Source organism: Chiroxiphia lanceolata, chromosome 3 (genome assembly GCF_009829145.1).
Source record: "Chiroxiphia lanceolata isolate bChiLan1 chromosome 3, bChiLan1.pri, whole genome shotgun sequence".
Taxonomy (NCBI): Eukaryota; Metazoa; Chordata; class Aves; order Passeriformes; family Pipridae; genus Chiroxiphia; species Chiroxiphia lanceolata.
The window spans coordinates 79,749,527-79,821,615 of NC_045639.1; the positions used below are offsets into that span (position 1 = coordinate 79,749,527).

The 72,089-nt window shown below is 40.9% G+C and overlaps 2 protein-coding genes across 3 annotated transcripts; one reads left to right on the forward strand and one right to left on the reverse strand.

The window, feature by feature from the left end:
* The first annotated feature begins 647 nt into the window (after positions 1 to 647).
* LOC116784609 (gamma-aminobutyric acid receptor subunit rho-1) lies at positions 648 to 31,743 on the forward strand. The gene is made up of 10 exons (XM_032683407.1): positions 648 to 912; positions 13,888 to 13,941; positions 15,642 to 15,748; positions 17,108 to 17,175; positions 20,569 to 20,792; positions 24,258 to 24,340; positions 25,523 to 25,663; positions 26,103 to 26,255; positions 27,953 to 28,149; positions 28,991 to 31,743. The coding sequence occupies exons 1-10, from the start codon at positions 791 to 793 to the stop codon at positions 29,276 to 29,278; spliced, it is 1,437 nt and encodes a 478-aa protein (XP_032539298.1). The 5' UTR covers positions 648 to 790; the 3' UTR covers positions 29,279 to 31,743.
* Positions 31,744 to 35,644: 3,901 nt separating this feature from the next.
* Positions 35,645 to 53,553, reverse strand: PM20D2 (peptidase M20 domain containing 2). Of its 2 annotated transcripts, XR_004356014.1 has the most exons (8): positions 53,080 to 53,553; positions 52,854 to 53,002; positions 49,129 to 49,271; positions 46,040 to 46,194; positions 42,958 to 43,093; positions 41,112 to 41,247; positions 38,629 to 38,736; positions 37,775 to 37,794 (listed from the first exon to the last, which is right to left on the reverse strand). XR_004356014.1 is itself a non-coding variant. In XM_032682720.1 (7 exons), exons 1-7 carry the CDS (start codon positions 53,524 to 53,526, stop codon positions 37,592 to 37,594), a joined length of 1,341 nt encoding a protein of 446 aa, XP_032538611.1. In that variant the 5' UTR covers positions 53,527 to 53,553; the 3' UTR covers positions 35,645 to 37,591. The 2 variants fall into 2 exon arrangements, 1 of the variants encoding a protein (XP_032538611.1); XM_032682720.1 differs by lacking the exon at positions 41,112 to 41,247 and having other exon boundaries at positions 35,645 to 37,794.
* Positions 53,554 to 72,089: the final 18,536 nt, after the last annotated feature.

Sequence of the window (72,089 nt, forward strand, 5' to 3'; positions counted from 1 at the left end):
AGTTCTAAAGTGATAGGTGAAGTGACTGGCTTGACCATATTTCTGCCCATGCTCTTTTATTATCTTTACCACCAGTGAGGATCCTGTCTGGCACAACAGGCCCCTGAACCCTCCTGCAACTCCGGTGTCCTGTGCTATCTCCCCCATGCTGTCCTCTCCTACTTCTCTGCACACTGGGATACTTTTCAGACACAGTGCTCAGCAAAGCACAAGTCCTGCAAGCACCAACTACTCTGGTCACAGCACCACTGTATATTAAAGTAATTTAGAAGAAAACAAAAGATCAAAATTCTGGTTTTAGAGCTAAATAAAAATTAATGTTTGCCAGAAACTGATACATGTTTATTAACACTTTTCAATTTATTGCAATACTTGTAAAAAAACATTACTGCTACATAGGTAAGTTTGGTGATTAAAGAATGACTAATGTCACCAGCCTCACCAACTGCACTACTTGGTTAAAAAGGCATGTCACAGGTATTTAAATAGGGTTCAATTTAAACCAATTAATAAAATAGCCTGTTTGGATGAAAAATAATTGTTCTCTGAGAATACATGAATTCAACACTGCTAGAAAATCCCTGCCATCTGACGTAGAGGGATTTATAGGTTTAGTGGAAATTGCTTTCCCCACTGTCCAGATTAAATACTGCAGGATGATTTTTTGTATGAGTAAACATCCTTCCAATAACGATCAGACCGATAATGTCTTAAAAAGAGGAAAAGGATCTACATTTAGGTTTTCTTCTTCTTGTATGGACTATTTCTGGATACAGGATCTTAAGGTAACATGTTGACTGTCCATAAAATGCATTTTAGCATCTTCCTCCTGTTGTGGGGATGGATTTTATCCACTGAGTGCAGAACTCACAGACAAGGAAAAGAAATACATGAGGTATACAAAAAAGGCAGGTGAGTCTCATTTTTTTTTACATTCAAATAGCTACAGTTTGGACAAATGCAATGTTTTGGGTGATGATAAAATGACTAACAGATAATTAGAGCTTGCATTTGCAGATTGTGATCTCTCAGGCAAAAATATTTTCTGTTGTTGCTTTTGCCAATGACTAAGTTTTAATGCATTTTCTACAGTGAAAATCACTGCTTCTCTTAAAAAAAAAGGGTTTGTGAGGTATCTCAGACTTTGAAGGGGTGTAAAAAAGGAAACATTTACATTTTTGGTGGTTAAAATGCGGTAGGGTATTTACATGAAAGTGAAGATGAAATTTAGGTCCATGAGAATTTTTGCTTTCACTGAAGATTAGATTGACTTGAGATCTCAGATGAAAACATTGAGAATTTATTTTATTTTTTCCATGTCATTTGTTTTATAGAGCTTTTGAGAGGAAAAAATTAAAGTCTCTCAGCAAACTTCAAGGCTATGCTCAGTTATTAGAGGAAACAGAAAGGGCATTCAGTTATTGAATTAAGATATTAAAATTATTTTAAATGTTGTCTATTCTTCTCTCTCTCTCTCTCTCTCTCTCTCTCTCTCTCTCTCTTACAAAAAGACTATGTGATATTTTGCTCCCACTATCTTGTAGACAGCCATTTTAGGAGGTTTTGAGTTAAGGAAGGTTTTATGATACAGCTGAGTTCTGATCACTTATATTCTATTTTGGGGAATATTTGGAACTTTGTATGAGGATTTTTATACTCAGGTACACAGCAAGGTACACCCGGAGGAAAAATACTTTTTTTTTTTTTTGTAAGAATATAGGTGACATTTTTATCATGTTTCACACATGAATCTTTCTGTTCAAATGCTGCATACTTCTGCTTGAGACAGACTGATCCTATATTGTTTATGCTTAGCTATAATGTCTGTTCTGTAATGACTATCAGCATCAACACTGTAAAATGTATAAGGATGTGGAAATGCAGGAATGTCACAGTCCTGAGGAATTCAAACCATTCCTATTAGCCTTCAGAAAAAATGACTGAAAGATGGAAGGGATGGAAAGTTACTTTTTATTTTCCTGCAGCCCCTTGTAGCAAGTGAGGGCTACATTACAGAGTGACTGCAGTGTCCCGGTTGGCACTTGGGGGTCCCTGAACCATTTTATACATAGGAAGTGGCTTTAGCAGTGACACCACCTTCATGGAATTATAACTGGCAAAATGAATGCAGTGGCTCTGTTCATAACCAGCACCCAGGGGACGCATTACCAGAGACAGTATGGATACAAACCAGCCACAAAGCCCTGTTTTCACTGAGGCTTCATGGCAGTGGCAGCAGAGGTCATATGTTGGCTGTAGCAAAATAAAGGGATGAGAAGTAAGGTACCACCATTTGAGCTGGAAAGCATCCAGCTGAGAGAAATGTGCACACACAGCCATGCTCTTGTTTAGCATCTTTAACAAAAACTCCCACTGCACTAAATGCTTAACAGTGTCAGTGCAATGGAGTGATAATATAACAAATCACAGCAGCAAAGTGTTAAAAATGTGTGAAAACAGAAAAGAAATACCTATTTGGTTAATGTAGGAACTGCCTCTTCACTTGTACTTTGTATATAAGGTGTAATTGTGCCAGGACAAGCCCACTAGAAAGCCCTGAGATGTTGTGGCTCTGGGAAGCTGGCTCCAGTGCCTTCCCAGCATGCCTACACTGGCCTGGGAGGTGATTTCTGGCCTATTTCTCCCTCAATAAAGCACTAGTGATGTTGAGGAGGGCTGATAGGGAGAGAGGAACAAAGCTGGCCTGTGGTTGTAGCTGTCCATCAGTGGTGTGGTGCCCAGTGCTCACTTTGCCCTGGGACGGAGTAGGCTGCAAGAGACCCATGGTTTCAACAGCCCCTAATTTATAGAGTTAGATCCTGCTTTCAAAATGCATCAAGGAGGGATGCTATATAATACCAGAAAAAGCTTGCAGAGAACATTGCTCCTGAATGTTTTGGCTTTGATTCTGTTTCCCCTCCCTTCAGCCTTGAATAGCCATTATGCAGAAGGAGAAGTTTGAATAATTGACTTCTTACTCCTCTCTGAACACTATTACCTCTTGCTCCATAAGGCCTGTGGTAAGGACCAGGATGGAATTCCATTCCTTCAATGCAGCCTTTACCTTCTGAGAGAGCCACAGGTGTCAGTGGAGATTGTTGGGGAAATCTATTTGAAGTGGAAAAGGCTGGCTTCACGCTACCACAGGATGCTCAGGATGGCTTGATTTGTACTCATGCTCTCCCAGAAGGGCCTCCAGAAGGGCCACAAGACTATCCATATGCCCCACTGCCAGAGCCCAGCATCAGCCACCAGTGTTGGCAGGTGGCATAGGCACCTGTTGTAGAGACCTACCACATTGGGTGTGCTGCCAGCATCCTGCTGCTCTTGAAAGACATGTCCAGCTTTACTCCTGATTCTCATGGTGTAACTGATAGACGACTTACAAAGGTTTTTAGCTTGTTTCTTCGGATTCTCTATTAGTTTCTTCCAAGGAGAGTCACTTGCTTTGAACTCTGCTTTCAAATTAAAACTCACCACGGGATGTGCAGTTTTTAGCCCCAGGGCTTGTCTTTTACCTGCTCACATCCAGCTGAGCCCACACTCACTTTGCCTTTTCATTCCTCCTGATATGGTGGATGGGATGAATGAGGCCCCACAGGGTAACACCTCTGTCACAATTTCTGGCAGGTACCCCAAGGCAGCCATTCTATCATGAGGTACAAGAGCCCTAAAGAAGTGTGAGCAGACAGGCATGGTTTTCCACATAACAGTTCATGCGTGCACCACAGTCTTAAGGGGACTGCTTTTGCATGACAGGAACATGACAGGAATTTTGAAAAAGGTCACAAATAATTCATTAAATAAAGCTGCTGAGGCTTTGGGACATAGTGCAGAGTGTGAAAAGAAAATGGCAAACCAGTCTTGTCCAAAGTCACAGTGAAAGCAGCATAGTAGATAGCTTTATAGCATGGGACTTACTGCAGAGCCCTCCAATATTGTAATTCACTATAAAAATGTCTGTGCCAGTCAAGGACTCAACTACTTATTTTTGCTAATCTCCAGGACAAATCATGTCAAAGGAATTTCACTTCAAAGAGCAGCAATACAAAAATAAAAGTTTTCTCACCTTGCAGACCTGTTCGCAGTTTGCAGTCAGCCATGTGCAAATCCTGCTGTGTTTGCAAGGCTGTTTATTCCTGTTAAACCCAAAGTGCCAAAACTCCTACAGGAAGGAGTTGAGATCCGGAGCACTGGCAAAAGGGCTGTCTGCTGTTTTCCCAACTGCTCAGGCTCTTGGAAAGCCACCAGGCTGCAGGGGGGGCACTAGAATGATGCAAAGGCTCACTAAAAGTCACAACATCGTTGTGCCAACAAAAGGGCCAAAGCCTGTGTTGCTAATTAGACTTGCAGAATCTGCTAGAGAGGATGAGTTATAGGAAAAGAACTGGCCTGGAGCTGAGCCACATTGTTCTGCCAGAAACTAACTGCTAGGGGAAAAAAAATCTCTTTTAACACTAAAATCTCCCTGGATAGCATTAAAACCACCTTTCAGACAAACAGTTCTCAGCAGAAGAAATTTCACTGTACAAGAGCAAAGGAACATGTTTGTTAGCGAAGAGACTGACTTAATATTTTTAGTCATAGCCCTACCATTCCTCAGCTGTGTTATAACAATTTTACCTCACTCTGGTCTCCAAATAGTAACCAATTTTTTGCTCCTTTAGCATGCCCCAACCATGTTTCTCTCAGTAAGAACTATCTTTCACTGGAGTTGAATGACATCCTCTACAATAAGCCTTGGGCTTGTTATCACAGCGTCTCTCTCATGACTAAAGATCTTTCTCTTTATGACATTTTCAGATGTTATTACAATCAGTGACACTCTTCTTAAGTAATAGGCACCACCTGGCAGCGTAGTGAACATTTTCTACACTAAAGTTACCTTCTCTTGCTTTTCTTGAATTTGGATAGGACTTCCCTGTTGCCAGCTCCTCTGTACCTGGGCCACACTGGATGCAAGCTGTCTGTGGTCTGTAAATCACACGTGGCTATCCTGGTACCTTCACTGAGGGTGTCCCTTATATGTAGGGCAGTTCCTACCTCCTTGGCTTCCTAATGCTTTCTCTGGCCTTATAAATTCACCCCGACAGGATTTCTTCCTTTACCTCCCAGCAATCCTTATGCTACTCTCTTGTCTTAGAGTTTCTTTTTGTACATTCAGGATTGATGCTGATAGCATTCATTTGCATGAAAAAATTTTACTAATGCAAGATCAGATCTTGGGAGTGCAGAGTAAGCCTGTCAAATGCCTGTTGAAAGCATTGCCTGTGGAGGCACGTTATCATTATTGAGCCAGACCCAGTGAGCACCAACCACCTGTGGCCCCCAAGGCACTGCTTTCTAAGATCAGCAGTTTGCATTGTGGCTGGACACCGTTTGCTCCAGCAGTGCTGGGTCTCAGGAGAGCAACAAGAGGCTCACTGTGGGCTTCAGGCCAATGCAACTAGTATCTCCATCTTTCCTGTTGGTAACTTGCCTTTCCCTTTCCTCCTTTTACCTTCATCTCCTTCACTCCTTTTCTTTTGCTCATTCAAGGTTTCTCCTCTTCTCCTATTAGCTGTTTCTCTCCTTTTTTTTTTTAGCCCTGTGCTTCACCTGCCTCATTTATCTGCCCCTAGTCACATCTCTTGCCCTTGTTACACATCTCTGCCAAGTTTAGTCCTGTTGCTTTTAACTTCACATTACTCTGTGGCTTCCTTCAAATCCTTTTATTCTGTCCAACAGTGCTCCTCTTCTTTATCTTGTTATACATTAACTTATTTTTTATTATTGTGTTGCTATTTCTCTCATTTGTCTTTCCACCTCGTTGTTCTTTCAAGTAACTTCATTCCTGCGTGACAACTTTTCTTGGCCCAGACAAAACTGTCCTCTCTCTGCTTATCATTGCAAATGATGATGCTTTGAAAATTATATTTTCTACTTTCACATCATTATCACCAGGTTCCTTTTATCCCTTCTAGAACTTACTTTGGGTCTATGCTTCACATAGCTTCCTACTTTTCTTCAGGGGATTCATGGCAGACCACAGTCTCTACTGGTACTTCTGAAGCTGTGTTCATAAACCCATGTACTGTGCAACTTTACAGGGACACCAATGATAAAATCTTCAGTCAACATTGCCACCATGTAATTTGCTCAGAATCAGCAGCTTCACATTGTCTTCTGGCCCACCACTATTGCAATGTGTTTTATGAGCTGGTGTGAGAAGACATAACAAACAGGCTTCAAAATCCTGTGTGCAGCACAGTCAAGAAAAAAAAAAAGAAAAAAAAAGAAAAACCAGCCCAACCCAAAGATGCTGCAAGGTAGTTTCCTCCCTCCTGAGCGAATATAAATTGATTTTAGCATTCCAGGCAGTCATCTTCCAAACTCACTTCTGTTTTTAGCACTTACAGCTTTTGGTGAGAGTGAGTGAAAACAAGCTGTGTTTGTGATGATTGTGTAATTTGTTTCAAATATCTTCTCTGTGGTATGTGTTGTGGAAAGTCTTGAGCAACAGATTCCTGTTCAGCTTTTCCTGATTATGTAAAACTAGGATATAATCCTTGCACTGTATCACTTGGCCATTGTTTCCTTTCCCACTTAAGAAAGCCCTGCTCAGGCTGCCTGGAAGACCTCCCACCTCCAAGATCTCTTCTCTTGCTCTACTGTTTTTTCCAGCCTTGGACACTGGATATGTGAGACGTAGACATGCCTTGGTGTTACTAACAGCATCAAAATGCTTTCTGTTTTGCTTCTCCATTCCCAAGCTCCTGTTTCTCTTGCTGAGCGCTGTGTAGCATTAAGCTGATGTTTGCTGAGAAATACCACAATGATACTGAGACCTTCTTTCTCAGCAGCAACAGCTGATTTAGAGGTCATCAGCATCTTAACATTGTTTCTGAAAGCACAATGGAAAACAATGTACACTTTCCTGAATTTACTAACACTGAATTTTTCTAAAGTCATTTGGCATCGTAAGATTCTGCTGCAATTCCCCATCCATAGTTCTGATTCTAACTACCTTAAAGAGTTACATATCCTCAGTAAATACTGGTTACAGTAATTATTCTTTTATCCAAAATAATTTATAAAGCTACTGAACAATAGTGATCCTATCATAGGTTTCATGGGACTATACTGAAGAACTTTATTCGTGGTGAAAATTCTCCATTATTCCTCCATTTCTTGTTTTGTAACCATTCACATTTGGGAAGCTTTACAAGAAGGACCTGTCAACACTCTTTTGCAATTTGAGGTATAGTGTATCATCTTGTTCACCCTTGTCTACATGGTCATTAGCTTTTTAGAGAAGGCTATTATAATTACTACAGCTACATGAAGAGAGGTTGTAGTGAGGTGGTGTCAATCTCTTCTCTCAGGTAACAAGTGAAAGGATAAGAGGAAATGGCCTCAAGTTGTGCCAGGAGAGGTTTAGATTAGATACTAGGGGAAAAAAAATTCCACAGAAAGGGTTATAAATCATGGGAACAGTCTGCCCAGGGAAGTGATGGAGTCAGCATCCCTGGAAGTGTTCAAAAAAAGTGGATATGGCATTTGAGGACATGGTTTATTGGTGAACATGTTGGTGGTGCTAGGTTGGCAGTCAGACTTGACTTTAAAGGTCTTTTCCAGTCTTAATGATTCCATGATTCTATAGTGCATAACATCCTTTAAAGAAAAGGCAAACTGTCTTTTGCTCTTATTCAATATAAACTGTATTTATCTGGTGTCCAATACTGGTGTTTTTTACTATCTTGGTAGCTAATTTGCCCAGTGTATCTTCTCAGAGTTCCAAGGAAGTGGAAAGCTATCACCTTCCTCTCCTGTGACACCAAGGACAATTTAAATGCTGGTTCAATAGTTTCTTACTTGGCTTTCTTCTGGGTAAAAGCCTGGTGACTTATTACTGTTCAGTCCATTTACTTTAATTCTATCTCTGGTCCTGTGTCAATATATTTCTTAACCTTGCCTCAACAGCAGAATTGGATTGTTACAAATATGTATTTTTTTAGCTAGTTGTTCCCCATTCATAATTTGTACAATTATTTCTCAGTATTCCACGCAGTTCTTTGTATTCTTTTTTACTGAAATTCATCTTCTCAACATCAGACCTTTTCCCCAACATGCTGAGGCTGCTTTGAATTTTGGATTCCTATATCCCCAAATGCCTGTTTCTCTTTCAAGCATGCCATTGTGCACAAATTTTATAGTTCTGTTATTTGCATTATTATTGAAAGTATTGACTAGCAGATCTGTGAGCTGTTATTTAATGTCTCTCAACAGCAAACTAATGGCAGTTACTTTAACCATGGTCTTTCAACCATGTTCGTAGTCACAGTTTCATCTCGACCATATTTCCTCTGTTTAGTAATGAAATATTAAAAACCTCACTCAAATCTACTTTTCATCCTGCTTACACTAAGGCAGCCAGTTACACTGTCAGACAGGACGTTAGACTGGATTGACGTCAATTATTGTAAAGATTCACATTGAGTGATCTTTATAATCTCATTATTCCCTAGGGGAGGGGCAGACAAATGGATCACTGGAGTTTGTCACAATTTATTTCCAAATGTCAAAACCCCAACTTCCTTCCCTGATCTGCACTGTGCTGATATCTGTTTACAAGTCAACTTTTCTTCAAAGACTGGGGAAGACATGAAACCTTTCAGCATGTTCTACATTGCCCCATTTTTTCTCCCCTTCCCTTCGTCCATTTCCCTTTCTCATCTCACTGAGCCCTGGCACCACGCCTGCCTCCTCCTCGGCTGGCAGGATCGACCTCAGTCATTCTCCTTCCGCTTCCTCCAACCCTTCCTTTCAACATATATAATACAACCCCCCCACAAACACCCACCCACCGGATGCAATTCCTTCCATAGAGGGACACTTCCATTTTTGCAACATCAGATACTGTGCCAAGACACCTCAGGTGGCATGACATTTCTGTGAATAATCAATATGTGGAGGTTTGTTTAATGTTTTTCTTTGTCCAGTGTTTATGTCCGGACAAACAAAAGAAGTGCAAAATTTAAAGGGTGTATATATGTCTTCTGCCTCTGTATATTTTGCATTCTAGGACTGACTTATATTCAAGTAATAATGGATTAAAATGCAGTTCTCACTGAATTTTCTGTATCACTCAAAAATATGGTAGAAGAGCTCCAAATCCCATTGCTTCTCAGACTTTGTGATGTAAACATCAAAAATAGTGTTATTTTCCAATTCCTTTTTATAATTTTAACAGCCTGTAATAGCAATAGGTCATCTTTCTTCACCGTCTTTAAACCTACTAATCATAAGGACAATATGACCCAACATAGTTACAAACAAACAAGGGCTTGAAAAATGCCAAAATAAAATACATTTTGTGATACAGCTCACAACTTTGTAAGTCTCTCAATTTGAGTACAAATTAGTGGGTTTCTATCTTACATCATCCCTGGGAAATAATGTGTAACACAGTGGATCATGTCTGATCCAGTGCATGTCACTGGGTAAAAGCAGCTTCCCATGGCAAGTTTGCTCTTTCCTCCCTCAGATGCTGGGTGGTTTTTCTTTCCATTTAGTTACCTCACTTCTCCTCCTCCTGCAAAGCACTTCTCTGGGCTCTGGACTGCTTCTCAGTCTTCACCTGGACCTGCTGCACCACCTGTCTATCAGCATCTCCTGATTGCAGAGAAGGTCTTCCCAATTATTTCGTGAAGTCAAGGCATCCCCTGCCTGGTTTCTACCTTTAACATGATGCTGATGTGGTATGAACCCAAGCCAATAATCGATCATAAAACAGAGGGAGAAACAAAACCTAGTCAAATATAGGTATTTAATAAGACATTTAAACTTCTCACAGCTCTTTATTAGTACCAATACACCTTCGCCAATCCCAGCTCCTCCCCGCCAAGACTTTGTCCCCTGCATGGACTTGTGCTGCCTCCACTGCCCTCTCCTGCCTTGCCCAGATATAATTTGATGGAAAAACCAAGGAGAACACGGCTCCTGGCATTCCCCTACTCAGCATGGTATGTGGGCTGTGAAGCCCAGCAGGTGCAGGACAGGAGGCACCACACAAGCTGTCCACCCCTGTCCACCCAGAGATGGGGAGCCCAGAGCTGAGCCCCATGGCACAGCTGAAAGGGAGGAGGGAGTTTTCATCACTTTCATTACTTTCCAGTTAAAAGTCCTGCTGAAAACTAGCTCAGCAAGCTCCACACCCCCTGTTGCTTTGTGTCAGTGGTAGGAGAGACCGTGGATCAGCTGCACCTCAGCACAGAGTGAGCTACAGAGCTCATACCTGACAAAATTAAGCATGTGGTGGTCTCAGAGGGTGATGATGGGGATTCCACAGTCTCCGCACCAGAGAAGGGGTGGTGGCATCTCCCAGGCTGTGAGATAAGCAGAAAGGAAATGGGCTCCCTGGGAGTTTCAGCCCCAGCTCCTGGCTGCCAGGCTTTCTGTGGTGGCAGGCACCTCCACTCAGGGGAATTGTAGCTACAGCCCCCTGCCAAAATATTGCTAATGACACAAGTAAATAAAGAGACAAAGATTACGCAATAGCCACATCTCAGCAATATTTCCTGAGACAGAATCTGATCTGCTATCCTTCATGCAGACCTAAGAACACCAAAAGAGAGGGAGAGAGCAGACTGTCCCAGATTTTAATGAAATCTGATAATAATAACATTAGTGTTATTCCAGTCTGCCAAACCCACCAGCACTGCTCCTCAAGGATGTCAGCCCTTGGACCTAGGAAAGACTGAGTAAATCTGGCTGCATTACTTCAGCAACTTTACTCTCAAGGAAAATTTACTGGGTTTGCTTTCTCCTGAACTGAAACTGCATCTTGATTTAACCCCTCAACGAAGAAATATTCTCAAATTCTAGTTAGATTATTCTACTAAGAGTGTAAAATAGGTCACTGTCTACTACAGGTATATTGCCTCCCATAGAGAAAAGAGTATGATTTATAGGTGGGAAATGTGTGCTGCATAAGTAATTACAAATTAAAATGCTACAATGGGCAATGACTTGTCTCACATTTGTTTTGGTTGCTTCCAAAAGCTCTTATTTCAAAGTTGGAGAATACCATGGGGTTTCTGGCGCACACTGCAAGTGTGGATGTGATGCTCCTCTGGCACAAATACTGTGAAGCTGGGCATTTGGAAATGCCTGCTGGGACCTTCAGATGTCATGGTTGGACTGTTTCTTCTGAAAATCAGACACTGTTATCCCTAATCTTGCTATCCTTTTTGCTGTGTTGGAGTCACTATAAGAGCCACAGGAAATCTCGTGCTTTAAAATGCAAATAATAATAACTGCTTTTTGCCTTGTATCTATAGCAATAGTGATCAAAATCTGGATCTGCTGATTTTTTTCCCTAGCTATTCTAAGCTTCAGTTGCCTCATTCCCTCCCAGCCCCAGCAAGACTTAGCCTTGAAGCAGAGGCATCTCAAGATCCCTTGAAGCAGTGGGTAGATTTGGGGGAGTACAATGACTTTGAAGAGCTTGTATGACCCCAGCAGCCAACGGCAGCCTGAAAGCTACTCTAGCAATGCTCAGGGAGCACTGCGAATAAATGTCACCCTGTTCCAGTTGCTGCTTTTTCACAAAGTGTCTCTGTGATCTTCATGAGACATGAAACGCCTTTTGGCACTGTAATAGTAAGGAGATAAATATTGACATTTGGAAAAAAAAAAAAAGTTGTTCATTATGCAGTATATTTTACCTCAGGACTTACTGTTTAGTTTTAAAGACAGCCTGTCACCCCAGCAAAGGCAGGAGCAACACTGTCACAGTGCATGGCCACAGTGGCAAAGGGCTGTGCTGAGCAATCTGTGAGCGATGTCTGGGCTGAATCTCCCAAGTGCCAATGTCTACCACAAACACCCAGAGACAGCAGACATGTGAGAGGACGCCAGAGCAGCTTTCCATTGATTCATGGCCCAAATGGGCAGAGTAATGAGGGCCCATGATGGAGCTGTCATTGATCACTTAGTCAGCAGAGCACTCCCTAGGAACCAAACCAGAAAAGCTATTCATTGAGTAGAAAGAAATGGGACTTCAAATCACAGTAACCGGGTAATATGTAAAAATGTTTTGCTGCCACAGGGGGAGGCAGGAAAGTGGGAGAGGCTCATAACCCCAGAGCTGTGACAAGTGGAATGGGACTGCTAAAAAAGTGAAGTACCTGAACCAAAGCTCAAATGAACACAGTACTCTGCAGTGGCTGGAGTACAGTGGACATTTTATGCTTGTTTTTGACAAGGAAATAAAGTTCAGTTTCGAGGTGGTGAGAAACACCTGAAGGAAATAAAAGGAACCACCCAGGGTTGCTGAGTGCTGAGGACGGGAAGGATTTGGCCATGATCCTTGATGGCCATGCCTTGAAGTCTCCCTCAACAGGCAAGATAGGGCCGGGGCCATCATAAAGCATCAGATAAGCTCTACAAAGGAAATGAAAATTAGAAATTGCAAGAACATGGCCTGCTTTATTCTTGTTTGAATAGCAGAATTACTCCTGAACAGCCAAGAGTTTACTAGGGCACTTTAAAGTCATGTAAATCGGTCAGCTTGTTGCCAGAATCTGCTTATGCCCAAAACATGAGAAATTACTTCCTGATAGCCAGCAGATGAGATACAGGCAGTAGTGAGACACAGCAGCAGCAGCCCAAGGCAGAAGACTCCAGAAAGTGCATTTTGCATTTGCAAGTGGTTTTCTGTGTGTTGCCCAGGTCCAAGCAGTGCCAAAGAAGCTACTCTTTGTAATGAAAATGGTGCTGCATGGTCCAAGGCTCTCCCAGACAGTGGTCTGCCTGTGGGCTTATTCCCAGCCTTGCTCTGGGAGTCACAGAGCAGATTCCAGAAAAAACAATCCCACAACCAATGCTTTACTTCAGGGTAAGTCAGTGATACAGCCCTGCATGCCCACCCCTAGCCTGGCTGTCTGCTTGTCTGTGGGAGCAGAAGGATGAACCACCCTCTGATACTGTTGGCTTTCAGAGTATTTCCAGCCCAGGGAGGAACCGTCCCGCAAGGCCTGAGGTTCCTCCACTGCTCACCAAAGGGATGATGGTGCTCATGTCGTGACACCCATTACTGCAAAAGGAGTTTTGCTGCTGTAAATCTCTACAAAGGCATTTGAGATGTATGTTAATGGGCAAAAAGCCACATTAGTAGAGTTGATTACAGTTAGTGTTTATTGCAGAGAGAAGCTAATTTTTTCATTTTTAATTAAAAATGAGTTAGAAGCATTAAATGTTTGAAATGTTACTTTTCCTCAAGCTAGCCAAAAACACTAACATTGCTAAAATCATATTCTTACCTTTAATGATTAAATAAAATATTGGCCAAAGACCTGAGAGAACCTCTCTTGACAGCCAGCTGGAAGACAGTGTGAAATCAGAAACAAATATTTTCACAGTTTTTTACTTTTTTTTCCCCTGTGGAATACTTTGGAAAGATTTTCTTCTCATGAACACACCCGGTTGCCTCTGGTGTGTAGTTGTAATGGCTGTACCCTCCCTGGCAGAGCCCCCTGGGCAGCACGGCCTCTCCCTGAAGCCCCTGACGATGCCAGCCAAGGCTGGGGAGGTGGGAGGTGTTCCTGCCTGGGTCTTTTTCCAAGCAGTCAAAAGCAGGGGCATCCCACCTTACAAAAATCATCAGTCCACTCCTTTTGCCCTGTCCCAGCTGCGAGCCCCCCACATGCCCATATTCCCCACCTTCTGCCATGCCCAGTCTGGCACTGGCCTTTGGTGAAAAGGTTAAAAAAAAAGGTAAGCACCATTTCATGTCTGTCACAGAAGGTAATGCTGCAGGGATCTGGTGCTTCCCTCCTGAGATCGTCACCTGCCTGTCCATGTCCACCTGTCTCAGCTTTCCCTTTTCCTGTTGTTTGTGTGCAGCCGCCCGCAGCGGCAGAGACGGGAAGCCCATGGCGAGGCGCACAAGCAAGGCAGGTAAGCAAAACCTTGGGTGGCTGCTGCTGGCCCAGCCCTGCCAGCCACATCCCCATATCTGGGCTGAGGCTGTGGCAGGGGAAGGGGGCACCACTTGAACATGCCAGTTATCTTCAGGTAGGAGTCATGCCATTAGTAGGATCCAGCAGGCCCCAGAGAAAGTCCTGTTGCCTGACACCCTTATGTAGGTGAGGTGTGATGCTACGGCCATTTGCCACATCCCTTTGGGCTTCAAGTGGCACTGATACGCAGTTTGTGTTGCCCATGCTGTGTGAGTGGGTACTTTCCCTCCAAGAATCTGTTCTGCCAAGCTGAGCCCACTCCACAGGCTCTCCACTTGTCCTTCCCACTGGCACTGCCAGGGAGAAAGCACCTTTCTGAACACAGTCAAACCTGCTCACAAATGTTGGCTTCATCAGTGGCCTGCTAGCTTTGTTTCCCCGTCTCAGACAGGCATAAACCTTTCCCCATGTACACTCACAAGTCTTTCAGAGGCTGAATTAAGTCTAAGGATTTAATTTAAGGGTCCACATTTTAAAATGCCTGAGGGATGATTCATGACTAGAACTCACTGGTGGAGGTAGACAACTCACCTCTCCTAGAAATTATGGAACTGAGACTGAGAATCTTTCTAAGATATTTCATAGATAAGGCTCTGGGTTTGAAAGAGGAGTTACTGATAACACTGCTGGCCTCTTAGGAGATTGTTGTATTGGCTTCTTGTGGTACAACTGCCCGTAAGTTACAGCATGGCTAAACAGTCTCATTTAGGAGAAGCTTTATCTCAGGAATACATTCCCCATCAAGTTTCTCTGATAACTTGCTTTCCTTTAATCTGTTCCTTACTTGTCTCGTGTATATTCAGACAAGTGTCTCTCTGAGTGTGCCATCTTTTCTAAAATCAAGAACCAGCAAAACCTTTCCTCCTCCTTCCACCTGAGCAGCTGGTGTGCAGCTGGCTCTGAGGCCAGCAAAGGCTTTGCCTACACAAGGGAGCAACCAAGGAGCTGCTGCCACCATCATCCCAGCCAAAGCACTGGAGCGCTGAACAGCAGTTTGCACTTTGGATGTGAAGGGGGAACAGAGCATCCTCTGTCCAGCATTTGGTGCAACTCCAAAAGCTTCTGAAATGACCCTCCTAGGCTCTTAAACGCTCAGAAACCTCCCAGGTCTTTAATGCTCCTTTTTATCCTTGATAGAAATCTGGGGCAGGAGCTAATCATTTTATCCCAAGTTACGGGATGGCTTGCCTCCTGGCCTGGTTCCCAGACTGTCTCCATTTTGTTCCTGGGCAACAGCCAGTAGCTTATTTGATATATTTTTTCCCTAATTCCTAGCCTCACACTCCATCACATGTCAGCAATGCCTCCCCACCATTTCTATTTCCCCACTTATCCATACATACTGTTCCTCCAGCCCACACTTTTCAATGACTGTCTCCAAAGTGCTGTAAGCAGAGATAATTTTACAGACAAAAAGTCACCAAATGAATGTTTTCTCAGTGCCAGAATTCACACAGGTGCCTAAGCTATATGCTGAGTGCAGGAATCACTGTTTAATGACACATTGCCAACCACTGCAAGGTCGTGGTCTAAGGAGTAAATATTCTAAATGTTCTAAGGGGTAATGGAGTGAAACGAGCGCATACCTCTCACAGGATCTGCTCAGGGCTCATAGCTGTGCTTCTCTCCTCCTGGTAGCCCAATTTTAAAACGAAGCCCTGACATCACCAAATCTCCCCTGACGAAGTCAGAGCAGCTGCTGCGAATAGATGACCATGACTTCAGCATGAGACCAGGTTTTGGAGGTATGAAACATGCACATTTGTCACTGTTTCTGTTTACACTGTCACTTCTTTGTACTGTAACATGTACTGAGGTTAAGAAGCAGATTGGCGAGCAGAGACTTTTCTGCCTCTAATTTCTGTTATTTTGGGTTGTGAATTCATGATATGCTCAGGGGGATAGGGTGCAGAGAAACAGCCTTCTGGATGAGCAAAAAGCATAGTCAAAGGCATGGAAATATGATTACAGGCAATATAATATTCCTGGTATTCAGTGGTATTCAGGACTGACACTTTCCTCTGACAAAAATCTGCAAATACATCTCATGTTTATCTCTGGATGATGCGGAAATGCATGATGTGTGTGCATAATCAAATGATGTACCACACCTATTGATTGGCCATTTCATTTATAACCCAAAAGAAAACATTTTGACTGCCCCGTGTTAGTGCTTGCTTACAGTTTTGTGGCTATGTGCGAGACCAACCTAAGCTTTCAGGGAAATGGATGAAGGAGAACACGTTTTCTTTCAGCCCATCAGATTAGAGAATGTTGTAATTTATCTACCCTTTCTGGCTGACAGATGGTCATTCAAATCCAGGATACCATTATATACTCTGATGAAAGAAGATTTTATTGCTAAATGCTCAATATACCAAATGCCAGCATGTTCAATTAATTTAAAAATGTTTCAGTTTCATAGCAGTTTGCTAATGTGCGCATTATTTTTCTTGACAGCTCTCCTCTACTGTAATTGCCAGAGGTATAGGAGGGACTAGTCAAAGCCTTGAAGAGGGAAAAAAGATCAAAATCCCTATTACAGGGGGTCACAGTTGGATCCTTACCCTTGGGAACCCCAGGCTCAGTGGCACATGCCTGTGTCCTCCAATGTATCCCCTCCTGCCACCCTGTCTTTTCCACAGCTGGGCACTGAGTCAAATACACGGAGTAGCTCTCATGGATGTATTAGCCTACAAGGGGGGCAGAAGTGAGGGAAAAAATTGGAGTAACTGTCACACATTTCCTTAGTCGTGCTGCCACTGCTTTCCCTCAAATAAATGCTCCACCAGGCATCTGTCTCGCCAGTTCTGGACCCAAGCACTAGAGCTAAAAGCAATTAAAATTGCTCTTAAATTTTGAAGGGGCACATGTAGGATGACACAATAAAAAGAAAAAATCATTAATAGGTCAGTCTCATTACTGACTTTAATTGTTATTAGGGGCTTTTTTTATTAATTCAAATGGGTTTTAATTTAAATTCATTTACTGTTGTTTGTATTTCCTACCAAGCATCTATTTCTATCTCTGAGATACTAAAGCCAGGGGATTATTTTGTCTCACTAGGCGTGTACTTTGTCAACTTTGAATTTTTTTCCCCTCAGGCCCTGCAATTCCTGTTGGGGTGGATGTTCAAGTTGAAAGTCTGGACAGCATTTCTGAGGTGGACATGGTAAGAGTCACAGATGGGACCTCTGGAGACCAAACCGGTGCTGAGAGCAGGGCCAGCTACAGCAGGTTACCTGGGTTTGTCTCCGTGGGATTTGAATACCTCCAAGGACAAACACTCCACAGCCTCCAGGAGGCAGATTCAGGCTTGATCTGAATCTGCTGACAATGACTTCTACTGACCTTGTGCTATCATTTCCTGTCCCTTGAAGCAGAAGGAAGAAATCTGACTCTTTCTTTTCTCTAGGACAAAATGATACAACACTGCTAAGACTGTCTCAAAGGATTTGGGTTTTTATATTTTCTTAAAAAATAATAACACAGTTAAAAGCTCTGAAGAGACAAATTATTGTGTTAGCTTTAAGGCACTTTTATATACTGTAGATGTAGTCTCACTTTGGCCATGTTCTGAGGTGGTCAGAGACCAGAGAGCTCCCAAGGACGAGTGGAAATGGCTTTAAACAGAAAAAGGGTAGGTTTTGAGCAGATATAAGGAAGAAATTTACTCAGAGGGTAGTGAGGCACTGGAACAGGTTGCCCAGAGAAGTTGTGGATGCCCCATCCCTGGAAGTGTTCAAGGCCAGGCTGGATGGGGCTTCGAGCAACCTGATCTAGTGGAACATGTCCCTGTCTATGGCTGGGGAGTTGGAACTAGGTGATCTTTAGGTCATTTTTCCAATCCAAACCACTCTATGATCCCCAGAGTCTCTCAGTAGCTCAGCTTTTGCTTTGACAGCGAAAAAAAAATCACTCCCCAAAACAGAATACTTTTCAAAATGTTTTGATCTTTCAATAGACGTACCAAATAGCTCTGAAGGTTTCTCAGAAAGCCCCAGATTCTCTGTGTTTCTAATTAACAGACAGAGGGTTAAAGAGCCTGCACCTGATCTTTCATGTCTAAGCCAGGAACATGTCCGAGTAGCAGCACAGTTGCTATTCAGCAGCCACACTGGTTGCAGACCAGGCTCCTCTCACTGCAGCTGTTTCAGCTTTTGAGTGGGCTGGAATATCGTCCCATCACTTGCTGGGTACAGCAGGATTACAACACATCAGGGGTGAGCATTCTCCTTAGTGCTGGGGACCCCTCCAGTTGACTCCCCCATCTCTGGTGCTCTTGGCACCCCGACAGATAGCCACGGGGATTTTGAGTTTTCACCTCCTCTGGGATGGGTCCAGCCCACCTGGTTGAGGAGAAAGCTTGTGAGGGTGGCCAGAGAGTGCCTGAAAAGCTTAGGGACTTGAAATGAAAGGGAAAGAACCTAGTGTTGAGAAATTTGAGGTAAAAAAAAACCTAACAAAACAAAAGAAAAAAAAAACCAAACCAAACCCAAACCACGAACCTTTTCTTTTTTTTTTTTTTTCTAAAACAAACATTATGGTTTTATATTAGTTCTCATGACTTTTGAATACTGCCCCTGCTCCTCCTCTAACATCATACTGCAACATTCAGGAAAACTGTATGGCCTTGGGTTTAAAAAACCCCATTCAGGATCAATTTTGACTGTTTGCAAAATAATGATGGAGAAGACTTTATATTGTCAGAATCAATTCTTTTCCACTCGTGCAGCTTTATAGAAAAAAAAAGACATGGTACTTTGCAAGATCATTGCTTGCTTTTTAAATGAAGAGACATCAGGGACAGTTATCTATTCTGCACTAAGTTGAAGCTTGAGAAGTTAGTTACATCAATTTTTCTTTTTTTTCTGTTACTTTCTGACTACAAGAAAGTGATAAAATAGAGGATGTTATAAAACTTCATTAGGATGTCACGAATCAGATTTTTTTTCCTAACTAATTTCAAATTATATAAATATCTATTATTATAGTTAGCCTATTTATTATTATAGGCTAATGATCTTGAAATTACAGAGCTTTTACATGTTGTGTGGGGCAGCTGTATTATCTGAATGAAAGACGACAAGAAGGAAAAAACAGAGTGTCACTCAGCTTTGGAAATTCATTTGCAAACATAACAGGAAGAGTTAATAATGTTGCTGAGAACTGGATCAAAAGAAGAAGGGAGATATACGGTTGTTGCTTGAGGGATTTTCAGATGATGTGTTATAAAATATTGTGGTTCCTAGTTTAATAGCCTAAAACTAGTATTAATAAATCATTCCTAATGAAGGCTGACAATACCAGATTTTTCCACAGCAACCATAATTACAAATTTATGCAAAAAAGTGAGGCATTAGCTTCTCACTAAAGAACAAATATCTATCAATTTATTGTTTTTTAAAGGACACATTAACACACAGGAGACAAGGTAAAAGGTTTCCCAGATCAAACGTCTTTAAATTTAAGTCTTTCCCAGACCAAACATCTTTAAATTGAACAGGGAAAAGTTGTTGCCAAATGCTAGAGAATTAATCCAATGAAAAAGAAGAAATTACATGATCACTGGCTTTAGGAGCTTCAGTTGGATGTAATGTAAAGCATTTCCAAGATTTATATTGGCCTCTAGTGTAATAATAATAGCATAGGCTGCAAGAAAAAGATCACTTCTATTGAAAAAAAGACAGCAGAACTCCCCATAGTTGAAAATGTTTGGAAAGTACTGTGGAAAAAAAAAAATCAAATGTCAAAAAACTCCACCCCAAATCCATCTGACCTCCTTTACTCCAGACACTAGGCCAGACTGCTCAGACTTAGACACTTCCCCCACTTTATGGGCAACATATTACACTACATTCAAAGAGACCAAGACCATATTTATAAACAACTGTGTGATCTTATCTTCATCTATGTGACAGCTTCCTTTGAAACAAGGGAAAAGGTAAACCCAAGTGTACCTATCTCTGGGGTCTGACTCCAAATACAATAGAGCTCAAAGACAAGGAGTATGCCTCAGATCTAAGAGTACAATACGTGGGGAGAAAGAACAAGAAGAACCCAAAACATTTTGGTCAAATATCAAGTCAAAAAGACTTTAGAGCCAAGGCTGGAGGAAGAGGTCCCACGGCAACACATTCTTCCAGCTGCCTGTGGTAAGGCAGTTGCTGGAGCAGCAGAGATGGCAGTGCAGGCAGCAAATGCTTCTTCCCTGTTCCAGGAACACAGCATCTCATGGTTGGGGGATTAGGCGGTCAGCAGCACTCCACACCCACTGCTGCCTTGACATGTCTTCATTTTTGCCCCTGGAGTGGCTCACAGACACTAAAATGCAGTGTTTGCAATTCAGAGGTGGATTTGCCACCTGGATGGCCTCTGATTTCTGAACCCCATAAGTCTGTCTGACCTGAGGAATAAACAAGCTGCAGTCGGTCATGTCCCTTGCAGTTGGGGAGTGGATGTGCCTTCAAGAACGGTGCTTTCCAGTTCACTGTTTGTCCCAGAGAGAAGCAATCACTACTATGCTGATAAGGTATAAGTTATGACACAAGCCTCTTTGTTGCAGGACTTCACCATGACGCTTTATCTGAGGCACTACTGGAAAGATGAGAGACTGTCCTTCCCCAGCACCAACAACCAAAGCATGACCTTTGATGGCAGACTGGTGAAGAAGATCTGGGTTCCTGACATGTTCTTTGTTCACTCCAAGCGTTCCTTCATCCACGACACCACCACAGACAATGTCATGCTGCGGGTCCAGCCAGATGGGAAGGTACTTTATAGCCTCAGGTAAAGCTGCATTTGGTCAATGCAAGCCATTAGTGGAGTGAGAAAGTGGTTTAATTGATTCCTGTATTGTGTTTTTGCATGACTTCATACAAAAAAAAGCATAAAAAAAAAAAGAATGTGCTGACTACTCACAGACATCTGAGTCCCTGTCCAAGTTCATTTAAGTGCCTACTGCAGGAGGCCTTCTGTGCTAATTTCTGTGCCAATGTTGCTGATTCGACCATTCTCCCTTTGCCTTGTATGCATGGTTAGCCCCTGTTCCTGTTGGGAAGCTGCAGTCAAATGTGGCAGTTTCTTGGGGCAGCTGAACAGGGACCAGGGGGTTCTAATGAAGAGGCAGGGCACAATCTAAGTAAAAGGGCAATGTCTGGTAACCAAGAGAAGTCCAGGGCAGCTATAGTTATCCACTTCATTATATAACAAGCCTCTGTGACTAGCAAAACATGCAATTTCTATCCTTACATGCAATTAAGAAGAATATAAATTATACCGAGCACAATTTTAGCTTTATGATATGCAACAAAACAGAAGGAACATCCTCCAGCACGTGAAGTGACAAGCTTCAGAGCAAGTGTATATAGTTCCTGGTAACTTGCATATATGGCTAGAGCAACCCAAACACTTGACTTGGGATCTTCCTGCTTTTTTCTCACTTTTTATGTGAAATGCCTGAAAGCCCCTTGAAGGAGATATTTTTTGGAAACGTTGTTTTGTCCTCTAGTTTGAGGGGTGATCCCAGGCCAGGCTTGCTCCCTTATTTTCCAACTGGTTAATCAGCTGATTTAAGTCTGAACATTATTCAACCAGGTTTTTTTTTCTTTTTAATAAGTAACACTTTCATACTTGGAGATGCTACGTGAGGAGCATCTGTTTCGTGATTTAACACCAGCTGGCAACTAAGCTCCATGTAGCTGCTGGCTCACTCCCTCCCGGTGAGATAGAGAAGGGAATTGAAATGGTAAAAGTGAAAAACTTTCTGGGTTGAGAGAAAGGCAGCTTAATAGGCAAGGCAAAAAAAAACACACAAAGGGAAAGCAAAACAAGGAGTTCATTCACTACTTCCAAAGGACAGGCAGGTGCTCAGCCATCCCTAGGGAAGCAGGGTTCCGTCACACGTAACGGTGACTGGGGAAGACAAAGGCCATCACCACACACTTCCACCCCTTCCTTCTTCTTTCCCCCACTTTATATACTGAGCATGACGCCATACGGTGTGGAATGTCCTTTTTGTCACTTGTGGTCAGCTGTCCTGGCTGTGTCCCCTCCCAGCTCCTTGTGCACCCCCAGCCTCCTCACTGGTGGTGTGGGTTGAGAAGCAGAAAAAGCCCTGCTCAGCTATAACAAAAACATCCCTGTATTATCAACAGTGTTTTCAACAAAAATCCAGAACATATCCCCACACTAGATACTGCGAAAAAAATTATCCCAGACAAATCCAGCATGATATGTCTATCTCCCAAAAAAACTAAATTCTGCGCTTCTGTTTTTCTTGGCTGCAGTTCCATCCAGTTAGAAAACAAGTATTGCCAAATGACCCATAAAAACCTATTAGAGAGGAAATTGCTGTACAATATTCTGATGCAAGAATGTTGACATCACCTCCACAACAACGAAATAACAAAATACCTGATAGATAAAGAAAGCATCGGATGATAGATAATATATTCTGAAGGACAAAAAGAAGGAAAATCTGACTGATAGAAGGTCAGTTTCAGCAAGCTTCACAGATTTAACTAGTGATAAAGTTGCAGAATATACTGCTTGGGAAAGCTGTGGAGGTCTTTAGGGAATTATAGTAGTGGCAGAGGTAGAGCTGAGCCTGCCATGAAGTGAGGAGATCAACTTCTCAGCCTGCCATGGTGTTTTATGATTCTAGGAAAGTAAGTCAAGCTAAGAAATTCTTGATTCCCTAGGGGGCATCAGTTTGACAAGAATTCTTTTGTTCTCTGATATTTTTATCTTACTGTTCACTGGATTCACAGCCTGAACAGTGCCTACCTTCTCATTATCAAAGCTTTTTCTTCACTCAGCGTATTAGAGAAGGTTCAGGTTGTTCCTTAGGCCTTTGCAAAGTTTGCTCAGGTCATCAGTACAATAAAAAAGGACAATAATATGACATAACATTCAGCTATAGCATGCATGTCTATATACTCTTTCATTTAGCTGCCTGATATCAAGCATCTGTGTTGCAGGCATTTATGATTATCTAAAGAAGATGGGAACAGAAGAACACCAAACTACTCAGATCCTGCCATGTACAGTCTTGTACTCAAACAATTCCCTATACAAAATGGTCATGGATGTCTTCAATAACAAATTGGCAGTGTCAGTATTTTATTCAGCAGCAACTGCAGGTTGCAGTGCCTTATGAATGATAGGGAAATACAAAGGCTGGTCTCTCCTTAAGAGCCAACAGGTCATTCATTACTGCCTGTCTCCTTAAGAGCCAACAGGTCATTCATTACTGCCTGTCTGCCTTTGTTGAATGTCTTTGCCTATAGATTATATTTTTTCCTTGGTGCCTGCCTTTTTAAGGTTCTTTGCCAGACTTTGTTTTCTCTTTTCTTGGATACCAGTGTGGACCTCACAGGCACTTAAACAACGAATCTGAGCCAAGCAATTTCACTCAAAGTCTAAATCCAGACAGGAAAGCAACATCAGATGGAACCCACGTGTGCAGGACTACTAACATAAGGGGATGCATTGTGTTCTTATCATTACGTGACAGACATCTGTCTACCATTAGCCCTTCTGTAACTCATTAATTCTTTCCCCATTATGAATTATCCTTTTCTTTTCATTTACTTCCCAAGAGCTCAAGACAGTCGAGTCAAGATTTATGGATGTTTCCAGTTCAAACACAAAATTATGCTATTAAAAATGAGATAATCAGACTATAGCAAGACCAGAGCTTTTGATTGATGGGGCAGAGCATTCGGTGGTCACTGTTGCGTACCAGCCTTAACTCGAGGCGCTGCCTATGCCCTCTGGTGGCTGATACCCATGTGTGAACACTGGGTTCTCACCGAGCAGCTGGAAATTCACGATGTGAGGAGAAAATTACCTGGATCCCTCATGGCACTAGGATGGCTTTGATAAATGGAAATTATTTTATCATAAAAAGCATCTGTTGAAAGGACAGATGTCTGCAGAGATATGTTTGTTGATTGTCAGGGGGAAAAGTGTCGTCTCCAATATTATTCCATTTTCTTCTCCAATATTTTTGTCATCTAGTAGCAATTTGCAGTGGTCTAACTTTCTAGTCATGTTTTCTAACACTAGTTTGCTGAGAGGAAGAAATGGCTTTAACTAAAGTGAAATGGCTTTAGCTGAATGGAAGGGATTTATTTTCAGTTGACTGGTACTGGCCGTAGTTGCTTAATAAAAGACCAAACTCACAGCTTTACTGTTTTTCAGTCATATAAAAGGACAAGTTTCTAATGAAGTGATTTTTGTTATTCCCAGAGTTACAGTAACAGCAATGTGCAACATGGATTTTAGTCGCTTTCCCCTGGACACACAGACATGTTCCCTGGAGATTGAAAGCTGTAAGTAAAGTGGAGATGCTGGGGAGCCAAGGGCACCCAATGGGCACCCAAACTGCATTTAGTTATACCAATAATCAATTATATCAACAATTAAACTGCTGCTACATTCGTGAGAGCTCTAACCAAAGTCAGCAGACTTCAACACTAAGAAAATTCCTTGGCTGTATTTTTCACTGGAACTAGATGGTGTTTGCAGCAACACAGTGTTTTTAAAAACTGGCTGTAAGCACTGTCTTGCCAGTATCCCTGAGTGCCAGCCAAGCTGCCACCCCACCCCATGAGGACCTGGGCCACTTGCCTGCAGGCCAGCAGTCTCCAATAGCACCCGTTTATCCAGGTGCCCTCAAACACAGAGATAAATGGCCCTACGCCCTTCGTCTGCACCGTCTGCTCATCCATGGTACAGAAACTACAGCGGGGTAGAGACATTAATCACCTTCCTCTTACTTTTCTTACTCCTATTTGAGACAAACCAAGCCTATACTCTTTGTCCCAAGTATAATGTACATATGAATTGCCTGGATTTCATACAACAACATTTTAAACTTTTGACTTTTTACAAGTTATTTTCTTCTTCTTCTTCTTCTTAAGCTTGCAATAAGAAATTATAATCTTAATTTGGTTTTAATACATTTACATGTGATTTTTTCTCCCTGTCTGTTAAGAGCTGCTACTAAACCCATCTGAAAGGATTAACATTAACATATTTCCGCATTAAAAAAACAAGACCTGTAATGTTCATGTCTGCATCATAGGCAGAAAGTTTGCCCAAGAATTTTCCCTCCTGCATGCCTCAGACCATTGATAGACTGTTCGCTCCATTACCCCAAGCAGGCTCTTTCCTCTCAGTCTCCTTTGTTTTGTTTCTGATTTTAGGAGGTTTATAAGGGATAGTTTTTCAAGTTCTGATGCGGTGCTGTACCTGACACACACATAATGACTGTGAGAAACAGAACAGTTTACAAAACATACCAGGCATCAGGCCTGAGGGCTGTGTCAATGAGCTAGTCCACTCCTTGCCACAACCATACTCACCACCCAGGTGGGTGACATTTTGGGTATTTGATCCTTTTAGCCAGGAGCTCTCAGATAGCTGGGAGGGCTGTGTGGGCACACCCTGGGATGTGGGGGTGATAGCAATTGTCTCAGTGCACAATACTGAGGTTTGCTCTGCTCTCCTAGATGCCTACACTGAAGATGACCTTATGCTCTACTGGAAGAACGGGAACGATTCCCTAAAAACAGATGAGAGGATATCACTGTCTCAGTTCCTGATTCAGGAGTTTCACACCACCACAAAGCTTGCCTTTTACAGCAGCACAGGTGGGTACTGAAGTGCCAGCCAGAGCAGGCTGGGGGAAGAAGGGGTGTAAACTCTTGACGTTAGTCTTGGAGGATTGTCCACTAGGAGTTCTCTCTGTGGCACATCAGACCTGTCATTCTTCTATGCCAAGGTGGCTGTCCCTGCCACAGACTTCCATCTTGACAGTTGTGGTCTGGAAAGACAATCCTTCTTCAAGATTACACCAAGCCTTAACATTAATTAAACTCTCCAGTTGCATAGGCTATATTCTCTTGAATATATTGTCCTGAGAGATGCCTTGACTGTGATAGTTGGTTCAGCTAGGAGTCTTTTCTGTAAATTGCCATGATCTGCAGTCATTAACTGTGTTTTTCTAAAAGAAAACAAGACACTTTTCTCCTGATGCAACATCACCTTGTCTGAAAGTAGTTTGATATTTTCATTCTCTCTGTCATACAGGGTGGTACAATCGCCTCTATATAAACTTCACTTTACGCCGACACATCTTCTTCTTCTTGCTCCAAACCTACTTCCCTGCCACCCTCATGGTCATGTTGTCCTGGGTGTCCTTCTGGATCGATCGACGAGCAGTTCCTGCCAGAGTACCGCTAGGTAAAAACAATCTTGGAGTTAGCAGGCCTAAGAGACAATTGCTGCAACCACAGCCTTGACCACCAAAATGAAATCCCCTGTGCTATGCACTGCCTTCATGTTGCCTCGTGGCATAGAAATTGGCTGTCACACATTTCTCCCAGGGATAGGGCATGTGTCCTCCCACAGCAGGGAACTGCCCTTGGTGCAGACTCTCCATCTGCCCTGAAGCGCCAAGGGAATTTCCCTGTTCACACAAGCCCGAGAGGCACATGGTACAAATCAGAGAGCAAAGATCCCACTCTGCTTTTATTGCCGTAAACAGAGACAGGGCACACATAGAGCCAAGGTTTTCAGTATCCTTCAGAGACTTCAGTGAGCGAGAAGGTAAAAATCAGTATCAGCAGCCCTGACAAAATTTCAGTTTACTGAGTTTTGCTAGAAGAGGGAGGGTGGAGGTAACCAGCTGAGCTGTGCCATTTAATGTGTTAAATGAGTTTGTACTGCAATGTGAGGGATTTAGCTTCCCCTTTTGCAGCATCTTTCAGACAGATGAAGCTGTATGTCAGAGGAATCATCATGGAAGCAGAACTGTGATATAGGCAGAAATCTTCTGAGTGGATGCTTCACCCTTAGCAAAGTGCTGTTTGTGTTTTTGCAGATTCTCAGCTCAAGCTTGCTTCCTCTTGTTCTAGGAAACACACCTCAGGATTTTATTTATTATTAAAATCATATTCTTCAATGGAGAGGATAAATAGAGGTATAACAGATATGGAAATGGGGTAATTGTCCACGTCTGAATTTAGAAACAGCACCCATTGCCTTAAGAAAATAAAAGGAGTTTAAGGGTTTCAGCCATGGCCTTTCAGAAGATACAGGCACTACTTAGCAGCTTTGTAGCACCTAGATACTCCTGTAGAATCAGTCATTTGTGCTTGTATACATAATTTCAACTTCCAAAGTGATCACTAATGTGACATAATTAGCCCCTGAAGTAAGAGGGCCACAGAGAGCCTCTCCAGAGCCAGGATAACACTGAACTACAAGGGCTCCTGCCCTTGCTGATGGGCCCATTGTGCTCATCTATGGGGTAACTTGGGGCAGAATTGCCATGTGGAGCCCCATTATTCTTTACTTTTGCTCCAGTGAGGACACAGACCAAGCGTGAGAGTCAGCTGGTGACTTCTGTGACTTCCTGTGAAGCAGGACTTCCCAGGAGAAGTTCAGCATGTAGAAAACACAGGGGAAACTGGTGGAAGCAGCAGCTTTGCTTGTGTCCATGCTCTGGAAGAGTTGAACTAGGAGCTGAGATACTCAGACTTGTAAGTTGTAGAACAACTTGAGTTGGAAGGGACCCATAAGGATCATTGAGTTCAAATCTATGTACTTGTACCCCTCCAGGGACTGTCCTGAGTGAAGCCAGCATGGGGTCAAAATGCTGCTGCTGCCTGGACATGGGGTGGGAGGCTGGTGGTGCGGTGAGCAACCAGGCTAGAATAACCCTGAGACCAGAGTTAGAGCTGTGCTCACCAAAAAGACAAGAAAACCCCTGTCAGAGATTAGGGCTGCCTGGACTGTCCTCAGGCAGTGAAATCTATTGCCCAAATGAGAAAAACAATTCTGCAAAGTAAATTTAGATGTCAGGAGATTGTAATAACAGCTGTATTTGTGATGAAGAGTCTGGTTTGAAAATGGTCTCTCTGCTGGTGTTTTCCCAGGGATAACCACTGTGCTGACCATGTCCACGATCATCACTGGGGTGAATGCTTCCATGCCTCGTGTTTCCTACATCAAAGCCGTGGACATTTACCTGTGGGTCAGTTTTGTGTTTGTCTTCCTCTCGGTGTTGGAATATGCAGCTGTGAATTACCTGACGACGGTGCAAGAGAGGAAGGAGAGGAAACTGCGGGACAAGGTGAGGTTTTTTGTCTCCAAACAGCTTCATGCCCCTGGGAAAAGGTGTGGCAAAAGTCTGGAAATATTCAAAACTTTTCAACTACAGTGTGCTGCTCTCAGCTGCCGGGGGGAGAATGCAGTAAAAACACCAGCAGCAAGTCATTCCAGGTTATAAATATTTGCCACAAACAACCTACACCCAAGTTCTCTGTTCTTTCTTTGGAGTCTAAGGACACAAACTCCCTCTACATATAGTCCTCCACTGCCTGTATAGATGGGATAGGTTTGGGGATTTTACCTTTAGATACTTTTTTTGTACTGAAGATCCAAACCTGTGAATAGAATTAGTTGGATACTGTGTTTTGGGTTTCAGAAAACACGGCAGATATCCCCCACCTTTCTCCACGCCTAGTCTAAATTTACACAATGGCCACAATTTCCCCCTTTTGCCCACATTACATTAAATTTTAACCACCTAAAATTTAAGCCTAAAATCTTCTCTTCAAATGGGACAAGCCTCATACATTCCTTTTTGTGGTTTCCCTCTGTCCTCTTCTCTGATTTTCTCAGCTTCAAGGTACAGGTCCAACCTTTATTTACACCCTGAAAACCTCTGCATAAGCCAAATGAGCTTTTCCACAGACAACCCTGCTCGCTCCCTGATTGTGCCTGTGTCTTGCAGACATGAAAATAGAGGCAGAGAAAGCTGCTGTTCAGCTCCACCCTCTCGTTCTCCCTTTTGAGTTCCAGCTGCCTGAACTTTCCCAGCCTTTCCCCTCCTCTGCTTTTGTAAGGAGGAAAGGGGTGTGTGTATATCTGGACACAACTCAAACCCTCCCTGCACCTGTTTGTGCCCACAGCCTGCCTGTGCATGCAGCCTACCTCAGCCTCGGGCCATGATGATGGACGGCAGCTACAACGACGGAGACGTGAATGAGCTGGGGCACTACATGTCTGAGAACGGAGACAAACAGGACCGAATGATGGTGCAGCTGGCGCTGGGGTCTGAGAGGGGCTCGGGCAGGAGGAAAAACCAGCGATACGTCAGCATGCGGATCGACACCCATGCCATCGACAAGTACTCCAGGATAATATTCCCTGGTGCATACATTCTATTTAATTTGATATACTGGTCCATTTTTTCATAGGTATTCATAACTTCTGTAGTCACAGAGCATTGTGACATTAAATGAAAGTACAGTCTCATAGGCTAACAGAAAGAAAATAGAGAATTGTTTTAATTGGAAGGAAGATTGACTTTTTTCAAGATTTAATTTTTTTTATTAGAGGCAACTCATCTGTGGCATAAATAATTGTGCAAGTTTCACATGTCAGCAAAATATAGGATACACAGTCTAAAATTTTATACTTTTTTGAAGTTGTGCTATGTTCCTTCTTGTGCCTCGCAGGCCACTGTAAACTGTTTTAACAAGTGACTATAATTGCCAGTTGCTTATATATGGTGCATCCTCCATTTTGTGCTCCTGAAATCCTAATTCTCTGAGTACCTGAGCATATGCATACATCTCTCAACTCAGCAGACTTACCACGTTCAATACCAATAAATACAAGAAATGCAAATACTTGCATTTTTGCAGGGTGAGGTCAGAAATGGTAATTACAAACACAAAATATCCACAGCTTAATGCATGCCGCATTAGCAGTACTGTACTGACAGGTCCAAGTAGGAATACTTTCAGATTTGTGCTTTGTCTTGATTGTATTTAAAACAAGGAAATATTTCCAGACTGTTTTGACTAACTTTTTAAAATATGACTTGCAATGCACATTTAATAAGGAATGAACAAAAGCCAGACCTCTGCAATGCTAACCAAATCCTTTGGGAAACACAGGAGCTGTCCTTGGATGTGCTTATTTGGGTCACTGGAAGTTTTGCTCTTGAGTTTCCTGGGAGAGGAAACAGATTTCTCTACAAAATGATCCAGTGAAGACAATCATGTGTCTACAAAAACCCTTCCAAACTACTCCAGGAAAAGCCTCTCTCCTCTGAGGTAGTGTGAGCATTACCAGTCTGTACAGCCTGAGAACCTGTTGCAGCCTATAAAGCTACCGGTAATTGTACTCGCTTGTGGGAAAAGCCAAGTTCATCTGTTCTTAGTAAAAGCATAATAGAAAGGTGCTCAACAGCTGACAAAGCAGTAGTAAGGAGTTTATGTTTGAGTTACTAGAGATACTATGCCAAAAACTCTGGAATTAAGTAAGAAAGAGCTTCCATGATAAGACAGCAGCTCAACTGCCGATGCAGTTTGCACACAATTGCAGAATTATTCCCTGCACAGCAGATGCTGTTGCCTTTTACAGGTGAAGCTGCTCTGAGCATCAGACCAAAGCAATTGTGACTTCAAAAGGAGAGTGAATCTTCTTACATGACATTTGCCCTGGCCTGCCTGTTCTGCCACTGCCATCAGGCACATGACACAGACATTGCAGTTGTTTCAACACTGCCGGTTGTTTTCACTTCCAGTGTAAATAAATGTCATGCAAACATACTCAGCGTTTCTTACAACCGCTAAAATCATGACCCGAAAAACGACCTACACTCATCTTGCACTTATAGCCCACACTCCACAGGTAAGGCAGTAAAATCACAAAAGCTAAAAATCATTAGAAGACACCCACTCATAAGATTTTACTACTCATTTCTACAGAATTGCTTTTTTCACATACATAAACTTTCATAGCTTCATTTTATCAAGTTCCCTTCATATCACATTATTCTCCTGTTAGTTTTTTCAATAGATTAAAAACATACCTTTTTTTTTAGACCATAAACATTTCAATCAAATGAAAGTGGAAAGGTCACTCTGGCAAAAGCAGATGAAAGGTTGGCCACCAGCTTTGCCCACCCTATCTTATTCCTTATTCTGATGGCACCCTCCACAACCAATAACTCCAAGATTTCTTGGGCACTACTTGCACAGGAATGTATTTAGATTCTCAGTGTTTTAAGAACCCATTTATTTCTACAATTTAAGAATAGCACGAACAGGAGTGCCAGATTTTATAGTAAGCTCTTCAGCTTCATAAGAAGCTTAATGTTATGTAGTTTGCTGCAGTACTGTACGTTCCTTTATAGACTCATTAATCTCATACTACATACATTATTTGGCATCTGATCAGTATATTAAGGGAGATTTTGAAGATACAAATGGGAGCTGGACTTTTGAATTCCCTGGCTTTCAGTGGGAACCTGGTTTCTAACTTACCATGAGATTTTTTTCAAAGTTTCCCTTGCAGCACAACTCCCTAACCAGATTCCCCAACCTCAGTATTTGGATTTATACTGTTAATTTACTCGTGTTTTACTTGGGAAACTCTAGTGCCTTTTCAGTCTTATATAAATGTGTATATAGATGTATTCTATAAGTACATGATATGTCATATACAGTCAGTGTTTGCTATCGACAACTGTACTCATTAAACATATTTACATACATCTTTTTTTGGCTTTTAACCTTTCAGTGTACGTTTTTTGTATCCAATCATTAACACTCTGCTCCTTTCCATTTCCACAATGAATCAGAGATTTGTTTGCTTTTATTTATTTCTAGAAACACTCAAAATCACAATAAAACTTCACATTTGTACAGCACCGTGTGTTTTCTACCTTCAAAAGAATGATCTCCATGAGTTTATACATGTATATAAGACCTTTTTTGCTCAGAACCTGATCCAGATAAATACAAAATGTCCTCAAATCTGGTTATGCTGCTTGGGCTGGAGAGCCTTGTGATTTCACAGGAAGGGCTTGGATAAGAAGCCTGCGTGCAAACTCACAATCACCACGATGATGACACTAGCTTTCCACCCCAGATTGTGTACATTACACTCCTTGTTCTTCTTGCTTTGGGTGATATTTTACAAAATAATTCAGACCTATTTCTCAGAGGTTAACCCAAAGCCCAGCCTGGGATGATGCTTTTTTCAAAAGCTGAAGAGTATTGGCAGGTCTGTGTGGATCTTGGATAGACACAAGTTCTGCCTATGAGCAGATGAAGAGATCTATGTCTAAATGAAAAGGATGGGAGGTTGGGAGACTAAAATCTTTGTAGTTTCTAAGGATGATGCTAATTACTGATAGGGTGAAGCAGCAAAAAGGCAAAGTTCAGTCTGTAACAGATAGAATACTGAGAAGGCATGAAGAATGATAAATGATTTCTTCCCTAGTAAAAAAAAATCCTCATAGTAATCAAATCAATAGATGTTCCTTTCTATATGCAGCACAATTAAGAGATTCAGTACAAAACAGATCCAAATTCCCTGCAAGTTCTGATGAGCAAGTACAAACCCCTGGGACTCCCCTCTCCTGCAGTTGCTCATATGGCAATGTGGTATTTGACGGAGCCCTGAGGAAGCAGCAAAGAGAAAGGGAAAGAACACGAGACCCCATGTACTGCACATTCCACACCAGCTTGGTGGCAGTACAACACGAGGCCATTCAGACGCTCAAACAAATCTTTGAAAGCTGAACAAATGGTAGAGTGTGAAGCATATTCCAATCTCCAAGAACCAAAAGCATATATAAACAGGAAAACTATGGAAAATTTTAACTTCTGATGAATTTTGTTATGAAACAAGACTCCAGTACTGTAATGAACATGCACCAGAGCTGTGTGCTTTTATCCTTCAATAACTTCTTGAGAAGTTAGGAAGAAACGACTATTACACTTGCTAGGTAACTCTGAGACTAAACAGTTGAAAATATAACTGTATAGGGGCAGCCAGGAGCTCAGGTATGGTATCTACTCAGCTCACTGAAAGGACATAGCGACCAAGACAGAGTTCCGAAAAAAACATGCAGCTATCGAGGCTTCAGGCAGTGCCGAAGTCTTTCACTAAATTGTAGCAGAGACAGCAGGTGCTATTGGGATCATTCAGCCTGGAGAAGAGGCAGCTTTGGGTGACATAATTGCAGCCTTTCAGTACCTAAAGCAGGCCTACAAGAGAGATGGGAAAGAGACTTTTTACAAGGGCCTGTAGTAATAGGACAAGCAGGAATGGCTTCAAACTGAAAGAGGGTAGGTTCAGATTGGATATTAGGGTGGTGAGGCACTGGAACAGAAGCTGCGGATGTCCCATCCTGGGAGGTGTTCAAGGCCAGGGTGGATGGGACTCTGAGCAATCTGGTCTACTAGAAGGTGTCCCTGCCCATGGCAGGGATTGGAATGAGTTGATCTTTAAGGTCCCTTCCAACCCAAATCATTCTATGATACTCTATAACTATCATGAACTACAGCACCATATAAATGGCTGTTTACACTGTCCTCAACCACGTGAACTTAATTCTTTCCCAGGACTGAAGCATATGGCTTGTCACTGTATTTTTAAATAAGAGCATTCAGATGTAGTTGTAGCTGAGGAAAATTCTGGAGGAGTTTGTCACGACACTTTTGGCTTCCATTAGTGCTTAAAGGGATCTAAACCAGCAGCAGTCTTACCCAACTTTGGTTTAGTAGAGTTTGGGTAAGAACTCTTATATGAGATGCACTTCTGTTCCTCATGAGAACAAAAGGTGGGGGCAGCAGGAGTCAACCAAACAGGCTGGTAGACAAAGGCTCTGTGGAGGGCTGCTACCTTAAGGGAAGGGAACTGCAAACCTTATGAGGGAAAAAGGAAATAAAAAAGTTAGTCTACATTATAATTATTTAATCCTAAACACTTGTCTCTAAATAATAGTCTGTTTTCAAGAATGCTGTTAGCAAGTTATGAGATCACTCAATGAATACTAGCCAGACTTAATTTGACGATGTATCATGACCCTTCTTCACAGGAACACAGTCCTGCTCCCTGTGACTGCCATGGGATCAGGTACAGAGCACTCAGACAATGGGAGGGAAATGATTACAGAAATCGGATTCACAAGAACATAAAGCTGCTTCCCATTCACTATTTGAAAAAGGGCTGCTGGGGCCTTCTATACCAGGAACACAGCAGGTTGCAAGTTCTCTCCTTAAGTCTTTTCATTAAAAAAAAAAAAAAATCCATTGCATTTCATGTTTTGTTTTGCCTGAAACGAGGTGTTATCTTTCACTCAAATTCTAGGACAGATATTAAATAAGGAAATACAGTTGCTTGGTGGGCTGGTAGAGGCTTTAAGTTCTTCACAACATCTGGATATAATCACCTCATCCTTACGTATCTGTGATTTGCCATCAGCTGTTCAGAATAATTTCAGCCATTACAGTTCATTACCTACACACTTTGATTCACTGCTGAGAATACTATTCCTGACAAACATTCCAATATTCTTAAATTATAATCAGCTTGGGGAAGACTGCAGTTAGGGCAACTTAAAAAACATGACAGATATTTTCATATACATTTGATTTATGAGCACAAATGACTGAAAATCAAAGTGAGTTTTATTCCCACAGAAATTTCTCTCATATATAGTATCATTGTGATAGTAAAATTGCAATGTTAATTCTCAAACTGCTTTAGTTCTGAACCTCAAGAATAAAAATCCTGAGACACAAAGAGAGTTAGGTCACATGGGGCGTTGAACAAGGAGGCTGAATGAGGATTCAAGCATTCAGCAAATGCAGCCAAGATCACCTGATCTAGTGTTGATAATAATCCCACTTCAAACTGGAGGCTGGACCAGGTTTAGCCTGACAGAGATCCTACAGAGAACCCTCCCAAGCACCATTCCTATTATTCTATCAATTCTAACATGTTTTAACAGTTAAAACAGCCCTAGGATTTATAAAGACTAACATTAAATATCGTATTTGAAAACCATTAACCCTCTGAAAGGTAGACCAAAATGGAAAGCTTAAAACAACCTCACTCTTACATAATCATAACAAACTAGAGGGGCAAAAAAATCAAACATGCTATTCAAATAAAGTCATGCAGCATCTCAATGTTAAGCAAACGACAAGAGAATTTAATCACAATATAGTGGGTTGGCTTTTGCTTTTTTTTTTTTTAGGCCTTCCTTAGTAATGGGGGTCAGAAACCGAAGGAAGTATTCCATATCATCCTTTAGCATAACACGACATATAAATAAGGTATAGATAAGAGACCTCGCTCTTTTCTCTCTGCCAGTGGCTGAAGGTGACAGGTCTCTCCACAGACGGTCTTTGCTTGTTTGGGTCAAGGCCTGTCTGCTCAGACCTGCCGTTATCTCCGGTCCCTCCGGGAGGCGTGGGGAGCTGGTTGGTGCTTCACACGGTCCTGCTGTCTCGTTCAGGGAAGGATTTAATTCGGTTTTTTTTTATTTATTCACTAGCTCTCTATTAATGGTGTATATTTGGAGGATATTTGTTTTGGTTTTTCTTTTATCCCTGTTTCCCTCCTCCCTTTTTCCCCCCTTGGGAGCTCCCTATTGTGTGTACAATATATTCAAATTATATATATAATTTTAAATATACGTAAATATATTGGGCCTTCTTTCGTTTTTTCTGTGGTTTGTTTTTTTTTCCTCGCTTGAAAGAGCGGGAGGGGGGAGGGGACAGCTTGGACTTGGCAAGAAAGCCAGGCCAAACTGATACACACAATTAAATTGCTTTATTAATATCAACTCATCTTTAATCAGTACTTCAATTCCATTTTAATTCCAGCAATGATTACAACAAAATGAAGATATGCTTTTAGTGCAGAAAAGTTTAATTAACTGATCTTGGACATGATGCAGCCAGCAACTCTGGACAAAGAGAACTGAGAAGGCTGTAACGCACATCAGCTGGTAGGAAATACAGTGACATAGCATGTATTGCCATCACTGGGATCCCAACACACCATCTTAAAAACAGGAAAGCAACGGGCCAAGCAGTTCATGCAGGAAGAAATAAAAAGCAACATGTGCTAAGGAAATTAATGAATTGGGTTGTTAACCCAGTAGATCTTAATGAATTGCAATTGTGCCTGGCAAGGCAGACTGTAGATTAAAAGTTAAGGAGAAAGTTCCTTTGACAAATCTTGGAACAAATTTCAGTTGGATTTAGTATTCAACTTACTACTCTGTATGTACCTATAGCTCACAGTCCAAGCCTCATCTCTTTCATGCATTCATCTGTCAAAACTGTCTGCTAATGGAAACAAAGATACTGGTGTAAACTTGGAAGTTGAATGTAAAAATTAACTAACTATAAATTCTGAATAGAATTTTAGACTTTATCATTTAGACACTGGTGCTGTTAAAAAAAAAAAAAGTTTGTGAAATTATTTTGTGCATTCTGACTTCCTGGGGAATACAGTTTGCCTGACTTTTTTTCTGAATCTTACTGTAATACTTATGCTTAGGAAAACATTAACCAGTAAGTTGCTTTCTCTCTCAGTCTGTCCACTGGTTCCACTTTCCACTGATTCATGAGATCCTTTAATAAGTGAATGTAAAAAATCCTAACGTGCTCGGGCGCACAGAACACCACCTAGATAAAATCTGCAGTATTAATATCTCTGGGAAGCAAAATAACAAGGATTAAACAGACTAACAACACAACACACAAAAAGGACAACTGGCAAGACTTAACAGATCTGCTACTTAGGATATGGAAACACGACTTAATAGATCCGCTGCTTAGGATATGGGAACAAACATGTTTAAGAAGCCAGTTACTGCACCAGCAATCCTCAGTGCAAGCTTCCCTGAGATAACTAGAGGGGTTTGCACGCAACCAATTTAAGGTGACCTTCATTTACTGCTTCGTGGTACCACACTTGCATGTTTGTAAAAAAAATTTGCACTGGTTTAGCTAAATTTATACACATCCTTCAAATCAGTTAAGCTGGTGCAACATTTGTATTGCCTTAGAGCAGCACTCTTCCTGCAGTAGTTTCAATGTGTTAATTTAAACAAATTTAATTTAAACGTTTAGTTGCTTTCCGATTTTGTGATCCATGACTTCACAACACCTCCAAAATTTATTAGGAGGAAGATCAGTGCATCTCAGGAAGATCAAGCTTCACAGACTGCATTTCCATACAAACAGTTCTCTTCCACTGCTGGAAGCTATTATTGTCATAACCAGGCATGTTTCCAAACACAGCCCCTTCTCTTCGGTGAAACCTGAGGTCTCCATTTTGTGCCAAGAGAAGTGACTGACCAGAGAGAAATGCTTCAGATTCAGCCTATGATTACTGAATGAACTGTGCTTTTTTTAGAAAAACTGCCATATTACCCCTGTAAGGAACATTACTTTAGCAATACACAGAAAATCACTAACAAGGGATCTAAACACTATAATTCATTCAACACAGCAAATGAAAGACAACATATTTGAGATCTCTTTATGAAATTCATCACCATATGGAACACAAACATTAGAGCTAGATGAAACTGCACATTTTTGAATGCAATACTGTTTGCTTTTCCTAAAGTAAAAAAACAAACAAACAAACAATATTTCTTCAGCTATATATTTATCCAGCCCCTACTAGGATTTAAATACAGCATCTCCATTAAGTCAATCCTACTGAGAGAGGCTTAATGAAGTTTAGTGTGATGCACATGCTCCTATGCCAGCATCGGATTCATTTCTAGGTTCTATTGGATTAATTTGCCCCTCTTCTTTAAGCTTCATCTCTGTAAAGTCTTTCCTGACTTCTTCTAACAGACCTGGCTTGAAAATGACATCCAGTGCTGTCATTGCCAAAGCTTTGGCTGTGCGCAAGGCATAGAACTGAGCAGTCTGAGACCCTGCAAAAAAAACAAAGTAAGGAATGTCAGGTTAGATTACTAATATTAAACCACTAGCTTACTGCATAAGGCATAGTCTGTAAAATAAGATCTTTAAGTTTCAACGGCAAGAACAGTTTCTTAATCTACTTGCATGAAGTACATGCCCATTTTCTCATGCCTTAAACCAATTTTTCACATGCAAGTACTTAATTTTCTGCTACTGATATAAACAACTAAGACTGAAAACGGAAAAATGAGCGTTCATGTTTTGCTTTTTAGACAATGTGGAGTTTTATACAGTTGGCACCGTTATGTTTCCAAAGCGTTGTGCTTTAGGAGTAAAAATTTTTTCTTTTGTCTCATGTTTAGAAACTCTTCTGAATATGCTGCTTGGGATAATCCCTCTAATTTCTTGTGTCTAGATGGTATACCAAGTCAGGTTTTTCGTATGAAAAGTGATCATCCTTCCCATATACATTTAACTTTAGATACAAACCCAGAAATTCTACATTTGTCAGCTTTTTCTGCAACTCTACTATTAATGTAGTTAAATAGTTTCAGGGTCCATATTCAGCTCAAATCTCATCATGCTTGACAAAAGCAACCTTGTTTCTATAACATATTCACATGCAGCCCATTTCATATCTAGTATTTACACTTTTAAACATTATACATAAAAAGCTACATTATACACAGTACCTTTGAATACCATAGAAACATATAAAAACTTTAATTCTCTGTAATTTGAAATATTCTCTATTTCTAGGTTTGCTGTAGTGAAATCAGCAAGCAGCTTCTACAATGTATAAGGGTTCCAAATATAAACCTTTAACCTTTTTCACTTCCACTCACCTGCAGCTTCTGTGTACTGCTCAGTATGATTCAATGCATCAGAGCCAATATAAAAATAAGGATGAAGCCCAGGGACCACAAATGTAACATTTCCAAAGTCTGTGGAACCTAGAAGGAGCATAGAGATTTTCTTAATGAACAAGTGTTGAACAGTTTTGAACGCTGTAAGAAAATGCCTGAAAGACATTATCTCCTGGTTGTATCTAAAACAGAATATCCTTTGCCCCAAATAACAAAATAAAAGCATTTCTAATGAGTCATTATCCATAACAATACCTCCCATCACCAAGGTGCTTTCCCTAACTAGTCATTTCCATATGCTGCTCTCCAGTGTGCTTCTGATCAATGATCAGTTACCAGACTGCAAGGAAGATATATCAGCATGTTTCTATTCCCTTTACTGTTAATCTTTTATCAAGCATCTCCCAATAGTAAGCTGCTAATTATGAAAACAATGAAAGCTGCAAACCCTGACATTTCTGGCAGTTCAGCAATTTTCCTGTTACAGCCCTTAAAACTAGGCCCAAACCTTCCCACTTCTCACCAATACACAAACATTCAGCGTTAGATAGAAGACTCTGAAGTACAAACAATCTGTCTTTAAACAAAACCAGATTGAGGACAACTATTTTTCCCCCCATGCCCTTTGATTATTCTCAGTTATGGAAATCTTAACAGCACAAGCACTTTTGAAATAAAATCAGAACTAAACTCCAGACAAAATGCTAGTGTTTTGCAGATATAAAAAAACCCCTGATAGCAGTGCTGCAGATTTTAATGATGATGCTTTCATGTCTGACTAGCACTTTCAATGTTATCTAGTGATAGGATCTATCTCACAGTACTGCCATATCTATTGAATGATATCATCCCAAAGTAGTAGATCCTTCATAGTAAATCATCCAAGAGTCTACAACTACATCCTTTTTTTTACCCAAACAAGCAATCCACTCGTTATTTGTTAAAATGACATTTTGAAGCTGGAGAAATCAACATACTAGTTATTGTGATATCCAGACACCAGAGAAAGTCATAGCAGGGAAAAATGGAGATGATCAACTAAGATCTCAACTTTTTTCAGGCCAAAGACACAAGGATTTGTTTCTATAGTATAAAATGTCCATCCCAAAGATTTATAATTATTTGTATCAGGTAGCCTCCACATCATGATACTTTGTGAAGAGATGATATTGCTAATGCCTTAAGATTTAATAATAAAATGATTGAAGAATACAGATTTTACTTGGAAGCATATAGTTATTAAAAGTGAGTCTACAGAGTCTACATTATGAGGACAAGAGTTTGCTATTTGCTCTGCTTACAGACAGAGCAAAGACTTGGAAGAAGTAAGACTTGTCCAAAAACATCTTTTCCAATAAATTCATGATGCATTTGAAGAAAATCCAAGTCTTGGCACAGCAACAAGTTATTTTAATTTCCAGTAGTCTGTACTACTGATTCATTCTTTGGTCAACCCGGATAGACAAACCAGAAGTCTAAAAGTTCTGCATCCTCCAGGCTAAGCCAAGAGTTCTAGACTTGCCTTACTAAGTCCTAATACATAAACTGCTGGAAAGACAGTGCTGCCCTTTTCCCCGCTCTTAGCAAATGAAACATCAGAAATGTCAGTGCATCACAGCTTCCAGTCATGTAAAATTCCAGTTTACAAATTATTTTTGCTGAATAGAAGGATTTAAACCGGGTATTTTCTAGTGATATGGAGAGCCAAAATCGAGGCAGCTTTTAATAAAAATGTGACAGTCAAAATCTCCCCTCTAACAGAAAAAATGAGACACCCTTTAGTGGTAATAACCTAGATGCACGTTTACAACATCAGGTGTTCCAATGGCTTCCATACAAACATCTGAAATTGTATGCTTGCCAGACACATACAGATCAGGACTCCTTCTAGAAGTATAAATAATTGCAGCTGCAGTAGACAGAATTCTGCACTATCTTCAACAGAGAGGTACTGGGACCTCCAGCCACTCAAAAACGTATCCTGAAGCTGATACTGAAGCCTCTTCAAGTCACTGAATATTTAATAGAAGTCAGTATTACCACAAACACGAATGGAGGGGAAAATACCAAAGATTCCAGGAAACATTTATGTACAGTCCCAAGCTCCAAAAGTGGCATTTTCAAAGCATACTGCCTCCTTCTGTCTTGTGCATGGGGAACCAATGAACCCCATGAATGCTAAAAAAACCAAAGTTATCACAAGTGTTGGTGCCTCATCTAAGGCATGCTCAATTAAGCCATCTTCTTTGGGAGGTTATTGGTATCCCGCAGTAAAGCTGCCCTACCGCCAGTAGGAGGAGAAACAGGCCATGGCACCTGGTCCAAACTAACTCAGTTTCATGTTATTTATGTCACCCTGGCTGTGTGCCAAGCGAGCAGAGCGGGCACAAGGCACGCACAGAGTAGTGTGATTTGATGTGCTAAAGAAACTCTTTGTAACACTTAGCTGCCTAGAGCGATACCTGCGAGCAGACCGATACCAATACCCATGTAGAGGTGGCAGCGAGTTTGCTCATCTGTTTAGGACTTTTCTGCTGCACAGACATGGAGAAGCAACTGAGCTATCTTCCTTCCCTTTCAACAGAAGAAACTGATATCCTAAAAGAAAACATTGAAAACTGTATGAAAACTAAACAGAAATAGAGGTCTTGAAAAAGATGACACAAAACACTCAACCCCCCCCCCAAAAAAGGGTAGCATACAAAGTTCCACTCCTATGGCTCTGGAGATTGTGCTTTGTATCAGTCCTGAATTCCCACTGCAAAAATTCAGAGGAGAAGCTGTGGAAAGAAAATTCAGTAAAACCTACTGCAGTGCAAGATAAAAACGCAATTGCTCAAGTGCATTTTGACATTTGACAAGCAATTCAAGGACGGAACAGGCATATGATTTTTGATTTGGGGAGTTTTGATTTAAGCAAGTTAATGGTTAACATTTAGCATATCATGTAACTTACATATGAAAGTCCCATTACAAGTGGGTGTCTGTGCTAAGTTTACTTGAAGTCCTCTGAACGAAAGCAAAATCATCAATATTCACGATCACTCTTAATACAATGGTTTAAAGGAAGGAACTAGCAGAGCTCCAGAAAGCCGCACTACAGTAAACATTCTACTTAAGTTTCCTCAGCCCCTTTCTTTGGCTAAACCAGCGAAGTATAAAACTTATTTGTACTGCACCAAAGAAAAAAAGAAACCTGCCTTTAGTAATAATTTGCTTTAATACACAAGACAATGAACCAGTTGAAAAAAACTTGTTTAATTTGGAAGGGAAGTAAGAAACAGGAAAAAAAAAATCCACAATACCAGGGGATATGAAGTCTCCCGCGTCCACAAAAAAAAGTTTGGAGAGCTCTGTTCCCAAACACCAAGCTTATCCAAACTCCAAATATAATCTGCATTTAATATAGAGAAGATAAGCACCATAATCAAACTAGTTAGAGTAACTTTTTACTGAGAAAAGTATTTTCTTTCTAAGAGAAAAACCATTAGCATAAGTGGAGTAAAAATGTCCATATATACAGTTATGATCAGTAGTGAAAGCTAAAAGTACGAGCAGCAGTTTAGACTTGAACAGAGCTCCTGTAGGAACATTCTGAAAAAAAAGCCTGTTAAGTATAATGAGAAAACCACCTAAGCATTCACATTCCTGTTACATCTCTGAGACCAAAAAAGTTAAATCGTTTGAGACACAGTCAAGACTCAAAAGCGAACACCTACTTGAACAGCACCCTTTGGAAAACTAATCTGTTGAACTCTTGAACTAAAATTAGAGGCCTGTTAATAAAAAGATTAAATTAGGGTGAGATGCGCCTAACTTCCATTTATAAATATCTCGAAAAACTCCCTCTAAGATACTTGTTAGATTCTAGTAGATTTGTTTATATGAAAGCTTGTAAAATACTATTAAAAAAGGTTCCTATACACAAAGTCTCATCCCCATGCATAGCAAACCAGGATTCTGTATTTCAAAGCCACAGAATGAGACACAATTCATTACACATCCTCATGTTCTCAGTAAGACTGTTCTTAGCTCTCCAACCTTTTATTAATTTATTTTTTATTAATTGAAATATCTTCAGAACTATTATCAGAAAACGATTACTGCTCTTCTTACCTGTTCTCAGCTTCTACAACAAATACAAAAACACCAGCCAGAGATATAAACCTTTTACAGAACTTCACTATTGTAATTTGGCTTTTTCTTCTGACCAAACTGGGTTTAACCTAGCTCTATTCCATTGTTTTTCACGCTTTAGGGTTGATCAACCTAAGTTTCAGTCATAACAAAAAATACAGATGGAGTTACCTGACAAACCATTCAAGATAGCATCTTCTGATATAAATTCTATCCCAAGCTTCTTTCCATTCTCCTTGTAAATTTGCTGGAGGCTCTTATTTGGAAGCACATTGTAGTAATCATTTTCACCACCTTTTATTTCCACCTAGACAAAAAACCACCAAATTATTTTAAGTTTTTCTCCAATGTAAGCCAGTTCAATGTAAACAATCTAAAGGCCAGAAAACATAACTACGTATCCATACTTCAAGCCCAAGGCAAAACAGACATAAGTGCTAAGTTTCTTTCAAAAACACTACATTCTGCTAAATATTACCCTTGATCAAAACACAGCTGGCATTCTGTTCAGCTTGCACTAGACAGTCAAATTCCAGAACCAAGGATTTCACAATTTTCTCCAAAAATAGGAAACAAGCATTTCCTGTAACACTGTCTAATGATTCCTACTACAGGCACTATTAAACTACACAGAAATCAATTTAGGTTTTTACCAAATTCTATTTTACCTTTGTTTAGCACACTTCCAATAAATACAGCCCCATTCATGAAGTGACTTCACGCAGTCGAGAAGTTTGAAAACAAATGGGAAAAAAAGCTATCAATGTCAAATTTCAAGAGAGATTTTAACTTTCATTCTGCATAAAGTATGCTTTCTGAAGCCCTTTTCTAAATAGAGTGAGAAGGCCACAGTAGGAAAACAGCATCTAATGCCTCAAATAGACTACAAAACTGACAAGTTCACATTCACACATATCTATTTGTTTTGATGAGCACATACATTCTTTTTATAGTTCTATTAGTCATAAAGCTGTACCTACAGACTAGGTAGAACAACCTACCTTAGCAATACAATGCAAGGTAGTCATGTTGCTTGAACCAGGCAGAGGAGGCATACCTCCATTTACTAAAAGTAAAAAAAAGTGGGAATGCTAACTGAAAAAAATCACTCAATTTTTCACATTTGATTGCTACATGAGCCTGCTATTCAATGGGGCAAAGGACCTAGTGACAAAGAACATGGTAAAAAAAAACAAAACGAAACACCCAATACCTGTTTTGCTTGTTCCTACCACTAAGGTTTGCCATCAAGCCTCCCAGGTCTCCGAGCCTGGCAGCACTGTTTGGAGGATAGAAACATCACCCACAGCAAAACAAAAAAAATTGTGGGGCACTTGAAGAAATTGTATGGGCAGGGATGGGATTGGGCAGGATGCATCCAAGGATGCAGAGTAAGAGAGAAGCAGAAATGCAATCTGGGAGCCATCATTTTCTAAGTGTCATTGAAATAGAGGAATTCTCCAGCTCACTGAAAAAGAGCTAAAGGTCGCATCCACCTTGAAGGGCCAAGAGGAGGACCTTGAAAACTACAGACTGGTCAGACTGTCCTATCCTCAAGTTCCCAGAGGAATTACAGACAAATAAATCCTCCTAAGACCCACGTCCAGGCTCAGGAATCACAAGGCAATCGTGCATACACTCATGGAAGAGCAGATAGTGCATGATCAAGCTTAGCTTTTCATGACAACATGTCTGGCTCAGATGACATGAGACATGCAAACTCCAAGTGTTACAATCAGTGGCACAAAAATCCACATTGCTGCCCGTTACCTGTAGCAGTCATCTGCAACCAATACTGGTGCCATTACTGTTTCAATATTTCTATCATTTGATGTAGACAACTCCTGTGAGACCACATCTGGTGCTATGTTCATTTTGAGCTCCTCCAATCAAGATTGGAGCTAGGCCACCAGAAGGCCATCAAGATAAGCAGGTGAAGAACATGACCTACAAGGACAGGCTGAAGGAACTCGATTTGTTGAGCCTTCAGAACAGCAGGTTAGTGGGACATCTTATTGCTGTCTATAGTTATCAGATGGGGATGGTATAGAGAAGACAGAACCAGACTTCTCAGAGGTCAAAGTGATGTGACAAGAGGCAACAAAGGGAATTCCCATTAGATACAACAGAATCACAGAATGGCTGATGCTGGAAAGCACCTACGGAGGTCATCTTGTCCAATTCCCCTGCTCAGTCAGGGTCACCTAGAGCTGATTGCCCAGAACCACATCAAAGCAGAATTTGAATATCTCCAAGGATGGAAACACCACAGTCTCTCCAGGTAACATGTTGCAGTGCTCAAGTCATCACAGCATAAACATTAGGAAAACCCTCGTTCACCATGAGCTGGGTAGAGCACTTGATGAGAGAGGATGCAGAATTTCAGCTTTGGAAGTACTCAGAAGTTCACGTGGCACTCAGCAATCTGCTCTGAACATAGGATTAGACTAGATGACCTCTGGAGGTCTCTCCCAATCGAGATTCTTCTAGGATTCTGCAGCATTCTATTTATAAACTGTTGCCGTGGGATTTATGGTGCTGAAAAAATCTCCTGGAGCAGTTAATTAGGGGTGAGATAAGAAAGGGTTTATTTTGCCAAGGCTAAGATGTTACAAGACACGAGCAGGCCGTGCCTGAGATGTTACATTTTATAATACCATCCATCCAATCCCAGCTGTGTCCACCCTGTGGCCTTTACTCTGGACCGCCCTGGGTCTGGGGTGCATTTTGGGACCCCCCATTCATCCCATCTTCATCTCCCTCAGAGCACAAAGGGTACACAGTTACCCAGTTTTTGACCGTGTTCTGTGGTTTAGGCCCTGATATGCTGTTCTGCCAACAATCTAGGCCTTGCCTTGACAAAAGACTAAACATTTCTACAGGATTCGGGAGTAGGATTGATATAGGGAGCATAGAATGGGGTAAGAGGGTTAAGGAATGTGTAAACAAGGGTGCTACAGAGAAAGGGATAAGGGACAAGGGACAAAGGAGGGAGGGTTGCTGCTTTTTAGAGTCTACTTCTACTACTTATAAAACTTATAATTCTTACAAATATTAGAAAAATAAAAAAACATTAGGGGCTTAAGGCATCAAACCAAAGCTTGCTTTCAGGACACAAAGCAACAGAACAGCAAAGATTATCATAGTAACTTCGATTTACTTTGGCTAAACACCATGCAGACAAATAATGCAAGCCTCAATTTCCTGTTCTGGTCTGGGTAACAGAAACACAAGACAATGAATATATTCTTACTTTGCACCCTGTGGCCAGTGCTGCAGATTTGAAGCAGTTCTCAACCTTCTCTGCCAGAACAGAAAGCTCTTTCATTGAAGGTGCACGCAAGTAAAACTCTAGCTCAGTGTAAGAAGGAATGATGTTAGGTTTCACACCACCATTTTTTATTACACCTGCAGAAAGGGAAAAGTTGTGTTACCAGTGTTAAATGGAATAACTTGACCTTCAGCCCTGTCATGAAACTCCTTGGTCGAGAACTAAACATATAAACAGAAAACAACAAAACATCAGCTGAGCATGAAATACAAAGGGTTTAAAAAATACAGTATGTGGACAAAAGTTTCTTCATCACATCAGATTAAGTGGAACATGTTTGTGTTTTTCAGCACAATTTCACTGCATTCTTTGGTTCGACATCAACTATAAATCCATAGATGAGCCAAACTAGCATTTCTAATTAATCCCCTGAAATTCAATTCATCAGAGCCCTAAATCAATCCGGCTGCCATAAGAAAAAAATTGCTATAAAGGCTAACTTGGATTCCAATTTCTCAACATTTCCGCAACTAGAATGCTTCCAACTTACTTTGTGAGCTTGGAGAAAAATTAAGTTGCATTTCTCAGCAATACTGGAGTAATGTGTGTGTTGCAGTGCATGGAAAGTTCATTAGATGCCTCATACTAATTCTTCAGAAATATGGGAATGTATAATAAATGTAGTTTTGTTCACAAGTACAGTTTGAGTTGAAAGTGCTCCCTCAAGGAAATGCGTGATAACAGTAACATTTAGATATTTCAACAATAAAACATTATAGAGCCCAATTCTACATTAGATTTTAAAGCATTAACAGTTAGGTGCTTTCAACAGGCTGTTTCTCTGGCCTCCTACCATCAGTTGAGGTATGTGGAATAAGATTTGTTTTCCGTAGAACCTGGGAAACTCTCTACCTTAAATGGAAATATTGCACAAGTTACTGATGTGTGGCACTGAGGCCTGAAGAGACAGCACTAACAGGATGCAAATGGGCAACAAAACATTACTTTTGGTGCTGAAAACCTATTATGAATTCCACCTGAAGTAATACCTTTCCAGTCTCAAATACAGTCAAAATAAAAAACAAAGTGCTGAATTAATCCACTATCAGTATTTGTCTATCACAAAAGGAACAGCTCAGATAAGAGGGACAGACATCACAGGAAAGGAAGCAGTGAGTAAGTAACTGTGCAAATTTTCATGACACATACCATAGCACGCTTTCTCAAAACAAGCAGCTTCATGAGCAAACAACTTTCACTTGTCTTGTCCAGCACATTTGTAAACGGAACTGGATAGAGTCTGAGTATGTCTACAGTTAAATTTCAAAGCAACTGCAATATGGACTGGACAGTAGACCTAGATTAAAAGTATGTTGCCTAAACACTACTAGTAGCAGCCAGTTTGCCCTTCTGGAGGGAAACCTTGGGGTTTTTTTACAACCTGTTTAATACAACTTTTTGAACAGGAAAAAAACCCTACATTCCTGTTTTTCAAGGAGGCAACACTTACTCCATTCATAAGCAGGGAAGAAAGGTAATATCAAAATCTCAGAGGAACTCAAACCAACAGTATTTCAGTACATGAAACATTAGTTAGAAATCCTAGACTTCGAACAATGGAAATTATCTCAGCTTTTGTTAGTGGGCTAACACTACTATTTTTAGGATCACTTAATTCAGCCACTGATTATACTGCAAGTCTGCAACAAAAGATCTCCAACAAACTGTTGTAAAGAAAGCATTCCTAAAATTAAATCTCATTCTGTCTGCTTATACTTTCCCAGAAGTATTTTAAATATTTCCAATTTGAAAACCAGGTTTATGACTGCAGTTGTATCAACACAGTAATTTCAGTTTTGCTGTCGTTCAGGAAGCATTACCTGTAGGAGGCTTGTTTAGATACTTAGTTTTTTTTCCAGTATTACCCATGCAGCCTTTAGAAACTATGAAGAAAGCAGTATTTAGGGGTTTAGGCTTAGATTCAACAGAAGACTTAGGCACCTCCAAGCTTACACCTGCAACACAAGCATTTCAGACACCAAAATCCGTAATTATGTGCCTTGTTTCCTACAGAGCAATAGGATGGAGAGGCTATGCCTACTGTCTGAAATTCTTTTGGGCATGCTGCACAGCCCAACTGCAAACAGCTTCATCTAGAGTCAAAATGATCAGGACTCTATCCAGATATCCTGAAGAGAAACACACACCTGTATTACATACAGCACAAGCAACGAAGACATATAACGGTCAGCTCAGAACTTCTGGAAGGGTTTTAAGCTCATAAATAAGTACTCCAAATAAACAGCTCTACAGTCAGAAGTCCTGTAGAATTGGCAAAGTTTATTAATTTCGACTTGGAAAAAGTTGTGTTGAATGTAATAAGGAAAACTGAGTTTATAGCTAAAGGGCAGCTTCATCTCAGCTGAAACTTTTGATGATGTTGATGCATGACACTGAAGGAGTACAAGTCAAGCTTAGTGTAAAATGACCTTTCTAATCCAAAATCTACTAGATATTAAATATTAGAATCCAGTCAACACCTAGCAGATTGGGTTACTAACCAGGAACATAAGCTTGTGCCATCACTTGTTCTTTGTACTTCAGCAAATAAACTTCACTCCAGACCACTACACCTTTCTAATAAATGCCACCTAACTAATGGAATACCTATTAAAAAAAGTGATGCAGTAATACTTCACTTTTCAGAAGCGTTTAATCTTACACCTTTGCAAAAACACAGATTAAGGAATTCAAGGCCATGTACCAAAATAAACTTGGCACTTTTTTCTTCCTTTCTGAACTGCAACTTCAAGTGCAAAGACTTAAAATTTGTCTCGCCTCTACCTAGGTACCAGAGTCCTCTTTTGAATATGATCTGTGAGTGTATTTTCAGCAGTTAGTTCTGGACACTTACATACCATTTAAATGAAATGGTGTTATTTCATAATATTTCAAGTGACTATACTAATTTAGGGCATTAATGCAATACTTTGAAATGTATGATATTCTAAGTTAGTACTTCAACAGCCTAAATTCTACTTGCTGGACATTAGTTTTAATGAAGATCTCACCATGAACTCTCCAGGTCGGTTTCATTTGCTGTCTTAAAACAGACAAATTGTTGTACGCAAGAACAGCAGCATCTAATGCATTAACTCCTTCCCAAGGATAAGCAGCAGCATGAGAAGCTTTTCCATAGTATTTCACAGTCACGCTAGGAAATAAAAGGCATTGCTTATTTGTTTTTTGTTCACTGAAAAAAAAAAAACTCTAAAAGAAAAAAGTTCCTTTTGTTCACACAAACACGTTATTTAAGTTTTGTGCAGCAGAACACCAAACAATTTACCTGACACTAGACTGTTGTATAGTTAAACTATCTTTGAGTGCAGAAAAATGCTGAAAGATTTCTAGAAAACCAATAAAATGGAACGATACCAAGAGCCAGTCAAGCAAGAATGCTACTGGTAACATACCACTACAAAGCCTTTTCCTGAAGAGTACAAGTTTCACATATTAATTAAATTTCTCCAACACTTTTTTTTACACTGTCTGACTGTTCTGAGACTTAAAGTTACTAACATTCTTCTCAGAGAACAACAAACCCTTTTCTTGGACTCAAAATTAGAAGCTGACTGTCCTAATTCTTGTCAAATAAAACGTGTACAATAAGACAGCAAAAGCATGTAAGATCACATACAACTCATGTCTAAATAACAGAAGTCAAGTTTTACAAGTGTAGTAATGGCATAGCCTAGTACTAAATACACATTATTATGCTACAGTAAGGATGTTCTTTCCCTGCACATCTCAAAAAAGGTGGTAGAAAGGCTTGCAACAAGGAGGAAATTTAGTGCAAGGGTTATCCTCCAATGGCGTAGAAGTCATAAAAAAATGCACCTTAACGTACCTAGTAAGAATTCATGCTTTGCCTCATCTTGGGGCCATTTTTATTAGACTTACAAAATAAATTAATATTTCAGATTATATGAAAACTCTTTACATAATAGGAAAATACTAAATACTGACAACTACATAAGGTCTTACTATTTTAAAATACACAAATATTTTTTTACCAATAGTAGAAATTTTAACTAAATCAGTTTGTACTCCATACCTACTCCTTTACACAAAAAACTCCATCTTCAAGCTCAAAGACTTCCTTCCACCCTGGCACACACAACCTTCCTCTTGCCCAGCCATAGTAAGCAAGCCCAACTTGCTTGTCCCTCTGTCTTGCACAAATGCCAACTTAACCAGTTATCCTGAACTGACCCCTCACGCTCAGAACCACGCCACAGCTGTAAATTAATACCAGTACTTAAATACTTGATAGCAAAGAGGGGCAAAAAGGAGTGCACTATTGCAGCAGGAAACATCTACTACTACTGGAGCAACCCCATTCTCCTTCATCCTCCAAGACAACCATAGATCCCTTTCTCTAGAGTATGAGATTTATTTAAAATTTGTTATCACTAAGAAATCAACATAAAAAAACTTATCCATTAATATCACAAGTATTATACTGCAGCCCCTCAAATCAATCCACAAATATCCCTCGACATTCTCCAAAAAATGGGAAGAGAGCAAAGTACAGCAGAAAGTCATGTTGCAACTTTCTTTTTCCACAAGAAGCATGTGTTTCTTATTAAAAAACCATTCTTTCAGCATTCCTTTTCTTGTACTTTTATTGCTACACAAAAGTCACAGTGTGTCCGAAAAACCCAACAGATTTTGCAGAATAACAACACCCTAAGCCAGTTTAAGAACACCAGCAGAAGAATGTGGATCCTGTTTGACCAACAACAGGCTGATTAAATGAAAGTGAAAAAGAATCAGCAAACTTTGGAATGCACTCACCAGTTATCTCAATATGTTAATCTTACTTCAGGCACAAGCCAGCTTTCACAGTAGCAGATACAGTTATATTAGCAATTTAGTGATCATCAGTCCCTAAACTCCTTGGAAGATAAATTACGAATTGGCAGAACTGTCTTTGTACCTTTGGAATCTCATAATTACAAAAAACATGACATAAACTGAGTATTTCAATATTTTGAAGACAGTAAGTTGTTTCACTCAGAACTTCAGTTTCGCGCCTCCTCCAGGTTCAAGGTTTAAAGGTTATCTGGGACTTGCATCCTACAGCAGACCATCACCTCTGAAGAGAGGCTTCTAAATCTTACTGTATGAAACTTAAAAGGCTATTGCAAGCAGACAGGTAAAACTATCAACGAAAACTGAATCTTGAACATTATAAATATAATCTTAAGGTACAAAAACCAAAAGGCAAGCTGGGCTAAGTCCTGAAGGAGATTACAATAACCAGTAAAGACTCTTTAGAAACACAATAAAGGAATATAGCAGAGAGCTGGCCACATAATAAAGACTAGGTGTTGCTAACCTTGCCTTTTTTACCATAAAATTTAGCAGTAACAGAAGCAAATTATCCATTGAAAAGAGCCCTGACAAAAGCAAAATGCCCAAGAACATAGGAGCTGAAAACAGTTCTCAGTACATCAAGTCAGAAATTACTGGAAAACCAGTTATTTAAATATTACAGAATGTAGTCAGAGACAGACAGCCAAAAGAAATACTTGAAAAATCTGTTTCACTGGAGGGAGGTTACTAGTGGGGTCTCTGCAAGATAGGACCCTGGGATCAAGAATTTTAGTAACAGCGACATAAAACATAGCAACAAAACCTGCTGATACACTACTGCTGAGACACTACGGAAAAAGAAGTTTATAACATCAAAAGAATAACAGCATGGCCTTGCAGACTGGCAGAGTAAGAAAAGAAAGAAGCTCAAAAGTATTTTTTAAAAAAATCACATATTTAAAGACTAAGTATTTGCATAAGAGTTGACTGCTTGAAAATGACTGAGCAGGAAATCCCAAACATGCCGGCTGTCTTCAAAGATATAAGGAAACACTATGGTCCCTGCATCAGCTAAGTAAGGTCTAAGGAAATTGCACCTCATATAGTGTGTACAATTCTGGGTATGCACATCCAGCAACGTGTACTTCAACACAAGTCAAGTGACTCAAAGTACAAACAAGCAAGTGCTGTCACTGAACAGCAGAGCTAAGGAAAAGAAGACAAGACATAATTTCCAAAGAGTTACATGGCTAGCCGGTAAAAAAGGCAGCTGTGCGAGGGGAGGACTGCTGTCTATATGTACACTAAGGGCCAGGAAAGCCAAGAACTACTGTGGATCAAAAAAAAGTTGATGTGAGAGTTAATACACACAACATGGCCATGACTAAATTTAGAGTGGAAGTTAATATGGATCCAAACTGCAGTCAAACTTAGCCAGCCAGTTCTTTTCAAAAGCAGGAGGTCGAACCTGAAACACTTTCTGAAATTATTAAAATGCACAGAGGATTACACGACCTGGCATCCTGACATCCAGGAAAGTGTGGAACTATGATCCTTGAGACCCTACAGTTGCATCTTTAAATTCTATTTTTATTTTAACAGATGGGATAATCACATGGATATTTAAAAGAAACGCTTAGAAACATCAGAACAAAGAACTGATTTTTGGGACACATGTAAGATTATCTCAGAGCAGTCAGGGATTTTAGCACTCTGCTGAACACTGCACTTCGGAAGAATGCCTCAGAGTGCCATTCCCTAACAGTGACCTGGCTCCTTAGCTGACTGTAAATACTTTGTCTGAAGGGCATCTGCAAGGTCCCCGGGTTTCAGCCACTGCCAAAGCAGAGTTCTACTGAGGGAGAGGACAAAGGGCTAATAACAAACCACCTCTTTCCATCTGACCCCGCTCACTCACTCGTGCTCAGCCACATCAGGTAGGTAAGCCGCGTTTTCCTGCGAGGGGTGCGCCATGAAAACCGCATCCAGGCCATCGAAAGCTCCAGCCTTTATCAGGTCGATTTTGCCTCCTCCCTGCTCCTCCGCGGGCGTCCCCAGCACCGTGATCTGCAGCACAGATGCACAGAGAGGGTCAGGGGCAGTCAGAGGGGGGACACCGCCGCCTCCCTCGGGAGGGCTCCCACCTGCACGGGCGCGGGCTCCGCCAGGCTCTCCAGGGCGGCCTTTACCGCCAGCGCCGCGCCGGCTCCCACCTCGGCGATGAGGTTATGTCCGCAGGCGTGCCCGAGCCCGGGCAGCGCGTCGTACTCGCAGAGAAAGGCGATGCGGAGCGGGCCGCGCGGGCCCTGCGGGGCGGCCGTGCCCCAGTCGGCGCGGAACGCCGTGCCCAGTTTGTAGCGCGGCCGCACGGCCCAGGCGGCGCCGGGCAGGTCCCCGCTGGAGAAGAAGCGGGTCAGGGTGCCGTGCGCCTGGTGCTCCGCGTACGCCAGCTCGGGACGGCTCCAGATGTCGTGGCTCAGCGCGCCCAGACGCGCCGCGTTCAGATCCACGCTCTCGCACGCCCGCTGCTTCAGCTGCTCCAGCGCGGCGGCCGCGGTGGGGCCGCCCGGCGGCGGCTCCTGCGGCTTCATGAGACCCCCGGCGCACCTGACGAAACACCTGCCTTTCAGCGGGAGACCGGCGCTGCCGCCCCCCTTTTATGGCCTCCGCCGCACCGCGGGGCACGCTGGGAAGGGTAGTTCGTCGCCCCGTGCCGACCTGCAGGCGGCGCCCAGCCAGAACTTCTCGCCCCAGCGTGCCCAGCGCGGCGCCCCAGAGGCGGCCGGCGGAGTTTCGTGGGCCCGCCCGTATCCCGTGCCGGGTGCTGCTCGGTGCTGGAACCCGCCGTGTTCTCTGGTTTAGGTCCAGGTGTGTTCTGGTTTAACCCCAGCCGGCAGCCAAGCCTCGCACAGCCACTCACTCACTCCCCCACCAGCAAGACTGGGACAGAATCGGAAGGGTAAAACGTAGAAAACTTGGGATAAAGACAGTTTAATTGGAAAAGCAAAAGCCACGCATACAAGCAAAGCGAAATAAGGAATTAATTCACTGCTTCCCATGGTCAGGCAGGTGTTCAGCCATCCCCAGGAGAGCAGGGCCCATCACACGTAACACTAACTTGGGAAGACGAACATCATCACTTCAAACATCCCCCACTGAGCATGATGTCCTATAGTCTAGAATATCCCTTTGGTCAGTTCGGGTCACCTGTGCCGGCTGTGTATCCTCCCAGCTTCCCATTCAGCCCCAGTCCCGTCGATAGTGTGTTGTGTGACATGGCATTTGTTTAAAATCCTGTGTGCACATATTGCTAACAGGGATTTATCAGAAGCTGGAATGGGTGTGAAGTGCTCATTGGGAGTTTTTAGATACAAACCATATAGCAGGGACCTTGCCTATCGAACCAACCCATACCTGACAAAAGTTAAAGTCAACAGAAACAAAATTACAAATTTCTGGTGGTATTCGTTTAACTACCAGAAATTCCCTTTTTGTTCATTTTAGACATGATTTATCCACTGTACCCTTTCCCCACAACTTTTCTGTCACCTGTAGAGGTGCTTTGGTGTGCTGAACTGCAGGTTTCCCCTCTCCACAGAAAACGGGCGAGGTCCTTTTCCTAATCACACCCAAACCCTACGGGACTCTCTTTTGCCCCTGATTCCCCACCCATCACCTCCTTGCACTGATGCCCTCCCAGTCTGTCTTTGCCCTTTCCCTGGGTGCTTGTAAAAGCCTCACTTACCACATCCAGTCAGTTCTAGTCTTCACTACTCAGCATCACCCCAAAAAGTACTACTTTGCCCCTCCAGGCTCCAAACCAATGTTCACAGTCCCCTTCTCCTCACCTAATTGATCCTAATTCTCCTGTCCTGTTCCCTCTTCGTAGCTATGTTCCCTGACTCCACTAGGCACAAGTCGGTTTCTCACAACTTTTTCAGTTTTTGCAATCCCAGTTTGTTGCCCAGCCAGCCCAGGTCACCTCTCCACTTGTTTCCTGACCCAGTCTCCCTAAACCCTGTTTTCTTTTCCTCCTTGCTCCTACCTCTCCTGTACTTTTTGTGCAGTCTCTCTTCCGCCTCGTTCTGAGAATGCCCCATATGATGCAGCCAGTGAATTTAAAACAGCGAATTACAGAATTGAAAACTAGGTGCTTTTTGGCTGAGTTATTTTTCTGCCAGATCACTGAAATGGGGGTCAGGTGAGAGCAGTCAGCACAGTGTGCTGCAGAGGACATACGAGTGCATGGCCAGGGTGCAGTGACACAAAGGGCAACGCCCTTGTTCTAGTCTAGGACTGGCTTAGGCTGCATTGGCACTACAACTGAGGATGTCAAGCCTCAGAGCCACAGCTAACAGGAATGGCGAGGCTTGGCCACAGAGCAAATTGCACTGTGGCAGCTGCCTCCAAACAACCCAGCTGCTCGTTCGGAGGGCTGAAGAAGGAGCATGGAGTGCACAGGAATGTCAGCATCTGAAAGTGGGACAAACTTAGCTCTGGCTCATCCAGGAAAATTTACCACTCATGGGGAGCAGCTGAATTACTTTTAGGGATTATGTTATCTGCTCACAGCTTGCTGTTTTCTTTTCCAACTGAGACTTCTTAGATAATGAGAGGGTTGAATTACTTATGTGACCACTTTAGGATATACTTGAAATCCTCTTTGTCTGCCATGAGGATTTGTGAAACATACAGCAGTAAGATATCCAATAATTTTATAAATTTAAGCAGAGTTTATGCCAGCTTGAGAGTTTCAACTTGCATGTTTGAAAACTGGTAATATGTATCATAATTAGTGCTAACATCAGTTGACATAATAATGGGTATGTTGTTTTGTATTTTCCAATTCACAGTCCCACATAATTTGCACGTCTGTGCACAACTTGTGTGGTTCCTTTAGAGAGTTTTGCTGACTGGAAGAACCTCCCTCCATACTTCCTGGCATGTGCTCCTGCTGTTGCTTTTCTTGTGAGGGTCTGGCAACCATGTTGTCTCCAGTGAGCTAGTTCAGTCAGTAAAAATCAGCTTAGAAAATAAAAATGGTTATTTTTCAGCTGAATATGGTTTCACAAGACACACAGTAGGTCTCTGCTTCCAAAAGTTCCCAGTTCCACCATAATTTTCCCTTTCCCAGGCAAAAATTTATCCCACTCCCTATTCAGCCTTTGGTATTTGTTGGACCTTTACTGAAGCTTATGCGAATCACTAAAATGGCACAAAAATAGCTTATGCAAAAAGTTGAGTAATGTCCTGCTGTTTTAGTGAGTTAAATTGGACAAAGGTCCATGAAATGCCAGGGCAAGGAGGGCATTGTGAGACTGGGTGTGTGGAAGCAGTGAGCTGCTCAGCCAGCTCAACCACTCTGGGTTGGGAGCATCACTGTTGAGGATAGCCCACAGAACTAAAAATAAACATTTACAGCTGCTGCAGGTATTAAAGCAGAGTGGGGGTCTTGCTGTGAGCAAAGCAAAGGAACACATTCACGTAAGTTGAAGACTAAGCAAGGCTGCAAGAATTTTTTCCTTTGTCACAATAAAAGCAGTGCTGTGACTCCTGAAATCAGACCAATTCAGGAAAGGAAAAGGAAAAGGTGTGAAGTATTTTTGTTTATAAGCAACAGATGCATGCTAAATGAGGCTTCCATTCCTTTAATAAAGAGCCCTTGCCTTTCTAATATTGTTCCTATTCTGTCTCCTCAGTATGTACTGTTTGTACAGAAGAATGACTGGATATTTACCCCAGAGATGGGATGGTACCTATTAAATTAGTAATAATTTTCTTGCTCCTTAACCTTCAGTTCTCAGTTATTACACTATCAGGTTTTTTCTCCTACTTTAGGAGAAGGCACAGTCTTTCAACCTTTTATGCCCATTTGAAAATTCATTGAATGTCACCAGGAGTAAGAAAACACTTACATTCAGTATCTTCATTTTCTATAGGTTGTGCCTAGGGTCATGATTATGAGAATGTTGTATTACAGTCAATCTAAATTATAAGTCTACAAAATGCAAAACATATATCCATAGCATTTTGTTTACTAAGACAGGAAAAAAAAATGCATTTTTTAAAAACTAGGTCAAAAATACTATGCTGATATTTTGATTGTGCTAAACAAATTACAATGCAGTATTGAGACTGCTTAAAATACTGTTACTATACAGAGGAAATACAACCCAGGCAACGTTGCGATTCTTTGGGAAAATCAAGAATTGTGCATATATTTATTCATACATAAACAGAAACAAACCTCACAGCTGCTAATTCAATCCCTGGAATTAAGCTGTAAACAAATGCTTTTATTTTTGTTTTAGAGGGTGGATGAGGCTTGGTAGCTTTCCATTGGTCTAAAAGAAGGAACATCTGTTGTGGCCATAAAAAACTTGATGATCAAGTTTACCACATCCCACATTAGCAATATTAGGCATTGAAGTTGAAATCCAGATCAGACTGAACTCAGTGAAAGTTTTGCTGTTAAATTCCGGGTGGCCTGGATTTCAAGCCAAAATCCAAAGCTTTAAAAACAATAGCACAGTGAGTATCAAAAACAAAAGTAGTCTGTTGCTGTGTGTAGGAGCTATATGCTGGCTTGCCTAAAATAACATTCCATCCTGGTTTACAAATAGCTTTATATTAGGAAGTATGTGTCAAGACATACAATGCTACAAAAGCAAATCCTGTGTTTAAAAAGAAAGCATGATAAGGGTTTCTTTGGTCAGATCACAATATCAATATTAACATAGAGCAGAAAAATTTTAAAGAGCTCATGAAGAAAAAAGGCTTAAGTCACTGGAGCATACTGTCTTTTTTAACTGTTACTGGATTAAGGATGCCACTATATGTCTTATACATTTCTTATTAAGGGAAAAGAAATACAGGATATGTGTGTTCAAAAAAGTGAAGCCTTCTCCCTATAGATATATCATTTCTATCACTTAAGAGTTAATTATGGTATGGGCAAAAATTCAGAGCAGACTGAGACAGAAAACATGAGCTTAATGCTTCCTTCAGATTTGGTTACATCATGTACAATACTTGGAATTAAATCTAAAATTCCTCACACAGCATGTTTATTAGCTATATGGTTAAGACCTCACCATTTGCCCAAATGCTGTGAACCTGTACCAAAAAAGACAAGGTAAAAGTCATCAGAGACACTCAGTGAGAAGGCAGCTGTGGCTATTTGAGATGCTACTAGCCTCAGCTCTTTGTGCCTGCCAAAAATGCCTGCCCCAGCTCTGGTGGCAGAATGAGATACAATTGCCTCTGAGCTGTTTCAGGGCAAAGTCCAAAAGCTTAACTCAAGCTGCCCCTACCCCCGCCCCCATTGCATTTTATGCTTTAAACACTGGGGTTTATCCTGAAGCAGCTTACAGTTATCTGTGTTCTCAGTCTGCTGACTCCACTATGTGGGTGGTATCTTCTGGAAGACAGGCAATAATATTTTAAACCGACGCAGTTATTTTCAAAACAATCACTTTCATGCACCATTAGCCACAGAGGCTGGTATAAGCTTTGCTAGCTTTAGCCTAGTTTAACAAACAGTGCTTTTCTATCTGATGCAGATTTTCATTTGTACTCTGAAAGCTGCAAAAATACAGCAAGGGCTTAGTTGTATTCTGTATTTTCACTATTTTTTTAGTTTTCTTTTTCCAAGTGGGGTGAGATTTTTTTAACAAGAAACATCAGTTAACTCCAAGAAAAGTTCAAAAATTGCCTGACTTAAACACTGCCAGTTAGAGCAGCTAGCTGTATAAAAGACAGAGCTAGATAAACTTACATTCCTTTCTTTGGTTTGACTCTCTGAGCCAAAACTTATTAGCTATTATGGGGCTCCTTGAAGTTTTCACAGCAGAATGTAAACAGAGCATTAAATTTCTGGTGTTACTGATATCCAGGACACATAAACCACAAAACTTACTGACAGCTTGCTCTCTCTTTCCCAATTAAATTTTACTTTTGTAACAGTAAGAAAAGTGTCAAATATCAGAGATCTTACCTCAGCTAAAAATATCTTGAATCCTGCCTCAACTATACCCTTTTATGTCTTACACAGTTACACTTATATATGTGTTTTAATATGTAATATGATCATGTATTTCACATTATACTATAGGTGAATGGTTAGTAGCAGCATCATTATGGTCATAACGATATCCCAGTTTGAAAAGATCTGTGCTAAAACCAGCCTGATCACGTACGTGTCCCATCAAGACACTTGATGCTAAACCAACTCTATTACTGACAATATGAGCCATTTTTGTTTTATTTGTTTAATTATTATATATTTTTTATATTATATTTGGTTGCAGCTTAGATGTCTAGTTCCTTTTTCCCTCTAAAAGGCAGATTTTTCTTATTTAACGTCAGATGAATTCAGCAATTGATTTCATAGTAGGACTTACTAACTTGTCAATAAATACAAACAGCCCCGAGTTAAGGAAAAAGTGATCATAAGATATGAAGTCTCTATTGCTGCCAACTCCTCCTGACAGCATGAGCAACAAGCTACCTCAGCTTTGGGCAGGAGAGGAGCATGAACATGGACAGGTACTGCTGGCTTTCCATGCACTGGCTGACTCATAGACCACTGCTGCTGTGGACGGCATGGAAAGCAAACACACAGAAAGCAGGTAGGCGTGTAGTGGTCAAAAACTGCAGGCACTTTGTCCGTTGGTGTTAACTTCCTTTCCACTACCAGTGAAAGACAGTTAATCCACCTCTGTATAGACAAGCCCAGGTGTTTTCCCTGGAAAATCCCTATAGAGGTGAAGAGAAAGTAAAAACTTGTCATGCAAATCTCCACACATTTAATTGCTTCTCTCAGCTCCCAATTTAAAAATGGTCGATAATGTTTTTTGTATTCCTGACAATGCAAATGTAAGTGAAAAATAAAATCTAGACTGTCCTAAACTTTTCAAAGTGATGAAAAAAGTTGGATCTTTCCTGGTGTTAAAATATTTCTTTACTTGCATATATATGTCACTAGTTATTTACAATGATATCCTATGCTGTTAGAAACAATTTTAGTTTGCTATTGATTCAAACAGAACCACAATCAGACCCCGACCTTTTATTCCCTCGAAGGAAGAAAGTATTTTGCAGCTCTTAAAGTCCTTTATTTTTAATACATTGTGTCCTTGAAGTATAACAGCTGTTGGTTCACAGACAGTATCTATTTCTGGGTTAAAGAGACAGAAGATGACCACTCAAACAATTTAATATCCAATTTTTTTTTTTTAAATTTCAATTTAAATACAGATGGAAATTTTCCTCTCATAAAAAATATGTGAAAGCCTCTAGTTTGTTTCATATGAATATACTATTTTGCAGATAGACAGCAAAATTATGATATATTTGCAATCCACAGGGATCTTAAGTGGATTACTTGTGTTAGGAATCACAAATTACTATTAAGCACTTTGTTGTGGATTGAGTGGCGCTGAGGAGCTATTGAGACAGAAAGCCAGCAGCTTACTGTGTCTAATTGCAAACCTCTTTACCCTCAAAGCTTTTTGTTCTTATTTTTTTAAAATCTGAAGTATGATACATTGCATAATCATAAATACACTTGTATTGTGTTGACATTTTCCATAATATCTTGGGAAATTACATTAAAAATAGTAATTATTTTTGATCTTGATTTGTACCAATCATGCAAATATGAACACAAGAAGCCTTATGGGCATTCATTAATAATGATAATTTGCTTAAAATATTAATTTCAAAATAATACTTTTAAAACTATACTTTATTCACAGTGGGAATATACAAAGCAATAACACAGTGGCAATAGCCACTATGGCACACAATGATTTTTTTTAGTCTTTTTTTTAATTGATGTAATATCACAAATTTAAATAAACACACAGTATGTTTGCACTCACTATATATACTCCTGGGTTTACTGTTGACAAGAAGAGGTTTATGGGTATAATGAATTTGCTAGTTTCTTCAAATTGATATCAGTTTCCTGGAAAGAAATAAGCAGGTAAGTGAAAAAGGAAAAAAAGTATACTCATCTACAGGACTATTAAAAATAGTCATATTTCTAATTTACAATATTATGAACTTTGCTGACCTTGTACATATGAATAACTCATGAGAGTGCAATTGGATGTTTTCAGATCAATGTAACACACGTGCAGAACTTTGCCAGAGTTTCAGGATCATTTGAACTGGTGCAGTCATCACTGTGAAATGAAACAAAGATGGGTTATTATTTTTAAAATTCAAGGAAACCAGGACATGCAGTATATGCAGAGACCTGGGAACAAGTACTGACAATTGCAAACAGTGAAGGTCAAACTGTATTACTGAACAAGCAAGTCCAATCCATTTTAGTTTCCGCTAATGGTTAAAACGATTTTGAGGCGACGTCATACATTGCCCAGTGACATCTGGCAAACTTAGGTAATGAGTTCTAGTTGTTTCTAGCCAAAAGAGCTTGGTCTTTAGTTACCCCAGACTGTTTGTTGTTCCCTAGAGTTAAGCTATTTTGTTTTTAAGCACATCTTAGAGACTCTGCATTACAGTTTGTTTGGGTACTTTATAACCTTGTTACCTTATAATAGTTTATTATAAATCTCAGACCTGGCCTGTGCATTTACACTTTATAGAGATCTGACTCTCTTTCTACTGTCCCAAATCTTTGCATGAAACAGGATACAGATGTGGCTCAGTGTTATCAGGTAGAAGGTGGGTATGCCTCAAAAAGCATCCTATTAGTAGCAGGGTGGCCAGGACTGTTCCTTTAATTAAAAGTTCATCTCCTACATTCTGATGCACCATGTTCATGCACCAACAGATGCCTGTGTGCTCTGTACTGTGTTTTATGTATGTTTTATATCACATGCATGTGAGCTCCCCTTTCCTTACCAATGCTGCTTACTGTACCACATACTAAAGGCACTTTGTTAGGACTTGTGTGCAATGCCAGTGATGCATCCCCTATTCACTCACATGGCAATGTGCCTTTCCAGAAATCTTCCTGTGAATATCTTGAATGTCGTTACTTAAAATCAAGACCACTAGTTTTTGAAAAAAAAAATCATCCTTGCAGCGTGTGGATTAATTCATAATGAACATTCACGTGGCAGAATGCTGAAGGTGCTGTGCAGGGAAGTTAGAGACAACTGTGGATGTGAAATGCTCTTCATTTCACGTGCTCACCATTAGAGAACAAGAGAAGCAGATTTAACAGCAGCCTGACAAGACCCATTATATACCTTTCTGGGACTGATTGCTTCCCTAAGTTTCAACAAGGCTGCTGAAGAGCAGAAGGAAGGTGGACATGAGCACTTCTGTTGAAAGCAGTGTTGTCCAGGATTCACCATCAGCAAAATATCAGACCCTTTTTGTTGTATTCCCTCCCTTCTCAGTCATACTCATCTCTAGTATATTACCTCAAGACCTGTGCTCAATTGCATTAGGTGATTGAATGAGCTCTTGTGATTAATAGTCTCAGTACATGCAGCAGCGAGGTAGAGCAACGGAGTAGTAAAAATACATGTTAAACTGCAGGATACCATAGGGAATCTGGAAGCTTCTGTGGGTTTTAAGTGTCAACAGATGGCACAGTGTGACCTACTTTGGAATAAATAAATAAATAAATAAAGAGAGGCTAAAGTTGCTCTGGCAAGAAGTGCCTGTGCTGGTACTGGGAAGCTGCGACAACTGCAGAGCACAGGGGACCGACATTGGGATGTCTTGAGGCTGCCAGCTGACTTTGCAGCCCAGGCATCATTAGTATGTGTTGGCTGTTCTGTAGCTTACTCAATATGTGCTGGTAATATTAATCTGTGTTCCCTAGCAGCAGGTGCCCCTATCATAAGATTCTCTAGCCTGATTACTTTGCAAATTGGCAGGAAGTCCAAGGTTTGAATGACTTGAAAGAGCAAAATTAAATTTCGAACCTTAGCAATGTCTTCTCTAGAGTCAGGGTATTGATTCTACAGTATCACTTTTCACTTTTAATAGATAGTAAAGAAAAAGTGACTTCATTCTCCAAAGAAAAGAATACAGCCAAATACTTTCAATCAGCACCACAGACAAAACCAATTGTCATATTTTTTCCACTCTCCTCTTCTATTTGCTTTAAGGTATACTGCTAATTTTAATGGAAAAAAACCTCTGAATTGTGTTGTTTCTATAACATCAAGTGTCCTTACTCCGCTCACCAGATTTTTTGTAAATTCCACCTATCTTCACTATCATATCTGGCCTTTTCCAGAACTTCCCTTAAACAAAGAGCACATAGACCCTTCCAAAAGTATAAAGCAAAAATAAACTGGATAACATTTTATATTGTGAGACACAAAGTATGGACAGGTCAGATGCTTGTGGAGTAACATGGATGTGAAACTCGTGGTTCCAGCATGTATTCACTTGATTTCATGAATAGTTAATGCAAAATTTGCCACCTGGCAAACAGAATGGGTTATCTTAAGCCTGCTGAGCATTTTGTTGTAGAACAATATAACCAATTAATTATCCAATATGGATCACTTAGTTTTTTCTCATCTGTTCAAATTTTTACAATTTAAATCCGTATAAACATTCAGTTCCGTTTTGAATACAGTGTGTGTACTTGGCTGCCTGTGTGTAACATAAGGATATGCTTTCCCATGAATCTGGGACAAATCCTCTCAAGGGACACTAGACTAAATAACCATTTGTTTTTAGACAACAATTGAAGAATTAAAAGACTTTACACAAGATCCATTGTGATTTTTTTAATCCTTCCTGCTCATTCTTAAACATTTTATACCTTTCAGCCCTTTAAACTCAACATACAGATAACAGGGACAGATTGATGTCAGAGCTTTCCCAAACCATTAACATTATGGAGCTATATTTAAGCACATCTGACAGGGAGAATCCTGTATGATAGGAAAAGGTTGAAGGCATTCAGCCATCCAACCCTCTTCCAGGCTCCATTTCAGATGATCGGAATTGGCCCTGAGTAACCTGGTCTGGCATTGTAGCTGCCCCTGCTGGGAGAAGGAGGTGAGACCAGAAGACTCCCAAGGTCCCTTTGAGCCTGAATTACCTTATGGTCGGGTATTGGGAACTACTGCTTGCATTAGACTTTAATATGGTGAGCCTTAGCAAAGCAATTTTTCTGGAGTGCCAAAGGCACTTTCCAAACCTCCAAATGTGCAGATAGACCTGCAGCTCTCCCCACGGTGTAGGTATTCAGCTGACATGAGAAACATCTCAGATATCCCGCCTTGGAACCACACACCCGCCTTGAAGGAGAAGAAATTATTTCCTCTAGTAACTCATTGGTATCCTCAAAATCTACATCTCACTTCCTGCAACAGCTGCGACATCTCTTTCTGCTCCTTTACTTAATACAAACCATCACCCATCACCACTGGAGTTCTCAGGGAGGCACAGTGGCACTGCAGCCATGTCATGCCGTGCACAGACTTCTCCCATCACGCAGGCACAAATCCTTGCTGTCCCTCCAATGGCAGCAGAACTGACGTCACCTCCTTTGCTGGGGAGGGTTAGAGACCATGAAGAGTTCACAAATAGAAGGCCTGCAGCACACAACATGTTTCTTCCTGCCTTGAAAGACTGCACAAACAGTCTTTTGCATGAGTGCATCACGGAGGTGATGGTGGAGGAACAACACACCCTTGTCACAGGGCAGATCTCGCCCTAGTCCATGGGGTGACCACCATCTGTTACATTTGTCTCCTTAGTGCCCTTTGTGGAATGCACACCGTGTAGTGGGAATGAAAATGATGAAGGGGTATGTAGAGTTTGTGGAGAAATTATTAATAACTTCATGGTTAATGTGCACACATGGATCTTTGGTAACGTCCCGGGCATGAAGACAGGTTCAGTACCTGCTTAATTTTGTTATGAATTGTCACATCACTAAGTCCACTCACTAACAAAAAATAGGCATCTGTGCCAGTACCTGTAGAGTCAGGCCTTAGACCTATGGTGACATTTTCTGAGACTGATTGCATATGGAGTGCATGTTTGTACTTGCTTTCTCTCGAAAATCTCTCTCCCAGCACTTTGAACATCCTCTCCTGGGTATCGCAGAAGCCCTGCTGTCTGATCCACACTTAGTTAAGGGGCCAGGGCAGAAGACCAATCTGGACACATGGTAGAGGTCCCAGGGTGAGGGGCACTTTGTCTCAGTATTATGAAGGATTAAATCATTAATGAAGCTTCATTTAGCTTCCTGGCTAAGATGTCCCTAAATCTTCATCTATTACATATCTCCTTTGCTTTTATCTCTTGCAGATTCTGTGCTTAGACAGAATGCATAAAAGTTTGCATGCAGAATGCATAAAAGTTCTTATGAAGCTACTTTGAACAAAGCTCTAGATTCACAAAAATATGACTGTATCTAATTTCTTTTGAGGAGATGGTAGGGGTAATACGATCTTTTAAAAGTTTTCTTATATTTATTCTGCTGATGATATCATTCGACTCACAGCAATATTTCTTATTCTTCACATGACTAGTTTTGTAACACAAAAGGCAAGTTTTTGTAACACAAAACTAGTGTTGTCAGAAATTTGAATGCAAAGAAACTGTTGTTAAATATGAAAAATGGTGTACTGGGGTATGTAGATATGCGACCAAGCAATACATAAGAACACAGTTTACAGAATTTAAAAGATAGCTCAAGGATGCATGCCAATGATGTACTTTCTGCAATAAAAAATACTGTAGTTTTCCTGAAGAAATGCTGCAGTAATACTGTGTCAGGTTTGCCTATGAGAGCATAGATGACACTTTCACAGCTGAGATGTGAGAACTGAGATGACAGTCTCAGTTCCACTCCAGATCGCTTCCAAGATGCTGTGGATCAACAGAGAGATTAAGGACAAAGTTATAGTCTGAGTCATTATGAGGAAGGTCAAAGTATATGGAAAAATCAGGGTCCAACAAAGGACCTCCAGTTCAGGAACAGGTCTCTCCACTGGCAAGAGAAAATTTGGCCTGACAGTGATGCTACCAGACCTCCATTAAATCAGAGTGACTGTTCATGTGAGGAAGCAGAGTTGAAGGGAAACTTCAGTTTCTGATGTTCTGAACCTAGATGATGTGTTCCTGTGGCACTAAAGACATGTCATGGGGGCCTCCAGAACAGAGCTGAGGCTAAACTCTCAAGTCTTGCAAAACCTGTCTAAGGCTCTGCCAGTTCCAAATGATAGCTAACTTGGCAAAAGGCTGGGCTGATTGAGTCTGAAATGTGATCCATGCTCTGAACTTCAATTAGCTCATTCAGGTTAGGTGAACAGTCAGGCTAATTTCATAGGGTATTGTTAAAAAGCTTAGGTTAATCACAGTGAAAGGTGATGCACAGGTACACTAAACACAGTAATCATCTGGCATCTCATACAGAAATTCTATTTTAAAAGTCAAAATTAAGTAAAAACTGTATTTATGCATATAAGTTCATATTTTGCTGCAATTAAACCTTGCATGTATCTAAACATCACTTTTACATATTACTGAATGATGTCTTCACTACATTATAACTGTATTTTGAAAGTATGTTGCATTAGAAGTCAAACATCTATATACTGGGAAAGAATTCGTCCCAGTAGCAAATTTTATACTTAACCTCACCTTAGTTTTGACCAATTGGATAATTATTTTGGGAGAAAATAAGAAATATTGGAATCTTCTTCAGTGGAAAGCATTAAGGACATTTTGATAAGTTGTAGTATTTTTTGTTTTATTCTATGCAGAGGAGGATTTTCAGTTATTTTCAGATAATGTATGGCTTTTAATTGAAATGTGTTGATCAAGATGGTGTTAGTTATACAGTGTGAGCACAGTCCAAGAATACAATTTAATTAGTTCTAACTTCATATAGGGTGAGATGGTATACTACAAGTAACTTGTTTTCAGCAATTAGGATGCTTTTAATAAAAAAGGGACTTTAAAAGGACTCATTCTTTTCCCTTAAATATTTTTGCTAACCAAATCATAGCTTTCATTATACCATACAGGTTGCCCGTACATTCCTGTAGCAGTGAATCTTTAATTTGTCACTTAATGAGCAAGCAGTCTATGGAATATATTGCTGAAAAATATCATTGAAGTTGAAATCCAGCAGGCCAGAAAAATATTGTAATTTATTTACATTTATGAATATCATAATTAACCAAATTAACTATAAATATTTTTTAAAAAGAAGAGTTTGGCGGAGAAATGGAAAAAGCATCATATTTTATACTACTCTCTAAGAGCTTAGAGGAGATTTCTTTGGAAATAAACTGGAGATAGACCAGGTGCCTGTCTCTTCTATGCTGCAGCTAGGTTAGTACTGATGACACATACCAGCCTAGATAAACTAGTGAAAATCTGAGAAACAGAATTATTTATAATCTCCTCTGAACCTGTAAAAATAGTTGCCAGAAATGAACATGTTCCTTTCTGTTGGCTGACCATTAAGTCAAAGCTGGGGTTAGACATAGGTGTCTAACTTTTAGGCCCTCGATTTATGACATTCTAAACTGTGCTTCCTATGATAAAAGAATAGGATAGAGAGCAACAGCATACAGTTTTACTCTTATTTATTGAAATTTCCTCCAAAGTTCATAAGTTCACAGTAGGAAATATGATTTTTCTATATTTTTAAAACCCCAGGGACCCAGTCATTAATATGTCATAAGTTTGTGTTTTACAAAAGACACTATTTTTAGAATATTTTGAACTGTGTGCCAAAAGTTCACCAGATATCTTCTTTTAGAAATGAAAGTTTCCTGCTTAATCCACTCGTCCTAATCTCCAGCTGCCTTTTTGGTAAAACATAAGATGAAGAAAAATAAAAACATTAACTTCTTTTTTGTTTTCTTCCATTCTTTCTTGTTTGCTATCCTTTCAGTGTTCTGATGCACCAGTACAACAATAATTCAAAAATATTTTTGCCTAATAAATTACTGCCTGATGTTCACTACAAATAAGTGTATTACACTGAGCCACAAATACAGATTGAGCTACTGATGGCTGTATTTTCCATCTGCAGAGCCTTCCCCCAAAGTGCCTGATGACATCACACAGATGATTCTGACTCATTGGCATCTCACAAAGCCTCTGCCTAATGCAGGTATTAACAGGAGCAAATATTAGCGTGGACATCAACTCAATGAAGCAGCAGAGTAAAGCAGATAGAGAATTTTGAAGGGTGGTTGAATCTGCATGTGACATGATAAAAAACAAATACAGGGTAGGATTGATTTAATCTGTTTACATAACTGACTTAAAATTAACTTGCAATTAGGCCTTCACCAAGAATTACTCAGTGATTATACCCTTCAGCTGCCTAATACAAGTATGGGTTCTGGGCAAAGCTGTAATGAGGAGAGATGAGTTGCTGCTCCCCAAACGGGTCCTTTCGGGGCCACCCCTCTGAAATGCCAAAGCAAGCCACTAGAGGGAACTCAGCCTATTCCCTACGAGGCCTTGGCACTGGACTTTCCCTACTACTCACTCACTTGGACCTTTGAGCTATATGCAGTGTATACCATACCTAAAATTATATGCATATGCTTTAAAGACACCTGCCACAGTAACTCCATCTGTTAAAGCAAATGTACCAGTGTTCTTCTGTATTGCACATGCACACGGCCGGTTTAAGCTTTTACATTAGTAGCAATGTGTTTTTTTAACCTTTTATCTCTTAATTCTTTTCTTTCCTCATCATCTCTTTCTCTAAGTGGTACCAATGCTCTCTGGAAGTGAAACAAAAAGATCCTGAATGTGCTTCTGGTTACTCGTGTGTGTGTAAAACAAATTCCTTGCATTTCTAGCAAGAAAAGGGCTTGGGAGTAGGAGGTTAAGAAAGGGTGGAGACGTGCTAGAGGTCCTTAAAAAGCAAGGTCGGGGGGCTGGCTGTAGCTGAGGAAGACTATGAAGAAAGATTTCTATGTCAGCAAAGAGTTCCTTCCTTTGGTCATCAGGTGTCAGCTTCCCGTTCCTTCTTCAGTATCTTAATGAAGCCCAGAGGGAAAGCACCGTCCTTCACAGTCCTAAGGGCTCCACCCACATAACCCTCTCAGTAATGTTAAAAGTAAGCAAAGCCCTTCCTAAGAAATTTGTGACTGAGCTGGCATTTGGATCAAGACTGCAAGACTTGATCAAGATAACTTTTACTTTCCCCCACATCTTCACATCGTGCCCCTACAGTATTTGAAAAGTAGGGTATGTTTGTGCTAAAAATGATGCAACATTCCACAAGAGTGGAAATAATCAGTTGTAACAGCAATACAGGTTAACTCTTCGGTGTTGCCGCAGGGGGAAGGAATAAAAACAGGCTGTCTTGTCTGTACAGAAGTTTCTGTTTCATCTCAAGGCTATTAAGGTATGGAGGTTGCCCTCTCACTGGTGCTACTTCTGATGCTGGGAAGGGAAAACCCATTTTTGTTGGAAGGCTGCCTTCTCCAAAGACTCTGAAATACACTGATGTTGCCATCAGTGCTGGCACATTTCACAAGATTACAGAGGCTGGTGGCTGTGTGATCCAGGTGGGGGCTCACAAGAACTGGGGGTCCCTACCTGATCCCTTCATTCAGTCCAACACTTCTAGAGACAGAAATTTCAATGAATATGTTGCTTGGTTATTCTTGTGTACCCAGCTATGGCTCTCCAGAGCTTCAACATTTAACCCAAACAGCATGTAGTCAGAACAATAAAGAAAAAAAAGTCTTTAAAATTCACTATTGAAAAATAAAGAATGAAAATGAAGACTTGAAAATAGGAGTTTAGTTCTGCACAGGTATAGTTCATTGATCAGTTACCTATGTGGACAAAGTAATGGTACCTGCGTTACCATTTTCTCTTTATGGAAGTTAACTTACATGCAGCAAGAAGTCAGTCATATGGCTGCCGTTGAATTCAGTCTTAATGGTTATAAATTTGAAATTCTACCCTTGACCAACATGGGAGAAGACTCTGCAGGTTCCATGTTAAAGCCTTTGGGGTATTTGTTTTCATTTATGCGGAGGAAATGTAGTTTCAGCACAAGAGCTCAAAGGACACTAGAAATAATTTTGAAATTAACGAAAGGCATGTAGATCAATGTGTGACAAAAGAGCAGCAGAATAAGGTATTACAAGAGAATGATTTCCTTCAGGGCTATATTTTGGCATAAATGAGGACTATGGATGGGGACTATGGGGGAAGGCCAAAGAAATAGGTGGCACAGGTCAGGAGGAATGTAATAAAGAGATGTGGCACTGGATGCTGCAATTTTAGGGCTCAGGGTATGGGGAGTAAGTGAGCTGACACTTTTCTCCCACCTCTGTCTGGCTCCCCTGCATCCATCTCCCCTGCCCTGTGTATGTATTGGGGGGTCTCTTGAAATATGAACCTTTCCCCTTGGAAGTCAGTTATAATAGCTGTCTTGGGAACTAAAAGATTATCTTACCAACATGTGACAAAAGATATAGATACATATTAAAGCACACAGAACCTTATCTGTGATCTACTTTATGGGAAGGTGGGTGGTAATTAACTAAACTGTCACATGGGTAAGTAAATTTAGGGAACCTTTCCCTGGAAAGGCAAGTCCCTTATCATTAAACTGAGGAATAAGACTGAGAAGTGAAGAAAGGAAAATGACACAAATGGTACAAAGCATCACCCTGCAGATGTGAACAGTCCTTGCAGGCTATGAACGGCATAAACAGTATGCTTGGTGCATATGTGGCCTGTAGAACACTTTTGTTTCTTTTTGCCCTAAAATTTATGGAAGCGCTTTGGGGAAGGCACTTCCTAACTCTGCCATGGCACCTGAGGGAGAGCAGGCCTTGTATGTACTACTGAACCCATCTGGTATGTGGTAATGAATTAAAAAAAGATTATAAAACATAAGACCCTCTAAAAGGAGCAGTGTAAACTCTTCCCTTAAATTGCCTATGACACAACCAGGTCAGAAATGTATAGCTAACGACTGAACTACCATTGAACACACAGAAAGGCATCTTCCTACAAGCTGGAGGCTGAGGAGGACACAAGCAGCAAGCAGGCTGTACTTGTGACAGGCTCCCAAACAGCAGACCCAGCCTGGGAAATTAGACAAAAAGCCTTGGTTCATGAGTCTCAAAGCTGTAGACCATATTGTCATCTTCCTGGCATGTCCTCCTGCCAGCGACCAGCCACAGTCAGACTTCTCAGACTTCCTGATCTCTGAGAAAACAATTCTTAAACTCTAATTGTTTGGGATTTTGAGTGGTGACAGATAAATTCTATAGTATCTGTGTGGGCCAGAACATCGGTCATTTCTAGTCCTCCAGGACATCGAGTGAGGTATGTTATGGTTTTTGAGGCTTGACAGTTCAGTTCATAGCTGCTTGACAGGAGAAATCTCAAGAGAATTACTGCAATCTTGAAAAATCTAGCTTTCCTTTAGAAAAAAATACTTACTGTCTCAGAGGAAGTGTACCCTGAACACAGTAGGCAAATGTGACATACTCAAATTGATTTTTCAGGTGAAAAAACCCTACATGTATGAACATTTGCAAGGAAGGGAGGGAAACTGAGAACCATGAAATACATTTAGGGGGAAATCCAAGAGAAAAGATACAGGTGCAGTGAAGAGTAAAGAAAACAGTTGGGGAAGGTGATGGGAAGGCTTGAGGGGTTAAGAAGAACTGGCTGGCAGTAAAGAGAGACTGGGTCACTTGTAAACTTCACCTCCTGTTCTCCTGGAGGAAGATCCTCTCTCGGGAAAGACTGGGTCTCTATCTTTCAAGATCTAATGAAAGCCTAAAGATAAAGCAAATGTAAACTCAAGGAACTATGAAAATACCATGCGTGCCCATGGCTCTCTCAGCCAGCTGCTGGCTGCAGCATGTTTGTACAGCAGAGGAGAGCAGCAGCTAACAAACAGAAACTGCTGACTTATCATCAGCCTCCCCACTGCTGGTCGTGCGGAGAGGACAGTGGTGTGTATAGATTATATATTGTATCAAAGGGTCCAAAAAAAGAGTGGAGAAAAATGTCATCTTTCATGTGCAAATTACTGAAACTATTGTGTAATAAAACTGTACACAACACAAAACCTAAATGCACCAGTCCTATCACACCACAAACATTTCAAAACAGAACATTGTATTAATTGCATTTTACATGCTACACAGCAGGACAAGGAAGACTTGCAGATCAAGCAGCA

Bases quoted from the DNA above. Each gene is read 5' to 3' on its own strand.
- LOC116784609 (XM_032683407.1), top strand. From the start codon at position 791: ATGTTGACTGTCCATAAAATGCATTTTAGCATCTTCCTCCTGTTGTGG. The intron at 17,176-20,568 runs GTAAGAGTCACA...TCTTTGTTGCAG, and splicing joins GCATTTCTGAGGTGGACATG to GACTTCACCATGACGCTTTA. The intron at 28,150-28,990 runs GTGAGGTTTTTT...TTGTGCCCACAG, and splicing joins AGAGGAAACTGCGGGACAAG to CCTGCCTGTGCATGCAGCCT.
- PM20D2 (XM_032682720.1), bottom strand. From the start codon at position 53,526: ATGAAGCCGCAGGAGCCGCCGCCGGGCGGCCCCACCGCGGCCGCCGCG. The intron at 53,003-53,079 runs GTGGGAGCCCTC...TCTGTGCTGCAG, and splicing joins CGGAGCCCGCGCCCGTGCAG to ATCACGGTGCTGGGGACGCC. The intron at 46,195-49,128 runs GTGAGATCTTCA...CCCTTTCTGCAG, and splicing joins ACCGACCTGGAGAGTTCATG to GTGTAATAAAAAATGGTGGT.